The sequence below is a fragment of the Pinus tabuliformis genome, chromosome 6, assembly GCF_031772625.1.
Source record: "Pinus tabuliformis cultivar Carrire ecotype Pingquan chromosome 6, CPIR1, whole genome shotgun sequence".
Classification (NCBI taxonomy): Eukaryota; Viridiplantae; Streptophyta; class Pinopsida; order Pinales; family Pinaceae; genus Pinus; species Pinus tabuliformis.
The window spans coordinates 994633501-994705589 of NC_142292.1; the positions used below are offsets into that span (position 1 = coordinate 994633501).

Consider the following 72089-nt stretch of genomic DNA (forward strand, 5'->3'; position numbering starts at 1 on the left):
ATTGGGTTGTAGACACAAATACACAAAATATAGGAGAAGTACCAGTTGGGGGAAAACCAACCACTCAGGAAGACCCACAAAATTATAATCTTCGCAGCAAAGGACTTGCACCTAAAGCCACTCAACCTACCAAGGGTAAACCCCTTTTAAGATAGTTACTTCCTCCTCCATCCTCTGTTAAATATGCTGCCTCAACTCCCAATGTTACTTTTGGTTCTGCATTGAATGATAAGTCTAATAACACTCCAATGCAAAAAGCTAAGCCTCCCTCCCCTCTTAAGGATACCGCTTCATTACTTTCTTGAGGAAAGGCCCTGGCATACTTGAAGACTTGGAGAAAACTAAGGCTAATATTCCATTGTATGATCTCTTCAATATCCCATATCATTGAAGACTTGGAGAAAACTAAGGCTAATATTCCATTGTATGATCTCTTCAATATCCCACACCATAGGGTACTTATTCTTAAATAATTTCATCCCTCTCATGCTCAATCTCAAACCCCAACAATCCACAATCTTCTACTACAGTTCCTGCTACTATAAAAAACTCTAACAATGTTAAGCCCACTGTAAATGCATCAAGCATTGTATCACATTCTAATTCATAGACCCCACCTTTTATTTTGACATTAGAAATTTTAAATTATAATGTACACAATTGTTTGGTAGACTCTGGAGATTCTTCCAATGTCATCCCCTAGTATGTGTGCAAAAATATCAATGTGATCCCTGAGAAGACCAACACGAAGATCATTTAGTTAGACAAATCATAAGTGAAGGTAATTGGTGAAATAAAAGATGTAAAAATATGATTTTCTTATGATCCATGAGTCCATCAAGCATTCAACAACATAGTCGTGGACATACCATAGGCATATGACCTACCACTGAGTAGGGACTGATCCCAGAAATTGGAGAGGTTCTTTTCTACTGGTTGGTCTCACCTCTACTTACCCTATAAAGGAAAAAAAATCAAATTTGGGTGAAAAAATAGCCCCATATGAAGCATACCATAACTCAACTTGAGGGGCCTAATGAGCCAATTAGCTTTATGGGAAATACATTGGGGAACTATTTTCATGAGACTATATTTGGAGATCATTTAGGTCAGTTGACTCGAACCACATAAAAAACACAACCTAATCTCCTTCAAGTATTGCAGGTAGAGATAAGGAAATTTGTATTTTATCTATAAATAGTGATAATTGTACTAATGTAGATGTAAATATTGATATTTTTACTGCATTTGAATTTTGTTCTAACATTTGCACATTTTTTTTTATAATTCTAAAACACATGACAAAGTTAGTGCAAGATGTACTCTGATTGATGAACATGAATATAAAACCTCGATGTCTAAGAAATTGGAATAAACATGTACTAATAATTCGGAGATGAACATACCCCTAGTATTAAATATTAATCATGGTTTATCTACTCAACCAAAGAATCACCTTAAATAGGTATGGATGCCTATGTTGTCTTTTAAAGCATTGAAATCTATGTCCATTCCTCATTCCTTTAGTCTTGTTGCTCATGTTCTTGTGACTACAGATTCCACTTCACCTCCCCTGTGTTGTAATGTTTCTATTGAATTGATTCTAAAAGAATATATCCCAACCAACACCCCTAACTAGCAAAAATTATGTGATAATTGGAAAACACTTGAAACTCGTATCATCTACCTTGTAATTCTAGTCATAATAAGTGTTGAGTTTTTCCAACACAAACTACACCAAGTGCACCCTGCACTAGACCCATTAGTCCATAGAGAACTGAGAAAGGCGATGGATGCATTGATATATTTCCAATTCAAATGCCTTGCATTTGTTTTGAGGCCTACATTGGGAAGGGAAGGCTAATAGTCACTGAGCTTCTCCTGGTGGACAATCATGTTCTCAAATACTATCCACATGACAGTGGTGGTTGTTGTTACATGTACATCAATAAAATTGTTCTTTTACTTTCATTTTTAGTCAGTATCTTCACCTTTTCTTAGATTTTTGTTCTTTCAATTATCCTTCTTACTCTTTCCCTTGTACATAAATAAAATCTATTTTGTTTTGATGATGAATTCCATATAGTGACTTGATAGGTGATGTATTTACCTAGCTACTTCTTCTGGGCATGGCATAGGTCATATTGTGGATTTGTGTGTGATGCGTGGGATCATTTCACAAAATATCACAATCACAATCTTTCCTATGGAACACTCTTTGAACAATGATAAAGCTGAGTAGATATAGATTTAACTATTGACCTGGTTGAGAAGCTGCAATCATCTTATGAATTCTTAATCATGGCCTTATCCTAATCAAAAGTCTCAAACTTGAGCAGTGGTGTCAGGTAGACAACCTTTTAATAAGCAATTTTTAAATTCTCCCAAGGCATCACCCTATATGTCATTCAAGATCCACTCATCCACCTTGTGGCGAACTAATCCCAATAAAGAAAAGCATATAAAATGAAAAAAAATGTAATTGAATGAAAGGTAAATGCTTGACACACTCACTAACAACAATGTAATGTTTGTGATTTCTAGGAGACTCCATTGAGGCTATGGATGCTTGCTGGAAGTAAATCTAATTCCACAAACTCATATTTAATGCTTGATTTTTCAATCTCCTGAAACATCACTATTCACTACACCAAAGTATAAGTGAAGAGGCAAGATCTTGGTAAACTTACACTAGTCCTTCCCTAAGCTGCAACTAAAATCAAGAAAAGAGAAGTCATGTAACACATCATTCCATAGTTCTCAGCAGTGGTACCCTAATGGAAATAAAATACATCTTAAAGGAAGATCAATCACATATTATTCTAACAAATTCTCATTTGTTGTGGCTTCTATAACTGTAACAACCCTCAAGAGACATACCTTTTTTATTATTATTCAAAAGAGATGATAGTATGTTGTGACATCATTGTTAATATTGTATACAACTTAATAAGACATTTAATGATAACTTATCTTGAAATCCACACACATTATAGTCATTTTATAAATCCACATTCTTTTATATTTATTCCCTTAACTATTTCCATATTTTATTATATTCAATCCCTTGGTAAAACTCCACCTATTTTTATTATATACACATATTTTAATAATATTCCCCAAAGTAGAACATTCCAAAAGTGGCATATCATTTCAACATGTATTACTTTTATAAATCTTTATATTTCAAACCTATTATTTAGATTTAACATTGTCCTCATGTCTCTTCATTTATTAAAAAGATTGGTGCCCCTTATACCAATTCAGGCTCTAGCACTATCGAATAAGGTTTACCTAAGTGATAGGCTCACGAAGGTTCACTTCCATTATAAACACTTGAGTGATTCATACATTACAAAAAATTTATGCCAATTCATATCATTATGTGTTGTTTTATCTATTGCTCGATTTCTTTGTAAATATTCCTCAGAAGTCCTTATTATAATGATTATCAACTTTTTTCATTAGCTCCATGTGGTATATTACAAATGTAAAGGTTCTAGACTATTCCAAATACGTGGCCCACATAAACATGCACACTTGTATCTCCAGGATAATGACACAAAGGTTCAAATCAACCCTACCATCGATGATTGAGATTAATCCTTAATAGAACTACAATGTTCATTGATTAGGGTTTCTCATTGTAACAATGTCTATGTCTACCATTGTTTTGTCCATTCATTCATTCATTTGCTATCTGAACAGAGCTCTGATGCTTTGCAAGTAAACCTAAGAATTCTAGCCTCTGCAAGCTCTCCTTCATCCATTCTCCTAGGGCAGAATGTTGTGCTACAATTTCTTCAAATCTTTTATGAAGTTTCACTAGAGAAAATTTCTTTCATTTTCATTGAAAGGTTTTACATTTATAATCAATCTAACTTATAGTTCCTCGCAACTAATTTCTTCAATATTAACTTGTTTCTTTCATCATTGTGTTTTCCATGTTTGACAGGGGTTCTAGACCTAGCTTTGGTCCAATTTCTAGTTTAGACCATTGGTCATAGGAAGTTTGTGAGAGTTTTTAAGGTTTCCTTTGCCATTAGCAAGATCGAATCAGTTTTGCAACAAAAGTTTTGATGGGTAATGAAGGCTTTCATTGTTCAAAAGGCTCTATTACTATTTTATTTTCTCAAACTTAAAATACCAAGGTTTAACCCTAGTTTCAATTTAGGAGATTCCAAATTCTATTGGTCGCTTCCATAGCTGGTCTTAGCTTACATTTTCGAGAGGATGTTTCTTTCTCGACTTTCTTGGAGAACAACTTATCCTTTTTTTAGGTAAAATTTCCCTTAATTTTATGTATATCTATTACCAAGTTCAATTTTTCAAATAGTTTTACTTTCCCTCTTGCATTATTAAGGTTAGGGTTTTTAACATATTAACCCTAACCCTATAGAGTGTATATTTTATTTTTAATTCATTCATACCCCATTAAAGGTCTCGACCACTCACATATACATATGTGAATAACCGTGCAATTTTCTCTACTTAGCAAATATTTATGTAGGGCTATGTTATTTTTCGATTGGGGTTTTAACCCTACATGAATGTTTATGTACATAATTTTTTTATTCATTTTTATTTGAAAGTTGATATAGGGTTATTGCAGAGTTATAAACCCTAGCCAATATTCAGTTGATTTTCCAAAGTTTCCTTTTTTGTATTTTCTAGGTTTTAAACAAAACTATGAATTTTGATTCCTACTAAAATAGAGCTATTTTCAATTTGTAGGCTTATGGCATGACGTTCTATTTCAAAGGACTCTCATCATGTTAAAATCCTTCATAATTATTTCTTTACTTCTTGCATTAGGACTCTCGTCATTAAAATCCTTCATAATTATTTCTTTACTTCTTGCATTTCTTTAATTCACTTATACTCTAAAATATATAATGACATCTATGCGTGATTTGAATTCGTAGGAAACTTATATCTTTAGGATTATTTTATATGTTTGGATGGTGTAATTTGAAACCTTCTCATTACTCATGGAGATTTATGCTTCCTCAGTCCAGGTCAGATTGTTTTCTCTGCATGTGCGTGATTCCATGTTTGTGGCAAGATACCATGGCCATCTATCACTTGTTTTCAGTTCTTAAACTGATATTTTCAATTATTCTTCCTTTTAGGAAGATTTACAGTCTACAGGATTTTATGCCTGGAAATGTATATTACCTAAGGGTATTTTTTTACCCAAAAAATTTGATATCTGTACATACTATGGTCCTTTTTGACCTCATTTTAATTGTAGAAAAATATTTACTATAATTGAAAATTATTGTGTGTTTAACTTTTCAATTACAAGACTGTATTTGTTCTTTTTATATATTCATATACTTTTGTCTTTGTACTCGTAAATTTGAAGAAATAACTATTCTTCAATTGGTAATGTAGAATTAGTTAAGTCTTTACATCTAGTAATTATTTTTCTAGAGAAACAGTACAGGTCTATTGATTCTCAGTTTTTGTTTAACATTAAATTGTTTAGGTATGCTCATGTAATACAATATTATCTTCTTTTCCTTCACTTGACCATCTTAAGGAGTGAATATATTTTTGAACCTAAATACCTAAAAATTATGGTGTAGGTTTACACTATTGCAGGTGTTTTTCACACACACACACACACATATATGTTTTCATCATATACTGCTTGAGTTTTCCTCAAGAATGATTCTTCCCGAGTTTGAATACTAATGGTCTTACAATATTATTTAAACTACACTATTACAGTGTATACTTACTATTCACTAGGTTCTAAACTATTTAGTTTATTAAACTAGCATAATCATTATAACTATATTGCAAATACAAATGTTTGAGAACCTAATCAAATCAGAATTCATTCAACAATAAATCAATTGTTCTTTCTATACATAATCACAACCTAAATCTTGAAAAAAAATCATTAACTATTTTTATTTCAAGGAATAACTATTTTAAAAAACTACTAAATATTTTTGTACTAAACAATTCGAATATGAATATATATGCATGTTTATGGTAAAAAATTTAAGATAAGAACTGAAAAAATCTTTGTGCCTCTTATTAGCCCGCTCTTTTCGAATTATTATGCTATTGCATAGATTTACAAAAGCTAGACTTCATAATATATCACTTCATTAAAAATTCACATATTTCAAGGTATTGACTTGAAATGATGAGTTTGGAAATTAAAACTGGAGCTAACCAGCTCCTCTTAAACTTGACACTTTTTCACCAAAAAGGGTCCCCCCAAGCACATGTCAGCAAGTTCTTTCTGTCGCTATTTTTGTCCTTTTCGTGCTTCTCACAAGTTCAACATTGCATGAATCATTTTTCTAGCCAGAAAGACAAAATAGGTTACCCACCTACCAACTTAATTGGTAATTGGTAACTTCTCTACCTCACCCAACAGGTGGCAGGTAGTTACTAGCTCATTTATGATCTCTACTTCCTACTCTCAAAGACAACATCATGTCTTTAAGGGAAGTTATGGATCAATCATTTCCATAATCATAAATAATTTAATCATTTAGATTAGATTCCTAGAACTTAATGAATAGGGTAATTAATGTCCAATCATTAACTTGCAACCTTATCTATTTCAACCAGGGGTATCTTCAACATTAATTTACAGATTTCTTTAATTCATTAACAACATAATAATTACAATTTCACATTTAATATTTATCAACATTAAAATATTGATAAACTAGTTTTCAAATAGGTTCTCAAAATAAAAGCAACGTTCACACTTAACCATATACAAATTTACATTATAAACTCCAAGCCATGGGATATCACAACAACAACCCCCCTCAATTCCTCTCAATGCTTTATACTTGGAGGAAATTGAAGGGCCATATCTTTCCATTGAGTCTAGAGGTCGCCCCACGAACTTTATCTAGCACTTCAGGTCTATGATCAACCTTATAATGACTTGAGAAAGTGGAATGTAACCTATGAGTTTTACTAGAGTTTACTAGGCAAATTCATCAGCACAAACCCCCCCTCCAACCCTTAGTTTTTCTGAGGAAACCCTTGGGGAGGGACTTAAATTAATCTCTATTGCAAATTTTGGTTATTTTAGCCTTTTTATAGTGTTACAGTAAGCCTCTTCCTGACATTATAGCACACCATTAACCCTTAGTGCAACACTTAGTCAAAATTTGGTGTTTTTCCTCAATTTTTTTGCCTTCTCCAGCCTTTGTAACACTATTTTGATCACATAACTAGTGTAATATTGCTACATTTTACCTCAAGTATGTGTTATAGAATCTCATTTCCTCCTCATTAGCTCTATAGTAGTATATTTTCCATCTTCTTAGCGCTATAGGGTTTCCCCCGACCAAGTTGGTGGTTTTTTTCCTCAAATTTTGACCTCTCTTAGCCCCATAGTGCATCATCAATCATCAGTATAGTGATATGAAGCATTATAGTAGTGCTACATCATATCCTTAAGTTTCCATACTGAGCCATGGTGATTCCGTCAGATATTTCCCTCAGTCATGATGTCTTTTCCCTAGCTTTCTTGGTGTAAAATTGACCTAAATTAGAGGTGAAATTCAAGGTAAAAGGTACAATTGCGTAAGTAACAAAAAATCATGAAATATCTCATGTTATGTCTCTAATATCTTCAAGATAATTTCCCCTTGAGTTTCTCAGTGTTTCCCCTCATCAAAACCCCTAGGGTTTCATGATCTACAACCATCTCAATACTCTTACTCAAGTTTTTGGATTGAGTTTTGACCCACCTTTTGCCTTCAAGAATGGGAACATAAAAAAGTATTATCACAGGAAAATGCATATCCATCTGGGTCATAATTTTAAATATGCAATTGTAATGGGTAGGAGTGCTTTATGGGTTGCTTTTTCTAGTTTCAATGTCTCGTCACCATTGAAAATGAATAATTTTGCATAGACATAGCCATGCCTTGGAAACCAAGTACCTCAATTCTCAACATTTGGATGATAGGCTAATCGATATAATGGCTGGATGTTGTTTTCGTTGATTATGCAGAAGATTTCAATATGGATACAACCAGTTAGAAAGTTGGCTGACAAGTGAAGCTCTTAATTGTCAAAATTACTATATACTATTAATTAGTTGGTACAATGGCACGTATTAGTAGAATGAATACTTCCATCAATTGAGACCTAGGAAGTCAGCTCTAGCGAAGAAGTGCAAGCAAAGAGTTTAAATAATTGCTAAATGCAAGGGAGTTTTTCTCCAATATATTCATTGTTGTACCTATTAGGATTCAACCAACGAGAAAAGCACCTAACTATAAGGAGTACTATGTGTTGTATATTAGTAGTAACAAAATCCCATATAATATCTTCAAACCTAAATGGGAACCCATTATCAACACATGAATAGACAAATGCCTCCATCATTGTTATCTTATGCTTTGAAGTTATAGGAGAAACTGGAGAAGGATGAGGCTTAATTAGTGGAACAATGTCAACAAAAAAGCCTTGTACTCACCCTAGTCCCATTGAACAAGAATGTGTTAACACTCTTCCAAGTCACAATATAATACTACACAGTAATGGAAAGTTAGCCATCTAAACAATACAAAATGATTACATCACATTGTGAATTTGTTGTAGCTACTACAACACCCTCCAAAATTTTCTCTTATACTCAATTTCAGAACCTTCCTTGGTCTTGCATATTGTATACACAAACACCAGAAATCATTTCATGAGATTTATTGAAGTATTTTTCTCCCTTTTGCTAGTTGGGTTAACTTTTGTCTTTCAGCATGATTGGTTGTTGCACAATGTGTAGAAGCCTGTTCTGATGGTTTTGAGGGTCTGATTGTGTGTATATGAGTTTTTCTAACTATGTAAACATATGTCACACACATTCACAAAGTTTTGAGCACTATCACACAAGTGTCGTCTTGGTTGTCCCAAAGTCCATCTTAAGTGTCACACCTATCATAAATGGTCATAAAGTGGTCACACAAAGGGAAATACATTGTTCTTGTGCCTTGGGCGATCTATGATGATGTGTCGTCAAGTATTATAGGTGTGAGATCCCAGTCGAAGTCTTATCACCATTCACATTAGTCTAACCAGTCTTACACTTAGCCATTTCTGAGAAGGATTCCCCACTAAGCAACTTAGCATCACCTGACCTCCATGAACTGCACACTACACAGTTCCAACTCTTTAGCTGAGACCTTGCCCCTTGACATTGCACAATGCGCAGTTCCTGTCTCCCAAGACTACTGCACTACGCAGTTCTTGTGCTCAAGTTCGACCTTGGCCTCCAGAATTGCGTAATTGTTCCTCCCAACCCATCTTTCACTGCAAAATCACAAGCCTCAAGCTCATCCCATGAGCCTCTAAAATGCACAACCGTGCAGTACCCATGCCTCCCTTTCCTCCCAAAACTATGTGTGTTCACTCAGTGTTCATCCCCTCAGCTTGTCCCATTGGCTCTCAAAACTGCGCAATTTTTCCGTGAATCCTACCTAAACTGCACACTACGCAGTCTCAGAGCTCAAGCATGACCCCTGACTACTAGAACTACGCACTGCATAGTCACTGAGCCTTCTCTCTGGAACTGTCACCTGGTTTCGGCTCAGTTAATGGATCAAAATGCACTATCTTAGACTAGGGGGTTTTCAGAATGATGTAGTCTCATCATGAGTGAATTGCAGATGCAAGTACTCTATCAAACCATGGCAAGATAATGAAGAAGGAGATGAAGGAGGGAACCATGCTAAAGGACACACTTGTAGCTGAACACACAAGCCAACCAATCGAGAAATGCAAAAGCGACACCAATTTGCAATCGCAACTCAAGACTCAAGATTACCGAAGATTCCTTATCACCAAGTCATACGATGGTGAAAAGAAGAGCATTCTCAAGTAGCCAGTCAACACATAGTAGCAACAGTGGCTTAACAGTACCATGTCATCAAGTAGTCCATGTCAGCAGTGTCATGTCATGAGTTGTCGTATGCCACATCGTCATTGTGCATCATGTAAATGGTATTCAAAATGTATTGTAAAGTGGAAGCCCAAAGGACACACATGGAATATAAAGAGTCATGTAACTTGAAAAGTCATAGGAAGTCAAACAATCATGAGGGCAGTCAAAGAGTCACAAGGAAGGGGAAGCATCACCCCTTGGTTATATATACTCCCTCATTGTATAAGCAAAGGACTTTTTCTCCTTGGCTCCTCCTGAAAGGCATTAGAGAGACAGATCAGTTATTTTTAGGAGCAAGGCATGGCTCCAATGCTCCACTATTGGAGCTAGTGATGTTCATTGTATAAATGTCTCTTGGAACTTTACTTAATAACAAAAGCCTTCAAGTCTAGCACGTTCTTCATGCATGGATTATGTACATTTGTAAGACTATTTTGTGATTGTCTGTAATTCATGTTTGGCTTCACCTGTGCTAAAGTAGTTGAACCATTTCGGTTATTTTGGTACTTATTATATTGAGAATGTGTTGTAATTGCTATTATCATTGTCACATCCTTGTGGACTATTCCGCTGGATCTTAGACGAATCTTCTTCATTATATTGGTTTCAATGGTTGTCACATCTTTGTGGATTATTTCGCTTGATGTTGCACATACCCTTCTTGTTCATGTGTGTCTCTACTAGGGTGGTACTACTACCTCTCTCTTAGAGGCTCACTTCTCCTCCCATCTGCAGTGAAATAAATTTGACACACATACGATCGAACACTCACCAGGCACACCCCCCTTGCTTTTCGAAGGTGCATGTCTACTCCTCTCTCTTGCTAACAGTTAGAGCCAAGGCATATCTCTAAGATACATGGAAATCAAGCCGATATTATGAATGGGGCTCCTACTCCAAATGGTGTGAGGTCTAATTGGGACTTCACATCGGGGAGACCCCTTGCTTGATAGATTTCCAATACCATCAACATAATTCCAAGTGGCATAACTTCAAGACATCATGATGTTTTCAACTGAAGATTTCATCAGAATGTGACAAATGTCATCCTCACTCTTTCATTTATTATATTTTTAAATTATGAGAAGTTTAAAAGTCATAACTGACTTGACAAGAACCTGAACTATCAAAAAATAAATTGTTGCCTCAAGTCTATGAATAATGTCTATATACCTCCATATACCACCGCTCCATTCTAGAAAATGAAGAGATCAAGCAACATGTCTAGGAATTGCTGCAAAAATGGCACATCCGACCAAGTTCCTCACACTTTGGGAGCCTGATTGTACTTGTAAAGAAGAAGGATGGGACATGGAGGCTCTGCATTGATTATTTGGCGCTAAAAAAATCACTATCAGGAATAGGCATCCAATCCCACGGATTGATGACCTTTTGGACCAGCTCAAGGGGAAACGTATTTCAGTAAGGTCGATCTGAAGTATGGTTATGAACATATTCCAAGAAAGCCCACAGATGTATGGAATACCACCTTCAAATCCGAGGAAGGCCTTTTTGAACGGTTGGTCTTGCCCTTCAGGTTGACCAATTCCCCTACTACTTGTATGAGGCCTTTGGATGACATCTTGCGATTGTTCATCAACTCATTGGTGGTTTTTTATCTCAACTACATCCTCATATTCAACATGAGTTGGGAAAAGAACTTGAAACACATTCAATAGGTCCTTCAAACCCTGCGGCAACACAAACTATGTGCCAACTTGGAGAAATGCAAGTTTAACATGGGCCAGGTCCAATATCTAGGCTACATCATTGATGAGCAAGGTGTGCATGTGGATTTGACAAAGATCCAAGTTATTCCGGATTGGCTAGCCCTAACCATTATAACAAAGCTTCACAACTTTTTGGGCCTCACAAATTTTTATCAAAGGTTCATGTTGGGATTCTCCCATATTACTTGGCCTTTATGTCAGGTCACCAAGGGTGGAGCGAACACAATTTTTTGCCAGTCTGAGTCCCAACAAAAGGTGTTCATTGAGCTAAGGCACTACCTCTGCTCTGCACCTGCACTCACATTTCCATACTTGTACCAACCATTTGAAATTGAGATAGACGCCTTTGACTATGCTATTGCTGCAGTCCTCACCCTACACGGGCATCTAGTGGCCTATCATAGTGAGACACTTCCCGATACAATTCAAAAGTACCCTGCCTATGATAAAGAGATGTATTTTATCGTGCAGACTTGCTGACAATGGAAACATTAAGGTGACGATCATCCACACTGATCATCGACCTCTTCAGTTTATACAGACACAAGGGAAGTTATAGAATGATCGCTATCAAAAGCGGTCTACATATCTGCAAAAATTCCACTTGAACATTTAATACAAAAAGGGAAACACAAATCATGTTGTAGATTGCCTCAAGCAACCCCTAGTTTCAACATTGACTATCTTTCTCAACTCTTGTGACCACGAGACCTCTGAATGGCCACAACTATACAAAAATGATCCAGAGTTCACCACCACATACCAGATGCTAGTGGATGGAAAGAAAGTTCTCGATTTCCACCTCCAGGATGCATTATTATGCTACCTGGGCCACCTTTATGTTCCTTCAAGCGAGCATGCCAAGCTGATTTTGGAGGCGCACTACAATTGGGTCACAAAACATGTTGGTGTGGAGAGAACTGTGGTCGTACTACAAAAGTACTTTTATTGGCCAAAACTAAGACAGGATGTTAGAAAATATGTCAAATCTTGCACTGCCTGTGCCATTGCCAAGCCAACCATCAAGAAGCAAGGCTTGTACACTCCTCTGCCTACTCCCAGCCAGCCTTGGGAATCCATCTCCATGGACTATCTCTCTGGCCTCCCTTCTACTAAGCATGGTAATCACTGTGTATTTGTGGTCGTGGGCAATTTTTTTAAGATAGTTATATTGGTGGCCCGCAAGAAGAGTATCACAGTAGAGAACACTACCAAACTCTTCTTTGAATGAATGTGGTTACATTTTAGGATCCCGCAAACCATTATATTAGATCGAGATAGCAGGTTCCTAAGAACATTTTGATCGAGCCTCTGGGAACTATTGGACACCAAGCTCACCAATTCAATTGCATTCCATCCCCAGACTAATGGCTAGAGATAGGTTGTCAACATGATGATAGTGCACATACTCCGCATGTGCAACTCCAAACATCCACGAACCTGGGATGAGAGCCTTCCCTATGTGCAACACAACTATAACAAAGCTCTTCATAGCTCGACTCATCGCAATCCCTTTCAAGTGGGACTATGATTTCAACCATTATGTCTGATTAATGTCGTCATGCCTCATGCGACTACACAAACAAAATACACACATGTATAGTTTGAAGATGATAAATCAATCAGGTTTATTGAACGCATCTAGCACATCCTCCAGCAGGTTCATGAAATCTTGGAGAATTCCAATGCCAAGTACAAGCAACTACATGATCAACATCGTGTGCCACACAAGTTTCAGGTGGGCGACAAAGTTTGGTTGCATTTGCAGAAAGAACGCCTTACCGAAGCTCATCGAAAGCTCATACCACTCCAATATGGGCCTTACACCATCACCAAGGTTGTGGGAGACAATGCTTTTGAGCTCAACATTCCTCCATTCCTTGGCCTACACCCAATGTTCAATGTGGATCGCCTTTGGCCATACTTACCACTAATGCTAAACACATTAGACATAATTTACAGAACAACTCACCAACGGAGATAAACCCAGACTACATGGAACAGGACACAACTGGTCGGATCATGGACATGTAGATCAATAACAATCGCCAGCAAAAGATCCAACTGTATTGGGTTTTCAAAGCTAACCAACTCCTGCACCAAGGCAAGTGGCTCACCAGGGACCAAGTTCAGTAGAAAATTCCATATCTCATAGAGGCACTCAACGCATTGCGGACCATTTCTTCCTAAGGAGGGAGGAATGATCTAGGTGGATATTGGTGACCATCCACCTATTCCACTTGGACCGCCACCATTGTTTCTTTTAGTAGCACAGTTTACTATTTTTGGCAATTTTTGAGGTCCCGACTTCTTGAGTCATTTTGAGGCCCTACATGAAGTTTTTTTTGGGAAAACAGGAAAACTAATAGCATGTGGTAGGGGTTTATAGTTGAAATTTGTAGTCCTCGGATAGATATTTCTAACGAGGTATTGTACGCATCAAATGAAGATCATATTCCAAAGTTACGACTCTGGAAAATTGACGTACCAATTTACCCCAACGGGGCCCACATACTTTTGACACTTCATATCCTAGGGTTATGTTTTTGGATGTTTAGGGTTTTCCATTGTTTCTAAATAATAAATAGGCCTTTGATCCTCATTGTAACACAGTTTAGAAGACATGTAGCTGCCACATCTCTTCTCAAAGATAAGCTACCGTCACCTGAGCTAGTTTATTTACATTTTGCATGTAAACAATTTTCAATGCTATGTTGTTAATAAATTTAATATTTGTTTTCATTGTATCTTTGTGTTTCTGTTTATACCTATATTTCATTTCTTTCCTTCATAAATTTGGATCACTCACCTTTCTACGGATCTTCGAGCTCACTTTGCTGGACCTTGGTGGTGGCAATAGTGGCATTGGATTCCACATCAATGATTTGTTTCCCCTTTTCTAGGTCTAGTTCAGAGTTGAATATGGCATTTAACTCTGAGGCTTTTAGCTCAGCCACTAACAAATTGCTTGAGCGACATTCATTATTGTTATAAGTGGGGCTCTTGTGGAACTCACACCACTTTCTCGACTTTCCCTTGTCTTTCTTTGTCTTCCCATTACCATTCTTTATTTGTGGCTTAGATGGGTTGTATTTGTGTGTCCCAACCTCACTATGTCCTTTGTTCTATGATTTGGGGATGCCCTGTCCTTGCTTTTGTTGTGAAGGATTCACAAATCCAAAGTCTCACTTCTCTTATTTAGATTTTTGCTTGAATTTGATAGCATATCAATATGTTGTGCCAAGTGAGGAGATGTCTAGGAACTCCATTTATGTATAGATGTATTTGTGCAAACAACCACGATAATTGAGCACTAAATGTCACTCAGAGTCTTGATACCCAACTTGGTGCATAAGGTATGAAAGATATTTGTGAACTCTGGCACTGCTTAGTTGCTTTCTTGTTGTAGTGTGCTCCATTAGATGTATTAGCCTTCCTAGTTTCCAACATGGTAATATTGTTTCTTAACAACATCCCTAAAAGATTCCCAAGTGGGTGTGACTGAAAATATTGTGAATTCCTCTATGGCCCTTTGTTCACAGTAAGTTTCCCACCAATCCTTGACATGGGGTGTGACCTTAAGGAATGAAAAGGTAATCTTTTCTCTATCGGAAGAGCATTTGCATCTATTTGGCTTTCAAATATGGGTCTATACATGAAGCTAAGTTACACTTTTTGGAAAGCGAGGGCACGTTTTGGGTGGAAAAAAACAATTTGATCAAGCCATTTTAAGCACTTGATCAAGCAATATTTGAGCTCTCGATTGAGTTGTTTTAGGGCTTAAAGATAGCTCAATCGAGTGTTAAAACAAACCCCTGATCGAGCTCCTATGTAACCCGAGGTTATCTAGGAGCTCGATTGAGCTAGTGGCTTGATCAAGCAGTGGGCTCGATCGAGCCATGTTTTTGAAATTTCCCACCAATATAACTTAGGTGTGAATTAAAAAAAATGGCTCGATAATCTCAAGCACTCAATCGAGCTATTTTAAAATTTATCTCAAGCGTTTGATTGAGCATCTTGAGCGCTCAATCGAGTTGTTGAGGGCCTAAAAAACAAAGGTTTAGCTCCCCTTCTACAGATTTCTCTGCAAAACCATTTTGTACCCTAACGGATTTAAGGTGGAATTTGTCCTTAAGTGGCGGAGTTGATCATGTTGGATTCATGAAAGAATCCTCTATCCAATGGCATATGAATTTGACACTTTCAAATTCATATGATATTTTTCATCTAATTTCTTTTAAACATAATGCTTGAAATATTTTTGGACAGTTTCAAAGGGGTTGAATAAAAAATCAATAACATAAAATATACAAAATGAAAAATTTCAAAAATGACCATTATCTTCATCTACTAATCCTCTTCAAAAGGGTACTCTTGGGTTTTCAATTTCTTTAAATACTTGAAAAAAAATCTTACGCGAACACGTGTCTGCAAAATGCAATTGAAATATTACTTCACCAACTTTGAAAAAAATAAAAAGTATAATTTTGCATAAAAAAATAAATGTTTAATATGAAAAACTTAACTCTCTTCGTGTAGTTCATGCTCATATATATATATATATAGATATATATATATATATATATATATATATATATATATATATATATATATATTAAATTACACATTTTAGACTAAGTTATGCTACACGAACACACACATTCCTCTTAAGGCGAGTGAAAGTTTGCAAGGACAATCATTTCATTTAATGGAAAATTGAAAAATTATACAACATTAAATTTTTTTGTAAAAAAAATCGTTAGGACAACAACATAATTCACCACAAATTTTATTTTTACTCCGAATCAAAATTCACAATGCTTATATGAATTTTGAGGGCTTCAATTCGATAAAAGAGTAAAATTTTGAAATTTCATCGCCACATTTGGCCCAAAAGTGTAACCCATCTTCATGCATTCACACATAGGAACATCAAAATTAACTTGTACCTTAAAAGGGGGTGGCACCTCCAAAGTGGTTGCTTGATGAAGATGCGTTTCCTATTGACATATGTCGAAGGATCTAGGAAAAATTATCCATCATCTCATTCCTTTGTCGCTTAAGGGCTTCTTCAAGCAATAGTTTAATAGGATTTCCTACTCCCTCATCTTTCTTTTCTTCCACCATGGGGCCACATCAAGAAGATGCATCGTATATTGGTATCCATTGAAGGATCTAAAAAAAAATTATCCATCATCTCGTTCCTTTGTCGCTCTAGGGCTTATTCGAGCAACAATTTAATATGATTTCCTGCTCTTTTCTTCCACCATGGGAGGTTTTTGGGGTTAACGAGGGCTAGTATTGCAAGGCTCAAGCAGTTTGAGTCCCAACTCCTTATACCCCTACCTCATTGGGAACATGCACATAAAAACATATAAAGAGTAGATTGTTCTGATACCATTGATCTGAATTTATGAAGGGAAGGAAATGAGATGTAGATTTATAACCAAAACATAGAGATATAGTGAAACTTGACTTCTATTAATAAATGGAAGATGTTGAAACTATACAAATACGGGCTAAAAACAAATTAGCTCGAATGGTGGTAGCTTATCTATGAGAAGAGATGTGACGGCTACACACCTTTGTCAAACTGTGTTACAATGAGGTTCAAAGGCCTTTTTTATCATAAAGAAGCAATGAGAAACCCTAAAATAAAATAAAAACTAACCCTGAGAGATGAAGCGCCAAAGGCTTTTGGGCCCTAATGGGGTAAGTTGGAATGCCAACTTCTCGAGTCATAACTTTGGCATATGATCTATGTTTAGAGTGCACGATAACCTGTTGAAAAGGTCTATTCGAGAAATACATGTTCTGACTATTAACAGTCTATGACTATTGTTGATCTATTTCCCAGAAAAATGTTGTTTAGGGCCTCAAATGGCTCCGGAAATTCAGGGCCTAAAAAATGCCAAAAGAGAAAATTGTGTTGTGAGCTAGTGGAATAGGTGGGTGGCCATTGATATCCACCTGGATCATCATTTTTCATGACCAATAGTTTTTGGTTTACCACAAACCAATCAAAAATTAAACTATGGGCATATACTTGCCTTATCACAACTTTTATCCATCATTGTTTGTCTCAAGTACATGCAATTTCAAATGCATTTTCATTTGAGGCTAATCTAGACCTTTTACAACATAAAACCATGGTCATCTTCTTTCCATCATTAAAAAACCATTACTATAATGAGGATCATTAAACTTCTTAGGAATTTTATTTTTTATGGAATATTTTTAGGTGCTTTTGCATCTCAATTATTAAACACATGGTATTATTTTTTCCTTACATCATTGCTTCATTCCTTTTGTTGTTTCAAACTTTCCTCCTTGTCCTTTTTTTTCCACTGGAAAAATCGTAATCTTTCATTAATTTTGAAAAATTACATGTTGTAGATGCTATTAGCATATGTTGTATCCTTCTTGCCACTAAAGGCTCAGTCAAAATTTATAGTTTGCCAAAAACTTGTGCTATTGTGAGCTTTCATCACCACGCAAGGTGTTCAGTCATTTTATGTTATGGAGAAAATATATAAAAAGACTCTATTAATATGGCTGAAACCCGGATGCGGGTGTCAATAAATGATATTTATGAGGGGCTGCACAACGCAGGCAGCTGGCCCTGCACCTGGCTGGCGGACGACCTCCATAGCATGCGCATCTGGCTGGCGGACAATTTCAATGGCATGCGCATTTAATCATCTGCAGAACGGAATGTTGGTCGCACAAATCGACATTTATGAGCACCTGGTTCAAGAGCTCTTGCTTAAGGTTTTATGTATGGATCCATATCTGATTCACGCCATTTTCACTGGTTCGTTTTACCTCCGCTCGGCGTTCTTCCCGCACCCCTGCCTGGCTCAACTTGTTTGGAAGCTCGCCTGGTGTTGAGTGGCCCGAGGTCGGGTCAACAACAAGGGGGATACCCACCCGGTCCGGAACCTGGTTGGCGGCTCCTTGCCCGTTTGGAGTAGCGGGTCCGACTGGGGATAACGGGACCAGCTTCCCGATGCATGGGATGTGTATGTGTGTGTGTGTGGAATTTTGGTTAGGTTACTTCTAAGAAACGTTCTAAAGACTACTGTAAATCTATCTTACAAACTTGAGCCTAAATTACTATAATCAAATGAAAACAACACACAGAATTTACATTAACCCGGGATGTTTCTTTTATCATGCGATCTAGAAAGATTTCTAACAGCAGCTGGTGATAAAGATCATTCAACCGATATCAGAATATAAATCAATAAAGATAAACCATTCTGCATAAGAAGTTAGACAGAGCGGTTGTGAACAACACATCGCATAATCAAATCATTCGCATATTAAACATGAATAGACAAATCCACCGTACAGAAGTGCCAAATGATAACTTATATATTCATACATTAACATGCAAACAATATCAGCTGTATATCGTTTTAAGAATACAAGCAGAAATTAATCAAGAGATAAAAGTACCATTGATGACTAATTCTTACCCATAGACTTCAGACAATAACGATCTACTTCTACTTGCTTCTAACATCTACCAAGAGTACAGAAGTGCAACATCAGTAGCAGACATAAGAATGCAAACATAAATAAATCACGATCCTTCCATTCATCAAAACCTCCTCTGAGGGTGCAGAAGTGCATGTTCTGAGGACAAGTTTTTGACAAATATCTGGACCCCTCTCCAATGCAATGAGAAGGGTATAAATACTACTATCTAATCCTAATAATAGTATTATTACAAAATTTTAGGATACGGCTCTCAAATGACCGTCCTTTTTCTAATTCTGTAAAACAAAAAGAAAAACAACTTTCTAAATTGAAATTACTTCTTAATCTGGTCTCTGATATTGCAGTTTTCAAGCATGGGCTTGAGAAGAGTCGGTTGGCCGACTTCCGTGCTTAGTTGGGCTGCGAAAAAAGCGTCCATAAGAGCTGGCGCTACTTTCTCGGCCGCGTTCATGATGCACCTTACTGTCATGCATTGGCTGTGGGGCTTAACTAAGTAAGTCCAGTAACTTTCCCAGTTTAGCCTCGATAATGCTCGGATTGTCTCCCCATTTGCCTGTGCTTTCTGCTTCCATTCAGCCTCCAGTTGCGATGCGATTGGTAGGTACCCCGGAGTGGATTCTGAAACTAAGTTGGCCCTGTGTAAATTTTCATTTACACAATCGATAAGTATGGTCGCCTGTGTTGCCGCTGACTCTGCCGCCTGCTCTGCCTGTGTTATTTGCTCGTCCCACTTGTTAAAGAGCAGTTCTTTATGATTTTCATTAATCTTGGGTGCCCCTGCTCTTTTCCCTTCCTCGTCATTTTGCCAAGCCAGGTATTCTGTTATTCTTTTGTTGGCCTGGTCATAGTCATTCCGTAGTTCCACTACTTGGCTGGTGATCCTGTCGCTTATTTCACAAAACTCCCTCCACTGTGATATTTTGCGTATCATTTCCTCCTGTTGCTGTGACAACTGGTCGTTCAAGCCGATGGACTCTGAAATAAACTCTGTCAGCTTGGGTTCATCCTTATGCATTTCTTGCACCGTCTGCAGCTGTTTTTCTTTTTCTTCAATACTTCTTTGGTGGCTCACCTGCATCTGGCGAAAGCTTTCTTGTAACTCTTCAAGCTGCTTGGAGGCTTCAGCGTTCTCATTGGCTTGTCGCAACTGTTGTTGCAGCAGTTGTATTTGACTTTCACGTTCTTTTAGAAGTTGTTGAACTTCAGAGGTCTTGTCGATAGTTGCAGAAGCATATGCTACCGCAATTTGAGACAATTTCGTGAGATTTTCTGTTGGATTGTTATTCGGGTCTTTCCACAAGACATCTAGGTGTTCAGCATTCTGAGCCAGTGCATTTTCAAGCTTCCTTTTCTTTCTTTGTCTTCTCACAACTGCCTTGTGCTGTGGACTGTAAAATACGTCTAGTGGAGGGATTTCTTCCACGCCGAGTAGAAGTTCTGAGGATGGAGCTATAGGGAGATGCTCCGTCTCTACGGTACCACTGACTATGGTTGAGAAGACCTCTTGCACCACCTGAGTATTGCTCACAGGTGTTTGCGGGACTTGGCCTTCAAGATTTATCAGTTCATTGAAGGTCTCCCATTCTTTATCTAGTTCTGCTGTAACCAGAGGTGCTTCAGTGACGGGAGGGGGGATTCCTCTTGGTGGCGAGATGGCAACTTGCTGCTGAGCCATCGAACTTGACTGAGCCGTGTCTTTGATTGTTTCTTCGTTCTTGTCTTCTTTGTGGACAGACTCTTCAGGATCTGGAGATATTTCTTTTACGGCACTGGAATCAGATTTGGAGGCGTTGGAGTGTTCACTGAGGCTGACGCTTGGAGTCGGTTCTCTGGCAGCTATCCGCAGCACTTCCAGTGGAATGTTAGCCAGCCTTATTTCTCTATACAACTTGAATTTCCGGAGGTTGTCTGGGGACAACCTTGACTGAGCTTCTTGCAAAACTTCTTTGATCGAGTTCTTATTCTGAAAGAGGTCGTCAAACGGATCTTTATGTCCAGAGAACACACTTATCCTGACGCTAGTTGTAAATTCTTGGGCGACTTTATTTGGGTCGAATGGCCTTGGTGGGAGTTTAAATAGTTAGAGACACGTCACATTCTCCACCTCACCAAAAGCGTGTCCCACATCAAATAAAGAGAAGGCCCCACATGTGACAGGGAATGGAGGCCAAATGGCCTTCTTTTTGTTTTTTAGGTCCTTAGTTAAACCACCTTCAGAACAAGTCTGATAAGCGATCTCTCGGGCCAACAATTTATCTGGGATGTACAAGGGTAGGACATGAGGAGGTATTGTGCTTCCAAAAACTCGAATGTAGGTAAACCATTCTTCTCCAAACCATCTTGCTATGGAGGTGATGTCGTTTTGTGCTTCGGGAGAGCATCTCGGAGGGTCTTTATCATATATCATTCTATGGATGGGCAGTATGAGCCCGTGGAAAATCTGGTAAAAATGGGGGGCAAACTGAGAATCCCACAAGACTTTATGGTAGACATGAATGGGCAATGGGTCCTGGGTAGTCCATTGCCAGCCCATAGTGGGGAATTTAGACACATAACAGATAGAGTCCATTATGTAGGCAGACATATAAAAAGGGGGATAAAACCTTTGGGAGAAGGATCTTTTAGAACGATAGTGAAGAATGGCCGTGTATAGAGTGTCAGAAAGGATTTTGGCCCAATCTATTACCTCGGAGTTAGTCGCAGCATCAATTAACGGTAGCCATTCAGATGGAAATTTATTGATATCAGGCTTACTGAATAGCCTACAGAGCATGGCTGCAGCAAAACAATACGGAGAAGTAAGGGAACCGGTGCTATACATACCGTTCTTATCTTTCTTCAGTGGTTCATCCCTTTTCGACCATTCTTTGGTAGTGTCTGATAGGTCCGGATTCTCTGCTGCGAACTTCCTAACAAAATCTGCATTGTAGGTCGTTTGAGGTTCGGGAAGGTGATACATGAGCTTCAGGTCTTGAGCCGCGAACGATCCTACGAGCCCATGTCCTTTGACTTTGAATTGCCTATGATGCAGCTCTGCATCATCTAAAACCCACTTGATCATGTCCGTATACGGTAGGATCTTCGGCCTTGATGCTATTCTGTGGAGGAAAGAGCACGCTAGATCTTCCAGGGATGCTTCTGAAGAGCGTGGTGCATCTGCGACAGCAGCAGTTGCATTGATTATTCTAGGGTTCTCTTCCTCCAACAGTCTATACATGCTTTCCCATGTGGAAATTCCTGCATCTTTATTGCATGCGGTATCTGTGTAAAGGGGCGCCATCTCCTTGGTCTTTTCTCTTGTTTCTGAGCTCTGAGCTTTGTTCTTCTTCCCCATCTTGCTTATCGTTTCTGTTTGATTTTTGCCTTCGCACTTCGCTCCTGCAGGTTATGAGAGAAATGGAAAGATTGATTAAAAAGGTGATGGGAGAGTTTTGAATGCAAGAGCTAAATCAGATACGCCACCTTACGTGAAGTAAATCCGCATTAAGGCACGCGTCTTTATGCCACTTAATAACTGACAACTAATTCATTACTAACATTAAAAGCGCAATAATTTCCAAGTCAGGTTATAGTAAGTGGATTTTCTTTGGGTGGTGTGCCCGAAGGAGTCGTATCAAGGTGCTTTTATGAACTGCCAACGCATCCTGCATGCCGCGCGATCGCAAACGGTAGCGATCGCAATATCGCATATCGCAGCATCGCAACATCGCGAATCGCAATGGTTCAATGTTTGCTAACGTACCCCGCCTCATTTCTGCGATGTGCGATCGCGCCATCGCAATATCGCAAATCAGCGGACTCGTAAGCTTTTGTCTATGGATGTTAACGTATTGCGATGCGACGTGGTTTATTAATGCCAAGATGATGTGCATATTGGCCTTTAGAAGGGAAATGCGGGCGTTTCTTACCCTTTCGTGCTGCGACCTTGAAGATTTGCTTTTATGAACACAGGTTTAGGCTTAAGTTGTCCAAGAAACCTTTCCTAAGCTGATGCTTGCAATTTCAAAAGAAATCTTTATTATTATTATTTTTCTTTTTTGAAATGTAACTAAGGGTCCCCATTCATTCTAGCATCGTGGTCGATACTAGTTTGAACAAAGGGGGGGGGGGGGGGTTGTTGCTGGCCACAACACCTGGTTAACTGGTGTTGTTGGGCTCCTCTGCGCTCAGATTCTCTCCCGTTAGTTTCGCCATCTTCCCTCTCTCAGTTGGTCTGTCATTCTGAGAATGCCTCGCCGTCGAGGAGTCCCGTGCCGAGGAAGTAACACTGGGAACAGAGGAAGAACCTCTCGGCCTGCTCCGCAGAATGTCATACCCCTTGCGTCGGCCTCCCCATCCTCACCGCCCTCGGGTCAAGCTGGGCCTCTTCCGCACAATTCCTTTCAGACTACCAGGTTCACCTTCCACAGCAGGCTCAACAGGCCTGTGTTGTCTACTAGCATCACAGTCATTCTTGCTGAGGAAGAGAGTAATCCAACCAGCTCGGCCCACACTACCTCCTCTCAATCTCAGGAAGATAGTGTCCTTCAGGGGGGAATGGCCGGGGTGGTGTCTAAAGCTGACAATATGCAGGATGACACCCCTATTTCTGAAGAGCCTCTGCATCCGGCCGACACAACACAGAACGAGATTCTTGCCTGTGGACCAACTCATCGTGCAGGCAGCATTCTCAACCTGGTAACTACTCCTGAAGGCGGCATTGAAGGAATTGATGACAATGGTTTCGTCACCTGGGTCGCTTCGTCTAGCCAGGTGGATAAGGACATGCCCGACTCTCCGCAGCATGCAGACTAAGGCTGGTTCATCACCGACGGGTGGCACTCTTGCCTTCGCTCTGTGTTTTTCTTGCTATGTGTCTTCGTTTCTAAGTCTCTGGTCCTGTGTCTGGTTTAAGTTCTTGTTTAGGCTCGTGGCGCTAGCCAACCTGCTCTCTGTTTGCAGTTACAACTATGGGTTTGATGGGTACTATTTTGTCATTTGTGTTCATGGCGGGCATGATAGCATGCGTCTTAGTAAAACCTTTGAAGGTGTTAGCTATGTCATGTTAGAATCAGAACAGAAATATTTCAATGGGTCATGGTCTAACACAAAATCTTTTGAAGTCTGTAATCTGGAAACGGAAGAAAGCATGAAATGTATGTCTCTGAATATCTGGCTGAGGGCTAGCATCTGCCCCCTCTGAGGTCTCGACCTCTATGTACATAATTTTCTCTTTTTAATAGAATTAGTATTTACGCAAAAAAAAAATATGGCTGAACATATGCTACGCAGGGCAATAACACATATATATACACATAGTTGTCAACGCATGTTTCTCAAAAAATTACATAAAAACAGTAATCAAGGGCTCTCTGCCCTGTGGTAGATCTGATCAATGTATGGCCGGTAGTAGTAGCGATATTCATTTGCCCCACGTTGTTCCTGGATCATCCACTGTCCTCGGGGAAGTGTCGTGGCCTCCTTGGATAGCCCGTCAGCACAGCTGTTATGTTCCCTGTAAATGTGATTGCATGAGATGATGTTAAACTGTGCCTTAAATATGTTTACTTCATCCAAAATATTACTGAGTGTGTGAGAGTGAAAAACAATAATCTTATTGAACCAATTCACAATGATCTTTGAGTCCCAAAATATATTTAGACTTATACAATTATTACCCAATGAGAAATGCAGAAGATGACGAAGAGTAATGAGTTCTGCAAAATTGTTAGTTCCAACTCCTAGTTCCATCTTTACTTTGAAGAAATGCTGATCATTTAGGTAAAGAATAAAACCACCCCCGCAACCATGGTGTTGTGCCGCACCTTCGAAGAATTCCCAAGGTGTATTTTTATTAATAGGTGCAGGGTCATGTGGCCTCCAGGGACGAGGTTGATGAGGTTCAAGCAGCTCGTTATAAGCAGATATAATGCGGGCTATGATGTGAGGCCAGCACACAGGTCTGTTGTCAAATATAACACGGTTCCGAGCCAGCCAAATATGCTAGCTGATGATAAGAGGAAGATTTTGTAATTTTGAACCCTGATGCAGATTACACCAGCTTTCCCATGCACGACCAATGTCTTCTCCTTCCCAATGCCCGAAAAAATGAATGGAAGTGCAAATATTTTGCCAAAGATTGATTAGAGATGAGCATTTCAGAAATAAATGGAGGGTCAATTCAGATGAATTCTTGCATAAGACACACCAATGTGGACCATGAAAAGATCGATGGGTGAGAGTCTGTCCTATGGGAACTTTGTCTCTGAGAATACACCAAAAGAACAGTCTAGTCCTTAGAGGCGATGTTAATTTCCAAATACTCTTCACCAGAAAGTAGTCTGCTCCGGCAATTTGTGTGAGATCAGGTTAAGGTATCTAGTCTTTGGGGAGTATATGCCATTCTCAGCAAGACACCAGACAAGTTCATCAGGTCCCTCTTTTATCCTGATATGAGATTCACATAATGCAGAGATGTATTCTTGCCATTCCCGATGCCAACGAGGGGGTATATCAAGCTGCGGGGCTGATTTCCATCCTTGGGAGAAGATGTTGGTATTCTGTGGGTCCACAATGTGTGCTATCACCTTGATCTCCTGGGAGTGAAGATGATGTATGAGATCTCGAGACCGCTGATACCTACCACCACATCCAATCCATGGATCCAATCCTATGCAGGCTAATGTTACTTTCCTCCTAGTCCTTGTTTCTTTGTCTTGTAATATTATCTTGCCTCTTTCTTATTTCTTTCATAGTAGTCCATCTTTTTAAACTTTATTTCACCATCCTCTTATGTCTTCTATCATATTTTGTCTTCTTTTGCCTTCTTTTATGGTCTTGGTGTCTACTTCTTTTGTTATAATTTTCTTTTGTGCATGCAAAATATATGTTTATTGTAAGAGGGACATCTCCATCTAGCAAAACACCTATAAAACTTAATTGATACACCAATGCCATGATTTTACACAATATAAACTTGACTTGATATTTGACTTTAACTCCTTGTGACTTTACAAAGACTTCATTTCATAACTAGGATCTTTTGACTTACACTTGTAATTGCCTTTCAATTTATTCTACCTATACAACTTCAACTTAACTTTGACTTCAATTTCAATTTCAATTAGATTTTACTTATCTCCAAAAACTACCTTTAACATAATTTTCCAAAATAGACAAATTTATAAATACACTTTAATTCGGTTTTCCAAAATAAACAAATTTATTGATATGAGATATCTGATATTGCCAAATATACATGCCAAAAAGACCAAACCAAACCAATTGACATTTTTATAAATTTACCCAAAAAAATCCATTATCATGTTTTCAAATAACTCACTTGATTAACTAAATTCTTATAATAAAATTTTATTAACCATCTTTCCATTAAATAATAATAATGATGTAATAATTTCCATTAAATAATAATAATGATGTAATAATCTTGTGAGTAAAAAATCAATTTCAATTGCAATTGCAATTTAATCTTTAAATTCTTTAATGTGATGATCTTATTGAGAAAAATCCAAATTCAGTTACAATTGAACTCTTAAAATCACTTTTTGTCATCAAACTACTCATACATTTTGTTTACAATGACACTGATATCTTAAACCAAAAAAATTTAAGACATTTTTATTTTAAATGACAATGACATGTTAAACCCAAAAAAAACTCAGCACCATCTTGGTCCTTTTACAGTGAATTTTATCTGTTACTCGTGTGTAGGTTTAGTTCACTGCTCCAATGAGATGTGTAGGTTGATAGAGATTAATAAGTTTTAATTATGCCAATAGTTGCTTTTATATCAGCGAGTTAAAAGATTTTATATGCTTTAGTTAAAAGATTTTATATGTTTTAATTATGTCATATATTTAGTTTAGAATATATTTTTAAATTTTAAATTTAAATAATAATTAAGAAATAGATAGTGGAGATTTAATTTTGATTGAGATATATTTTAAAAATAGTTATATATATTTTTTATTTAATTAGATAATTTTATAAATTAAGTGATTACTAAATATTAATATGTATCAATTTAGTATAAATAGTATGACATTTATCTCAAAATAATCTCACATTACTAAGATTTAAAAAAAATCATAAAAATTAATTACATTATAACTTTATTTTATTTTAAATAGTTATAATTTAGTTAATATCTATGGTTACTTTTTAAATCTTGGCAACATAAAATGTATCATGTGATAACTGCTTTGATGTCTCTTGACATTTACCACTTTTTTCTTTTCTTTTTTTATAAGTGGTTTATGAACCTCACTACATCCACTAAATATTTGAATAAAGCAAATTCACCCTAAAGGATCACTACCTATAGCTCTGTAGGCTCAACCACAGAGTCTGAATTAAACCCATGATCTCTTAATAGCAAAAATACTTTAACCATTACCACCTATTTATATGATTATGCTAATTTTAAATATAATTTAATTATATAAATATTTTTTCTATATTTTAAATTATTTAAAAAAAAATTATAACCCTTTTATTATTTAAAATATATTTAAAGTAAATAAATAAATTTAACTTCCTAAAAATTCAACTACACATATTTCATATTTCAGAAATTAATTAGAAAAATATATCCATCAAAAATAACATATTTATGCTCTTTTACTGTAAATTCTTGGTAACAATCAAGTGTAGTTTTGGTATCACTTCAGATCAAACCATAATTCTCTGCTCCACACGAACTGCACAAGCCACCACCTCTACCATAGTGACCAGCCCACTCCAAATCTCAATGTTCATAACAGTGGCCAACAAAATCTATTCAATAGCATTTCTTTACACAGCCCTAAAGAAAAAACAATGATCTGCTAATAATCTTGTGCAATCTGACATCTCCTGAAAATTATCGTCTTTCTCGTTTTTTTCCCTCTTTTTTTTTTCAGATAGTAAATCATCGTGTGGATCTGGTATATTCCCCAGCTAAAGCCATATCTCAACAATAATAACCAAAAAAAAAAATCTTCAATAAAATTATATTACATCTATAATATATAAAATCTTCAATAAAATTATATTACATCTCTAATATATAAAATTTTCTGGTATAATTAGATTATACCTATAATATATAAAAATAAAAATCAATTGTATTCAATAAACTAGATTCGCCTTGGCATTAGAGTTTAGTAACTTTAAAAACAATTAATGTCTACTATTAATATTATACAATTAGTAATTGTCCTAAAAAGTGTTAAGAGAGGCAGATAGGTTTTTTAAATTGGAAAAATGGTATAAAAATTAGAAAAATGATATGAAGAATACATTCGTAGATATGTATGTATATGTATTGGCAAATTTAAATTTTATATTAAAAGATGATATTTTAATTTTATGGATCTTTATTATACATAATAAGTTGTACACACATATATATCGGTTGTTGGAAATCACCATTTAAATTCAATTAAAATAATTGGATTATTAAATCTAAAAATTAATTAAAATTTATTTATAGTGTATTTTAATTTACATATGAATATTAAGTGATGTTATCTTAATTTCATATATAATCCAAATTAAAATACGGAATGATGAGATTTTGTAATGAAGATTAAACCTTGGATGAACAAAGGCCATAAAAAGGCTTTTCAAAAGGAAATTTTGTGTACATTTTTTCCACTGAAAGCAATAGATTATCTTAAACTGTGGATAGACGAAAACGCAAATAGCAACAATAGAGTTTGTCAAAAACTGACAATTACCTGGGAAAGTTGAAACTAAGCCCTTGAATAGGTTGCAAAAGGAATATCCAACCAATCCACAAAACTAAACAAAATTGGTAAAATCTTAACAAAACCTTTCCACCAGTGCATAGTCTAAAGATCTCACAAATTAGCTCAGAAAATAATAGAAATTTTGGCAAGATTATGACAAAATCTGGCAGAAATGTTGGAAAAGTTGAAAACTAAGCCCTTGAATAGGCTGCAAAAGGAATATCCAACCAATCCACAAAACTAAACAAATTGGTAAAATCTTAACAAAACTTTTCCACCAGTACATAGTCTAAAGATCTCAAAAACTAGCTTAGAAAATAATGGAAATTCTAGCAAGATTATGACAAAATCTGACAGAAATGTTTGAAAATCTGGGTTACAGCTGTCAAACTTCAAGGTTTTGGGTGCCCCAGGGGTTCTTGAATCCATTTCCACCATTCAAACACTCCAACATTCTATTTTTTTTTACTAGAAATCCCTCATCCAGCCAAATTTGCAAGGTCGAAGATGTTTCATGAATAGGTTCTCAATTTAACTCTTGCATATGTGTTTTAAACATTTCCCAAAATTCTAAGACTACACAAAAGTTTTGTTACTAATTTCAACACTAATAAGCTTTGAACCAAACAAATCAGAGAGAAGGCCTTGATAATCTCCATTTTGGTTGAAAAACCTCCTTGGATATGCACCAGCCATTTTGACCTCAAAGTAAAGTTTTTCTCAAGTAGTGCCCATAACTGGAGTGATCCTCCAAATCACATAGACACTTCTCAATGTGCTTCTATCAACACCTTGTCAATATAAATAACCTAGTCTAGTTACGCCGTAAGGCATTCCCTTTTGAAATCAACTTTCCTCTTGGGTTACGTGTACATTTCTGAGCCTTTGATTTAAGTGTTAGACGATGAAAATAATCTGAGCCTTTGATTTAAGTGTTAGACGATGAAAATAATCTTACCTATCCATTAGAGCGGTATACGATGCGACCTAGCGGATCGACACTTGCCCTCGCCTACTTCCAGGTCTCCGTCTCCATCTGGAGACCTTGCACTTGCCCTCGCTCGGCGATACCAGATGCCCATCCCACTTCCTGGCATTGCCTCTTGCGCTGCCAGCCCCAGCAGCATGCCCCGAGTTCTTGGTAAAACAGCTGGATTCCTTGATCACGTGGAAGGAAGCGCTGAACACAGCGGTGTCCTCCACCAGATAACCCATCTCAGGAGCCAGAAAGTCCGACATCTTCATGTAGTCATTCCACCCAAGACTAGTATTATCGCCATTCTTGTTGTCCGTCGCAAAGCGGCCGTAGGAATCCCTGTGCATATGATTCATCCCGGCCCGCTGATTCAGAATAGGAATCCCTGTGCATATGATTCATCCCGGCCCGCTGATTCAGAATTGACATCCGAAAGAGGCACCAACAACTACGCTCTGGAAGTGTAGACATGGACTTCTCTGTGTCCTTGCTTTCCAAGCACATGGAAATATAATCAGCCCCATTGACAGTAGATTGATACACGCTGAGCCGCAGATTGCATTCTCCAGCCGGGAAGACTGGGCTCATGATCTTCTGTGTCTTGATCATTTCTTTGAAAAGGGAGAAGTTGCGTATCTTCCAGGTGAATTTGCCGCTGATGGCATCAGGTACAGGTGCAACGACCGCAGCGAGCTGCTGCAACTGGAGCTCATTGTCCCTTGAAAAGGACACCGACTCGTACAGGACCAGTATCTCCGCCGTGATTAGCACTGCATCGTTTGCCAAGAATCCCGACCTGGAATCCAAGACGGCGGAGCTCGGTGTAAAGTCACACCAGCCATGGGACTTCTTCTTGCCGGAGAAACGGTGCCAGGAATCCCGCTGTATCGACTTCGCCTCATCGCGCTGGTTCGTTACACACAGCCGATAGCTGGCAAAGCAATCCCACTTGGAAGCCCGGGGTTCCATGACCTGCAAATAGATGGACAGATACCCTCGGAGAGCCTGAGTATCGCCACGGGGATACACCAACTGTGGGATGGGCAATTACAGATTTTTTCTTCGTTCTCCTCCCCACCTGCTGTGGGATGGGCAATTACGGATTTTATGTGTGGTTTTATAGACCTCGTCACCCGCGAAAAATATATATAGAGCCATCATTTCAGCCCGATAATGATAATGATATTTAATTTCTTCAATTTCCTGTCTTTTTATTATATTAAAATACCTAATATTCCATCGCTGTCGTCACCTCTCAGTGTATTCCATAAACAAGGCTGCATAGTTAGCGTCACTATGTCTAATTTAATTATTGAAATTTTTGATTTGTTGAAGTATATAGTTAAATTGGAGTAAAAAACAATGAACAATGAAAGCATGCATAAAGAGATAGAAAAATATCATCTCTCCAGTGATAAAATAATATATTTTTATGAAAAAATTTATTCAAGTGAGAAATTGTATGAATAATGGTTACAATATATTTTTAGGAAAAATTTTATTCAAGTGAGAATTTGTATGAATAATGATTGAGCATCCTTTTACTCTAATATTTCCAATATTTTTGGAAAAATATTAAGAATGATTTGGGCTTATATTTTTAGAAGTTATAGTTGAACTTTTTAATCATTGAAAAGTAAAGAAATAATTTTATAAAAATTAATATCCCTTTTATTGGTGATGAATTGTACTTTTTCTTTTTTTATAAATTGATGTAACATATTGTATTTTTTTGAAAAAAAATTCTGGTCAAAAGAATTCTACTATATAAATTGATTTTAGGAATTCCACTATATAAATTGATTTTAGTTGATTATCACGCAATTTTATTATAATATATGAAAGAACAACAATAACAAGCTAGAACCAGTTTCTACATTTACAATGGCTACAACTAATTTTACTTAATTTATATATAATTAAATTATAAATTTTAATAATATGAAATTTTAATTAATTTTTTTAATTCAAATTACATTTACCTAAACTAAAATTAAAATTACTAATAACTATAAATGCAATATTTTAAAATTGAAATGTTATCAGTATATTAGTTTATAATCAAAAATAAAATTGTTATAAATAAATAATAAACATTAAATGAATAAAAAACTAACATTATTATAATCATATTTACGCCGTAAGGCGTTTCCCTTTGAAATCAACTTTCATCTTGGGTTACATGTACATTTATGAGCCTTTGATTTAAGTGTTAGACGATGAAAATAATCTTACCCATCCAATTGATTAGACCGGTATACGATGCGACCCAGCAGATCGACGCTTGCCCTCACTCGACGCTACGCTACTTCCAAGTGCTTCTCCGTCTGGAGTCCTTGCACTTGCCCTCGCTCGGTGATACTATATTCTAGGACCCTGGATCTATGGAAATCGACTTCAGGAAACCCTTCATATCAATCATAAGGTAGCAAATGATATTCTGACCCTCAGAACATACCCAGTCTGCTACAGGACCCATGAGATGATTCCAGGAGGTCTCGCTCAGCCTTAAAAGGGCTTGGATTATCACCACTAGATGCCTTGGACTGTCACAGGTCCACTTCTGGACTTCGGTCTATCGCGGGATGGCTACAGGAATTGCGATCTGTTACAGAATGGTTGCTCGGCATCAGGGTATGTATTTCCATTTTAGTTTGTCTCAGAGTATCAAGGATTTTGAAGCAGAAGCTAAAGCAATCGGTAGGGTTAAACATCCCAACATTGTTCGCCTCCGAGCTTTCTATTGGGGTATAGAGGAAAAACTGTTGGTTTATGACTACATTCCACATGGAATCTTGTCAAATGCCTATTATGGTGGGTTCTCTTGTTCTCTTTTTTCCATTTCATGTATATCTGCAGGAAATCTCGTTCAATTTGTTTCTGCATGGTTGTTTTTTATTTTTTTTTACAAAGATAGCCCTTTTTTTTCTGAATTTAGACTAATTCTATTGAGTAAAATATAGTACAATCAAGAGAAACAAGAGACCGACAGACCGGAAATGATGAAACCATCAACCTCGGTCCCGGAGAAAAAGAGAATCAATCTCGGAGCTACAACAAATAACTTGAGAGCAAAGACTGACTAACTGACTTTTACCCCACAGGGGCATAAACTTCAACACAATGTTTTTTCCCTTTCTTTTTAATGACTTTTGTCCAGCCATCATGGGGAGTATGAGCTAAAACAACTTGTAGACTGGAATTCTCTATCTTCGGGATCTCCTTTTCTGATTCAGAGGAGGAAGTCTCATGGGCGCGTTTCTGGGAGATTGCTGTGACAGAGGCGTGCCCCTGAGCAACTGTGGACGGATCCATCGGCTGAGGCGCCTGGTCCGGTTCTGAATCGCTTTCCTCATCCTCCGAGCTTGGGGAGTCAGAGCTCCCTGCTGGCGGCGGAGAACAGGGGGTCCAACGCTTGGGTTTGGATTTTGCAAAGTTGCCTTTTTTTGTTCTTGCAGTCAGCGATGGGCAGGAGTTCTGCAGGTGCCCTGTTAGGTGACAGTGACGGCATCGGAAGGCAGTGTTTTCGTAATCTAGGATCTGGGTCCAAACAGTGTCATTGATCTTGAGATTGATTTGCTCTGGCAGTCCCTTGCTTAAATCTAGCTCCACACAAAGATAGCCCTTCAATCGCTTGCATATTATGAGTTTCTTATGGATTCCACAATCTCCCTTGTTTAGCTATTGTACCTTCAGCTAATACATAGTCATTTGAAAAAGATGTACCTTCAGCTCCTGTATCTATTTTTTCGCCATCTTTATGACTGCAGTCAGATTAGATAAACATTGAATAGCTCTAATTTTCAATTTTAGTCACCCTGTCTTGGGCCAAACTTTTGAACATTATGGCACCTCTTTCATTACAAGCATTAGGGGAATTGACATTATTACAAAGATTTTGGTTGATGTTGTATGTATCAGGTCCCGTCCCCGTATATTGGTTCATGTAACAAAGGTGGATCTGAGTACCACTGTGTTGGGATTCAAGATATCAATGCCTATTATGATTGCTCCAACTGCCATGCAAAAGATGGCTCATCCCGAAGGTATGCATTAGATTATTGTATTACAGTTAACATCCTATTTTGATGCATATATTTTTTGAAAGTGAATCCATCATCTTTTACAGGAGAGTATGCTACTGCAAGAGCTGCTGGAACGATAATGGTTTGGGCATCGGTCTTCTCTTTGTGGGATCGATCTTCTGAATGTTTTAATTTCCTTCTAGCTATTAAGGATTTAAGAAATTATAATGATTTTGGATTTTGAAATAGTTGGTTGTGTTGATAAAAATTGAGGATTAGACATATTTGTTGTATACGCTTTCTTCATGGGCTACATCAAGTGTTGAAGAGGTTGCTTCAACTGGACCAGGCATTCGCTTTTTTCAACTTTATGTAAGTTTATCATTTCCACCCATATGATTGTCTTCCCATGTTTTCTGAGATGTAATTGAGTTCATATCCATCCAATTGTATTATAGGCTCCTAAACCAATGGTAAGATCAGTTATATTGTGTTAGGTTTACTAAATGTGGATGTATGAGTGGTGTTAAAATTTAGATGTCATTGCTAGCAGGTTTACAAGAATAGGAATGTTGTTGCACAACTTGTTAGAAGAGTGGAGAGGGCTGGTTTTAAGGCAATTGCACTGACTGTGGACACACCTCGACTTGGGCAAAGGGAGTCTGACATTAGAAATAGGTAGTGAAAATTAATTCTATTTTAGATTTGCTGACAAACTCAAAGAATCCCAAATAATTTGACACCTCATAGAAAGTTGATTCCTATTCCTAAACTTCTCGTTTTCACTTTCAAAGTTATATTTCTTGAAGTTGGAATCAAACTCTATATTCTAGCTCTCCTTGCTTATGTAGAGATGGGGATCTTGTATAATCGCTCTTTAGTTCTTTGATGTAACAACCTTTGTTCACATCTATGATGCTTCTGCCAAAAAAAACCTGCAACTTTCACTTTCCTTCATTTTCTTATTCCTGGTGTTTGTATCCTTCAGAAAATATAGAAAAGACTTTCAAGGTCTACAGTTTCATACACGGTCATTCTAAAAGGCATGGAGAAATCAGCCTCACTGGTGATGGCTTCAATTTCAGGGACTTGAGCAATTACCAAGTCAGTGGGATACTTCTGAATAAGCCTGCGGACTATTTGGAATAATAGCAAATGAAAATTCACTATAATATGAAATGCCACCAAGGTTAGTTGATAACAATCTAGCTCTCAATAAAAATCAGAACATTGTGGAATTCTTTTAGGATCAGAAGCGACACTAGGGTTAGAAAAAGCATTTAGCACCTATAATGTATCAAACTTAAAATAAGTCAGAAGTCTCCATTTTATCTAGGATTCCTCTTTGTTCATCCCTTGTCTGACACTGAGGTATCTAATGTTCTGAAAAGTCTCATTGTGATATCCACTCATACATGCTAGACAGTAAGGCACACCTCTGTGTTGAGATTCAATTCTGGATCCATAATTGTTTTTGACTTCTATTGATTTTTCTTTGTCAAAAATGTAGATTCGCATTGCCTCCATATCTTGCCTTAAAGAATTTCGAAGGTTTGGATCTTGGGAAAATGGAGAAGGTATGTGTTCCATTTTATGAGTTCTTTAAATAGAAGGATGCTATTTTTAGTTCTTCCTATATTCAAGGTCCATTCTTCTTCCTTAAGTTGGTTTTTTCTTGCAGACAACGGATTTTGGACTGGCATCATATGTTGCAGGTCAAATTGACAGATCATTGAGTTGGAAGGTTTGTAATAGTCCTGGTAGAGGGATATTTCAAATAATTCTTCAGTATTGTGTTTGAATAGAATGAAAATGGATAGAGAAGCACCTGGAGAAATCTTGGGGTTGAGTTCCTGCCTTTGCTTGTAACCTTCTGAATCTCAGAAAAATTATTTGTGATGAGTCATATTATGATTTACATCTTCAAGAAATACTTCGTATCTTTTTTCAAGAAATACTTTGTATCCTTTTTCCAATTATTTTGGTTGTGGCATCGGATGGGTCGTGTTGTGGTTACTCTCTGATGCCCTGTCATTGCGTTTCGGTGGTTGTTCTCTCTGATCTCGATGTGATTAATTGGTTGAAAAGGAAAAGACCAGCTGTGGGCAGCTTCTTGGCTATTCACAAGTTCATCTGATCTTAGTACTTTTATATCAATACAAATATGAGGTCTCCATTTGCTTTTAAAAATATGAAATTGTTATGGTGGCAACCAATGACTATATGGTATTGTTTGTTGCTTGCAGTCCTGCCTACTGTGCTAGACGTCACAGTGAACACTCCAGATGATTCTCAAGTTATTTTAGAGGTACGCTATCTCATAAAAAATATTATCTAGTGCTTATGACGGTAGGTGGTAACATAAGTCTTGTCATAGATGTTCGATCCAACTTTAAGAATTATAATGAATATAATCTAATCTTGCAGCATCCAGACCTATGGATAGTTATGTTTGGTTCGACAGTAGATTTTAATATATGTTTGTTTTATGGAAACAGGGAATTTCCACAGACCGTATTCTTGATTTATGCCGATTATTAGCTGTGAATGTGGAGACATGCCATCTAACCAACTATTCGTTATCCCATGAGGTAAGAAAATCAGTAGTTCAGAAGCTCATTAAATAATGGGATTGTTTGACAGGCTGCTGGATTGCAATTGACTGGTTCTGTTCAAGATATCATGTGGTATGACCCTACTTGCATTAACAACCTAGGTGTTCGTGTCAAGATAGAAATAGCCATGTACAGTGAAACTGGTTCTATTATTAGTTTGTAAAGCTTAAGTGTGACCATGGCAACATTGGCCATCTTAGTTTTCTTGAAGTATCCATGACTTGGTAAAAACTTGAATTATACCATGTTCGTGGCAACAGGTTGAGGGATTCATCAGATGTTGCAACCTTGAAGCCCTATGCCCTTACTATTGTAGAAGGTAACCAATAACTCTGCTCCCCCATCTGAACAAGTCAGGGGAGATAGCTAGAAATTTTGTCTTGCCTTTCTTTAAAATATAAATGTTTTTATCTTGAAAAGGGGTCAAAAATAATGTTAAATCATAATATTAGAAAATTGTTCTCTTGTTTCTTGAAGTGATCTAAACTGAATATCTACTTGCATATGTGCTTCAAATATATATGCAAAGAAGAATATGCATTGTTTATACTCAAAGTTTGCATAATACTCTATATATGATTTTCATTTATTTTTCCTTTGCAGAGGACTACACTGAAGAGCATGCAGTTGCACACATTAGAAGATTACTGGACATTTTTGCCTGTACAAGATGCTTTGGTTCTTCAGGAAAGCAAGGGGAACCTCGGTCTGGGCAGGGAGGTGGAAAAGAATCAGCTCACTCAATGACAAAGAATGTGGCTGAACAAAACAACGATGTTGCTCTAAAGAAATCTTACCTAGCAATAAAGAAAGAAAAGAAGCAAACAAGGATGGAAAAGACAATAAACCAGAGACCTTTGAAAAAGTTGAAGGTAAGGTTGAGGCTAGTGAAAAAGAAAATGACGGAGAGGAGAACTCAAACCAACATTCTTCTAAGGGTGAAGGAAGAAAGAAATCCTCGAAAGAGGGGAAATCTGAGGCCATTGTAGCTATGGCTGCTGCCAAAGAGGCCACAGATAAAGGGGATATGACAGGAATGTGTCCTCCCTCTAAAATTGGCCAGTTCTATGAATTCTTCTCGTTCTCACATCTCTTGCCTCCTATCCAATGTTAGTATATTGTTCCCTGCAATTTTTTATAATTTGAAAGTAGTAGTTTTCAATCTTGTGTATAATAGAAATATTATGAGAATGCATATATCCCATACAAATATGGATATGATGTTGAAAGATTTTCCATGTACTCTTCAAGCCATCAAACTATGGTTCTTTATTTGATTGTAATGCAAAGATTCCAAAAAATTTTGAACTGTGAAGCATGGCAAACAATGTGCACATTGCCAAATTTAATTTGTTGATTTTCTTTGGAGCTTATGAGTTAGAACTTTGAAGGGAAAAAAAGTGAATTACGAATAGTATTTTAGTGACTAATGACATTGGGATGTACAGTCATAAGGAAGTCCACAAGGCAATCTGTTGAAGACAAACTTCCTGGAGATTTTTTTCTATAGACGTGAGCGCTTCTTATCCAATCTTGCACTAATTTTGAGCTTCACCTCCATAATGGCTAGGAACTGAATTGTTTCTTCTGTAGATTTCTTATATTTGTTATGCCATTTCCCCTGATATACAGGTGAAGCTTTGCAATGGAAAGTTGGTGACTGTAACAGCATCCACCAAAGGTTTTTATAGTGTTGGAAAGCAGCTTGTTCAAAGTCATGCACTTGTCAACTTGCTACAACAGTTGAGCAGGGCTTTTGCAAATTTCTATAGACGTGAGCACTTCTTATCCAATCTTGCACTAATTTTGAGCTTCACCTCCATAATGGCTAGGAACTGAATTGTTTCTTCTGTAGATTTCTTATATTTCTCATGCCATTTCCCCTGAGGTGAAGCTTTGCAATGGAAAGTTGGTCACTGTAACAGCATCCACCAAAGGTTTTTATAGTGTTGGAAAGCAGCTTTTTCAAAGTCATGCACTTGTTAACTTGCTACAGAAGTTGAGCAGGGCTTTTGCAAATGTGAGTATCTTTAAGGTCCAAACTATACTTCTATTGCACCTTATATTATTTAATTGCTTACAAGATGCCTTCTCTCATGTTTAAGAAATTGACATCAGTGTTTAATGTTTGGGCATCGATCTTCTCTTTGTGGGGTCGATCTTCTGAATGTTTTAATTTCCTTCTAGCTATTAAGGATTTAAGAAATTATAATGATTATGGATTTTGAAATAGTTTGTTGTGTTGATAAAAATTGAGGCTTGGACATATTTGTTGTAGACGCTTTCTTCATGGGCTACATCAAGTGTTGAAGAGGTTGCTTCAACTGGACCAGGCATTCGCTTTTTTCAACTTTATGTAAGTTTATCATTTCCACCCATATGATTGTCTTCCCATGTTTTCTGAGATGTAATTGAGTTCATATCCATCCAATTGTATTATAGGCTCCTAAACCAATGGTAAGATCAGTTATATTGCGTTGGGTTTACTAAATGTGGATGTATGAGTGGTGTTAAAATTTAGATGTCATAGGAATGTTGTTGCACAACTTGTTAGAAGAGCGGAGAGGCTGGTTTTAAGGCAATTGCACTGACTGTGGACACACCTCGACTTGGGCAGAGGGAGTCTGACATTAGAAATAGGTAGTGAAAATTCATTCTATTTTAGATTTGCTGACAGGACTAGGTAGACACGTGGGATAAATCTTATATTCAGAGTATACTCCTCTTTAACTTTATGAGTTTGTACCCATGTTTTAACACTTTCTCAGCTCTCAACAAAAATCAGAACATTGTGGAATTATTTTAGGATCAGAAGCGATGCTAGGGTTAGAAAAAGCATTTAGCACCTATAATGTATCAAACTTAAAATAAGTCAGAAGTCTCCATTTTAACTGGGATTCCTCTTTGTTCATCCCTTGTCTGACACTGAGGTATCTAATGTTCTGAAAAGTCTCATTGTGATATCCACTAACAGAAGGCATAGGTCTAAAAATTGTTTAGTTTGAGTTTGTGAGCAGGATGTGAAATGGTTCAATTTGTTTCTGCATGGTTGTTTTTTATTTTTTTTACAAAGATAGCCCTTCAATTGCTTGCATATTATGAGTTTCTTATGGATTCCACAATCTCCCCTGTTTAGCTACTGTACCTTCAGCTAATACATAGTCATTTGAAAAAGACGTACCTTCAGCGCCCATATCTATTTTTTCACCAACTTTATGACTGCAATCAGATTAGATAAACATTGAATAGCTATAATTTTCAATTTTAGTCACCCTGTCTTGGGCAAAACTTTTGAACATTATGGCACCTATTTCATTACAAGCATCAGGGGAATTGACATTATTACAAAGATTTTGGTTGATGTTGTATGTATCAGGTTCCATCCCTGTATATTGGTTGATGTAACAAAGGTGGATCTGAGTACCACTGTGTTGGGATTCAAGATATCAATGCCTATTATGATTGCTCCAACTGCCATGCAAAAGATGGCTCATCCTGAAGGTATGCATTAGATTATTGTATTACAGTTAACATCCTATTTTGATGCATATATTTTCTGAAAGTGAATCCATCATCTTTTACAGGAGAGTATGCTACTGCAAGAGCTGCTGGAATTATAATGGTTTGGGCATCGGTCTTCTCTTTGTGGCATTGATCTTCTGAATGTTTTAATTTCCTTCTAGCTATTAAGGATTTAAGAAATTATAATGATTTTGGATGTTGAAATATTTTGTTGTGTTGATAAAAATTGAGGCTTGGACATATTTGTTGTAGACGCTTTCTTCATGGTCTACATCAAGTGTTGAAGAGGTTGCTTCAACTGGACCAGGCATTCGCTTTTTTCAACTTTATGTAAGTTTATCATTTCTACCCATATGATTGTCTTCCCATGTTTTCTGAGATGTAATTGAGTTCATATCCATCCAATTGTATTATAGGCTCCTAAACCAATGGTAAGATCAGTTATTTTAGATTTGCTGACAGGACTAGATAGACACGTGGGATAAATCTTATATTCATAGTATACTCCTCTTTAACGTTATGAGTTTGTACCCATGTTTTAACACTTTCTCAACTCTCAATAAAAATCAGAACATTGTGGAATTCTTTTAGGATCAGAAGCGACGCTAGGGTTAGAAAAAGCATTTAGCACCTATAATGTATCAAACTTAAAATAAGTCAGAAGTTTATCTGGGATTCCTCTTTGTTCATCCCTTGTCTGACACTGAGGTATCTAATGTTCTGAAAAGTCTCATTGTGATATCCACTAACAGAAGGCACGAGTCTAAAAATTGTTTAGTTTGAGTTTGTGAGCAGGATGTGAAATGGTTCAATTTGTTTCTGCATGGTTGTTTTTTATTTTTTTACAAAGATAGCCCTTCAATTGCTTGCATATTATGAGTTTCTTATGGATTCCACAATCTCCCCTGTTTAGCTACTGTACCTTCAGCTAATACATAGTCATTTGAAAAAGATGTACCTTCAGCTCCCGTATCTATTTTTTCACCAACTTTATGACTGCAATCAGATTAGATAAACATTGAATAGCTATAATTTTCAATTTTAGTCACCCTGTCTTGGGCAATACTTTTGAACATTATGGCTCCTATTTCATTACAAGCATCAGGGGAATTGACATTATTACAAAGATTTTGGTTGATGTTGTATTTATCAGGTTCCATCCCTGTATATTGGTTGATGTAACAAAGGTGGATCTGAGTACCACTGTGTTGGGATTCAAGATATCAATGCCTATTATGATTGCTCCAACTTCCATGCAAAAGATGGCTCATCTCGAAGGTATGCATTAGATTATTGTATTACAGTTAACATCCTATTTTGATGCATATATTTTCTGAAAGTGAATCCATCATCTTTTACAGGAGAGTATGCTACTGCAAGAGCTGCTGGAACTATAATGGTTTGGGCATCGGTCTTCTCTTTGTGGGATCGATCTTCTGAATGTTTTAATTTCCTTCTAGCTATTAAGGATTTAAGAAATTATAATGATTTTGGATGTTGAAATAGTTTGTTGTGTTGATAAAAATTGAGGCTTGGACATACTTGTTGTAGACGCTTTCTTCATGGGCTACATCAAGTGTTGAAGAGGTTGCTTCAACTGGACCAGGCATTCGTTTTTTTCAACTTTATGTAAGTTTATCATTTCCACCCATATGATTGCGTTCCCATGTTTTCTGAGATGTAATTGAGTTCATATCCATCCAATTGTATTATAGGCTCCTAAACCAATGGTAAGATCAATTATTTTAGATTTGCTGACAGGACTAGATAGACACGTGGGATAAATCTTATATTCACAGTATACTCCTCTTTAACGTTATGAGTTTGTACCCATGTTTTAACACTTTCTCAGCTCTCAATAAAAATCAGAACATTGTGGAATTCTTTTAGGATTGGAAGCGACGCTAGGGTTAGAAAAAGCATTTAGCACCTATAATGTATCAAACTTAAAATAAGTCAGAAGTCTCCATTTTATCTGGGATTCCTCTTTGTTCATCCCTTGTCTGACACTGAGGTATCTAATGTTCTGAAAAGTCTCATTGTGATATCCACTCATACATGCTAGACAGTAAGGCACACCTCTGTGTTGAGATTTAATTCTGGATCCATAATTGTTTTTGACTTCTATTGATTTTCTTTGTCAAAAATGTAGATTCGCATTGCCTCGAATTGTGCTTGTGCTTCCCCTCAAAAGAGACCATCAATGAAGGAGGTATTGCATTTTCTAGAAAAAAAGCCATCATCCACAACCGATTAACCAATTCTTTCTTCCTATGTAGCATCCTTGCTTTGACATAAGTTGGACAGAGATGAGGACTTGCACCCACATTCCGTATTCAACAGCTCTACTTAGACATTGACATAACTGATATAGACACCTCTATGATTGGGACTCAGACAAACTCTGCTGTCAACTCAGCTGCTTATGAAATCTCCAGAGTCTTCTTAAAAATTTCAATATTTCTACAGTTGAGGATTGTAGCAAAACTCAGGGATCAAACTTAACTCCATGCTTATGAGGCATCCACGTTCTCACAGTTTACTTGCAGCTCATTCTCAGTTTTAATGGGAAGGTGATATATGGTGTATTATTGTTGCAGTGGCAGGGGATGGATTTTAATTGCTGGTTGGACCAAAAGAAATTGATGCAAATCAATATTGAAAATTAGATTTATTGGTTCAGCTATAGTTTGCATATACAAAGAAGAAACTGCTCCTTTTTCAGGTTAGAATATTTATATATACATGTTCATCTCAGCAACAAATGATAATTTATCAAAACCATGAGAATGCTACACAACTTCCTTCATAAGCCTTCTTAGGAAGACCATGAAATAAGACAAGTGACCCTGTGCTTGTATTTGTATCTTATTCTACATAACATCTTCTTACTTAGCTGGAGAACAATTGGTTGCAGTATTTATATCAGTTTCTATGGAATGTTTCTGCTGTTATATATTGAACAGGTCCATTATACCATATTACTGGATTCTCCAGAGTCTATCCCTGTTTTCTCTTCTTTAGAATATATATCAACCCTGTTGTTTTGTTTCAAGGATATGTTGCAGTTTATTTCATTTCTCTTTTATCTTTAAGATGGATATTTATCTTTTTTATCACCACGTTCTCTGTGGTTCATTTAAATTGGATATTTGTCATTTTGTTCACTGGGTTCTCTGTATTTTGTTATAACTAGTTATTGATAATTTTTCCCACTGAGTTCCCTGAGGTCGAGTATAATGCTTTCCTTGCTTATCAAAGAGTATTTATTCCTTTTCAATTTCAACATTATGGATAACCAAATCCAGTTCTCTGTAATCATTGCAAAAGGGGGTCCATTATCATGTAGGGTTTGAATTGTTATTCTCCTCTTGTTGCATGCTAATCTTGATCATCTTGTTCAGCTTCTAAGGTTCTTAGTGGCCTATCCTTTTCAGATCCTTTGACTAACACTATATCTCTCTAATCTTGCAGGATGGTCATCAAACTCTTCCTTTTATCTGCCATGGTTGGCCAGGATTAAAATTGCAAAGGGAGTAGCCAGAGGCCTAGCTTATTTACATGAAAGGAAGTTTGTTCATGCAAATATTAAGCCAAGCAACATCCTTCTGGGCTTTGACATGGAGCCATACATAGCAGATTTTGGGCTAGAAAAACTACTGGATACTGCCAATGTCAAGTATAGTAGCTCTGCTATCCACCTAAGGAACCTTGAAGGTATATTTTCAGGGAGCAAACGCTCGGCTCCCGCGATAGCCTGCAAACAACGTTTTAATTTAAAAGAGAATTATCATGGTAAATTGGTATAAGAATATTAGTAGAAAAAATCACCTAGTTATAAGCCTAAATATTGACAAAGGCTAATTCTTCATGTGGCATAATCAATTAGCCATGTTATCTTGCTACATGATGCAAAAAAATGACCCATGGATCCTAATACTTTTTAGGGTTCTTTTTCAATTCAATAGGCTTTTCTTCTTCTTCTTCTTCCTGAGATGGTAAAGATAATGACTTAAGAATGACTCTAAGCTTACTAGATAACCAAATTCTCAACATACCTTGCAATTTCCACACTAGGCACTTACGGATTTTCAAACATCAATGTTTAGATAATAAATAATGGATGGGCATAAAAAAAACATAAACATTAACACCAAAAATAATAATAATCACATGAACCTACTGAGAAAGCGGAAACACATAAGATATCATCTTCACATTTGATACTTTGGAGAAAGGCAATCTTGAGTACCATGATCAAATAAAGAAACACCGAACTGCAGGAGAAGTGAGTGTTAATTTTTAAAATTTTGATATAAACATTGGCTTTCAAGAGAAATTGCAATTAACAATGTACAAATTACTGAATAAATAATTACCAATTAAACTTTTAAGTCACGTTTTAATGGGTTATATGCTTAAAATTCTAGGATTTCAATGCATATTTGTTACACCTCTATTATAGACCAAGACAAATGTAACAAATCAATGTACACTAGTGGATCAATATGATTGTTTTCACATCAGGCTTGATCATTAAAAGGACATTAAGGTTTGTACCTTTTGGGACAATTGCTAGTATAGTCAACATCAGAGAAAATACAAACGACCCAGAACATGAGAGAAAATACAAATGACCTAGATCCATTAAAACCTTGAATGTTTGTTCATGAACTCTCCGAATTTGGTATAAAATGTGTACTGTATTTGAAACTTCAATTTGCCATTAAATTAATGGGACATGAATTCCCACAAAGGAGTTTAGAAATGTGCAATTAAGTTGAGCTTTCATCTTGTCATTCAATTGATGGACACTCAATATTAAATATAAGATAAATATATAGGAGTAGCATGTGAGTGTCAGTTTTATAAAGAAGATTCTTTTTATTATTAATAAAAATATAGATAGTTAGTTTCATTTTAAAGGGTTATAAATATGAGTTATAAATACAAGACTTAAAAGGTTGTAAATATGAGTTATTAATTGTTTTTACTCAAAACCTGATAAATAGAAATTTAGCAATTTCTTTTTAATTGAGTGACTCTAATTCATGTTTCTTTAGGTTGAAGGTAAACCCACTAAAGTGGAAAAAAATGTGATGCCAATAATTAGAGGGATTGTCATCATGGGGTGATAAGAAATTTAATATTCCAACAAGAGGAGGTAGTAGACATACTAGAAAAAGAGGTGTTTAAGAATTGATATCCAAATTTATCAAACATTATAAAAGGTGGTGAAAAAGTTAATTAGTTGCCAACTTACCAAAGCAATGGTTCATTCTTAAAAGAAACATCATGAAGTTTGGAGAAAGTTGAAATCCAAAATGCCCTCTTTCTCAAGGCCACTTCTCTAATCCCTTTTTTCCATCAAATGGAAGATATTACATTTATAGAGTAATACATATTCAGATATCTTTGTTTTAGAAATGCCATACGCAACATAGAACTTGAGCTAAATGGTCCCTCGGTTTTGGTAAGCATAGAATCAAGGCAGTAGAGCAAAAAAATGGATTTTCTTTAAGCTAGAGAAGGGGGACATTGACCCTTGAGCAAAAGTAACCTATTTTTCATGTTGTTCAATTAGCATAAGCAAGTTGTAGCCTGCGATTCACTACAAGAAACGAGAGTTTAAAAAACCTGAGAGACAACAATCAAAAGTCTGCTTGAATGAAAAGGAAAATTGTATAAACTGAAGCTCTTTATGATGATAGAGATGAAGTTCCTATTGTCAATTATAAGTATTCTGAGCTTGTTATCAACAAGAAATATGATTTCATAGGGATCAAATACTTGACACTCAAATCACAATTAATGTTTCTTAACCACAAGACTAAGGAACAACAATAAACGCTTCTTAACCACGGGACTAAGGAACAATAATAAGTTTGGCCTATAGTCCAAGTTTTTAGTATCATTCTGAATTGTCGTCCTTTAATATGAATATGATTATTAAAATTTTATATTTATGTTAAAATAACTAAAACTATATACTAAAAAAAATACATCTTAATATTTATATGATTATAAAAATGTTTCATATTTGATCCCAAAAAAATTATTGAAACAATTTTTTAATATTTATATTCTCATGAGTTTTAATGGATGAAACATACTGAACATGAGTTGATATATATTTTTTGTTGATATATATTTTTTTTTCATAATAGGTTTTTCCGTTGATAAGTTTTTCTCGGCTATGTTATAATATTTATGAGGGAAACTATACTTTTTTTTAAAGATTATTGCACATCTCAAGTCATAGTAAATATTGTTTTTATTTTATTTCATGTTATTATCAATTTCAAGCACATTGAATCTTGAAACACAATATCTAATCTTACTTTGAATCTTGAATTTTGAACACAATATTTAACCTTAAGCTAGGTTGTTGAAGATGGCAATGATGAATCTTCTCTACAAACCTCTCATATATTTTTTTATTCACATTAATCACAACTTCCTTCATCAAATTCTGCTTTTCAGCTTTTGTATACACTATGAATTTTATTTAAAATGTGAAAATTCATATTTTATTTACAGTAAAATTATGACTTGTGAATTTTGAAATTTCAAACCTTTTTAAAAATCATAAAAAGACATTTAGAATTCTAATTCTTGGAATGAAATTTTGAATTCTATACAGTAAAGTGATAAATCTGAATTTCCAAATATTTTCTAATACTAAATTGCAACACATTACAACTCATATCCTAAATGACATCATAATTTGGCAACTGACATTTAAGTATTTACAATCTTTCAAATTTATTTTCCGTGAAATTTATAGTTTTTTTGCATATGAATACATATTTATATAAAAAAATAAGGTGTCACACCCACAATTCTATAGAAATTTTGAATAATTTAACACATATTCACAGAGATTATCCTGATCATACAATTATAAGCGGAACATGTATAATACATAATCTCCTCTACGTTGATCATCAATTTACAGAAGCAGAAACATTCACAGGCACACATAGAAGCATCAATCAAACTCATAAACACAGTATGTATCCCGGGAAAGCATCTCGCTAAAAACCCCACACTATCTGTATATTATATTGATTGAATCATGTAACATTACAAAGTATAATGCTTATCACAAGCAATCCAGTACCAGCTCCACCTGTTACACACAATACAGCTCAGATCTGATCTCCAAATCTATTCCACTGCTTGCCTGCCTCTCCAGCTCAATACCTGCTCAAGAATTGATGAGAATGGTTTACCAAACTCATATTTGACCTGCAAATAATCACTCACACTCTGTTGGACGTGAGCACAGGCTACAATTCTTGATATTGGCCAATTCATTGGCGTACTCAATCCCTCTGATTGTGCAAATCATCATGCACAGTTATAGTCACAACTGATAGCATTCTGATCCTCTAACACCTGTCCCTGCTGAACTGAACATGCACTGACATGCAACTGAGTTAACTGATGTATTCTATAGTTGCATTATGAGTTAATAACTTGTGAATTAATTAATAACTAATTCACCCAACTCATCTCTAGTCTATTGATCAGTTAGACTAAATACAACTAGTTTAACAAAGCTAAACTGAACACAACTCCATCAACTGCACCTCCAGTCCACTAAACTCAACTCACTTGAGTTCTAATTGAAGTCCTGCATGCAAATATTAGTCATCCCATAGGTAACCACGTATTTCCCTCTGGGATCTACATGTATCACATCCGTAGCTCATCCTGAAGTGCTCCAAGAGAATAAGATCAAGTTTATAGTCCAAATATTATTATGAGACAATAATATTTGACTTTTCTATTTTTGACAGCCAGTCTAAAAATAGACTTTGATCACTCACACTGTGGTCACCCACATTGTGATCATCCACACTGTGATCAAAAATAGAACTTGCGCCATAATTTACCTGCGGGCCCATTTAGTTAAGGCGACTTTTTTCACTAAGCTCCATCATCTTGTTGCATTCTCAACAAGCATTTCTTGTTGCACACTTTTCAACACTCCCTCTCAACAAGAAAGGCTTCCTCTCAAACCTGATCCTGAAACTCTGGAATGTTCTCCATGCAACACATCTGGCTGGTCCACTTGCTCTGTCATCAAAGTCTTTGACTGCTATTGCCTCTGTCGACTGAAGACTCTGCATCTTTGTGCTCTTCAGTATCTGACTGCTCTAGCCTCTATCACTTTGATCTCTGACTGCATCCGTGCTGCTGCTGGTTCTATCTCCCAGAAGTGCATCCGCACTACGCCTCCCAACTGACCTCCCTGTTGGGCTAGAAACACCCTCTGATGCTGAAGCTCTACCTGCTGCTGACAAGTGCTCCCTCTCTGACATCTGCGCTACTGCAACATCTCCATGCATCTCGCACCATTGCACACCTCTTTGTGCCACCTAGCACTGTGCAAAACACTTGTGCCTCTCGCATTGCTGCAGCCTGCTAGCTATGCGCTGTCCTGGGATTCCCTGCACTGTCGCTCTCTCTGCCGCTCCATCCGCATCTGTCTCTACCCAATCAGTCAGTTCCTGCTACTACACATTTGGGGCTCCCGTAGCAAGGTCTCATCCAAGAGGTTGGGTACCTCAAGGATCCTACCCCTCCTCCTTGGGACAATCAATCCACATCACCCCACCTCCTACCTGGAGGTATGGCTGCATGCAATCCCTCAGCCCACCTGGCTCGAAGTTTCCCCCTACTGGAGGTCTCTAGATGAGTAGATGTCTCTACTCGATCTCCTCTCAGCGTCCCTTGTTGTGGCTCCTCCACAACCTCCTGAAGCTGCTGCACCAATCGTGGCTCCTCCAAAATCGTCTGAGACTTCTTCTGGCTCTGCATGTTGAGAGGTAATATACGCTCCCTCTCAACCACCAAGTCTCCATCAGTTGCCTCACTACTCAAGGCTTTGCACGCATCTTGAACCTCAAGAACATACAGGTTCCTGACCCATGAACCAATCTCATGACAACGAAAGAATCTCACCTTCAACTTGTCAACCTTCTTCCCATCATTGGAAGAACTGGATTTGGAAAGAGAAACCTTCCCCTTTCCCTTCTTCGCCTTACTCGCTAAGGCACAGTTCTCCTCATCATGCATAGATGAAGAACTGTCTCTGGTGCTCCGTCTGATCTCCTCCTGCATCAAATCCGACCATGGTCGTTCCCAATTTGGCAGTTTCTCCCTTCCATTCACCGAGTCCTGGTAGCTATGCCAACTCTTAGGAAGGTTAAGGAGTGCTAGACTCACCATCCTCATCTGACAGTCACCCCCACACTTCCCAGCTCATCCCGGCATTGGGTGAACTTCGTGAGATACTGGGGCATACTATCTCCATTCTCACACTGAATGTTTCTGAGTTTTATCTCTTGCTTTGGAATTAAATTCAAATTCCACCAGCTCAAAACTCAACCGCTTCCGATCTAGAATTCGTGAGAACAAAGTATTTCTTGTACAGAGATCGACTGTATGGGCATTCACCGGATATCTCACCTTCCAAAAGAAGGATGAATCCAGAGGCTACCTGGCCCGATTACAGACTCTGCCTGAAGAAATAAAATGTAAACACTTTCTGAATAATAGATCTGATGATCAATACAACACTGATATCATGTAGAACTTCTTCTACAAATCAGCTCGCTTTGATACCATGTAGAAATTTTGAATAATTTAACACATATTCACAGAGATTATCCTGATCATACAATTATAAGCGGAACATGTATAATACATAATCTCCTCTACGTTGATCATCAATTTACAGAAACAGAAACATTCACAGGCACACATAGAAGCATCAATCAAACTCATAAACACAGTATGTATCCCGGGGAAAGCATCTCGCTAAAAACCCCACACTATCTGTATATTATATTGATTGAATCATGTAACATTACAAAGTACAATGCTTATCACAAGCAATCTTGTACCAGCTCCACCTGTTACACACAATACAGCTCAGATCTGATCTCCAAATCTATTCCACTGCTTGCCTGCCTCTCCAGCTCAATACCTGCTCAAGAATTGATGAGAATGGTTTACCAAACTCATATTTGACCTGCAAATAATCACTCACACTCTGTTGGACGTGAGCACAGGCTACAATTCTTGATATTGGCCAATTCATTGGCATACTCAATACCTCTGATTGTGCAAATCATCATGCACAGCTAGAGTCACAACTGATAGCAATCTGATCCTCTAACACCTGTCCCTGCTGAACTGAACATGCACTGACATGCAACTGAGTTAACTGATGTATTCTATAGTTGCATTATGAGTTAATAACTAGTGAATTAATTAATAACTAATTCACCCAACTCATCTCTAGTCTATTGATCAGTTAGACTAAATTCAACTAGTTTAACAAAGTTAAACTGAACACAACTCCATCAACTGCACCTCCAGTCCACTAAACTCAACTCACTTGAGTTCTAACTGAAGTCCCGCATGCAAATATTAGTCATCCCATAGGTAACCACGTATTTCCCTCTGGGATCTGCATGTACCACATCCGTAGCTCATCCTGAAGTGCTCCAAGAGAATAAGATCAAGTTTATAGTCCAAATATTATTATGAGACAATAATATTTTACTTTTCTATTTTTGACAGCCAGTCTAAAAATAAACTTTGATCACTCACACTGTGATCACTCACACTGTGGTCACCCACATTGTGATCATCCACACTGTGATAAAAAATAGAACTTGCGCCATAATTTGCCTGCGGGCCCACTTAATGAAGGCGACTCTTTTCACTAAGCTCCATCATCTTGTTGCATTCTCAACAAGCATTTCTTGTTGCACACTTTTCAACAAATTCTTAAATTTGAAATCGTCGATGCACCCACGTGAGAACTTTTGTCAATTCCAAACTGCAGCCACAATGCTGGTAATTTTGGTTATAAGGGATTAATCACTTGAGTATAGTGGCCACGAGTATAGTCTCAACCTAAGTTTCAAATGAAATGTCAAAGACCATCTTCTGAATTTATTGTTAGCTTACATGAGTGTCAATCCCAAACTGCAGCCACAGTCCTGGTAATTTTGGTTATAAGGGATCAACCACTTGAGTATAGTGGCCACAAGTATAGTCTCAACCTAAGTTTCAAAAGAAAATGTCAAAGACCATCTTCTGAATTTATTTTTAGCTTACATGAGAGCAGATAGGATGTAATATAGTATATCCATAAAGGATGTACAAATCTTAATTGGGCAGATAAATAAAATTCAAGTAAAACAAGAAAAAATAGCATGAAAAGTGATCACCAAAATATAATGTTAACCTAATATACACTACAAAATTGTGGATTGCCACTGATAATGGAGTAACAATTATTGTTTTAATCCAAAGGATTAGAGTTATATTTAGCCTTGAATGTTCAAAAGTTGGACATAACATGATACTCCCTCTATGTTATATATCTTACGAAGAACAATTGGACTAATAACAGATAAAATCCAAGAGCTTATGGAAGGAAACAAGGTTTCGATTTGATATCCAATATACTTGAACAACATCACATCTGAATTTAAAGAAGCAAATTAAGCTGTGAACCTCAAAATTTCCTGGAAAACTAAGGCATGTCCAATAAAATTTTATGAGCATGAAACAAGGAAGAAGAGTTGGTTTGATATAAATCTATTATTAGTAAATCAGTTAAGAACTGAAGCAGTGGGATGGATTCACTGATGCATGAGAAGCTCATTGTCTTTATGAGACACTACAAACTACTTATTCAAAACAAGTGTGAACAAAACTACTTATTAAAAACAAATATGACGATTGCCTAAACTTATCACATCTACAATTAAGCTTTTTTTATATTTAACTAATAAATCAGTACAACATCGAATGATCTATAACTACTGCTACCAGAAGAATTTATTGTAGAGTTAAACTATATTTAACTAAAAAATATTATTTATTAGCAACATATATCTATTGTTCCATAAACCATTAATACGTGTAAAATATTAATGCCATACAATACTTTTTCCATGGAAACCGGTGGGTCCAACCACTAATTCTTCTTCCTCTCAGATTTAATAATTGATGTGCTTGGAAGGAGACAATGCTTGTTAATTGAAGTACATAGAATCCCATTCTATTTTCATCTCATGCTAACCTTACCGAATGCTATGGGAAGAGATTTTATATTGATGCTAGTCGTTAAAATGACCCATCGATTCTTGTTTTTTGAATGCATATCTTAATTGCAATTTGTCCTCATCAAACTCCTCCATCACAAAATTGTAGTACCTCGGCCTTACATTATTTGGTACCTTAACTATGTAGTCTAGATAACAACATTGAAGGATTTTACTCTGCAATACAAATACATAACAATCTACATTGATTTGTTCAAGCTGAATAGATGCCTCTTAGCCCTTGGACCAAAACTGGTATGAATACATAGAAAAGAAGCCTTGTTCATTAAAACTGGGGCCAAAACAGGTTATAACATTTTTAGCCAAATGATATATCTTGTACAAAATTCATAAAGACAAGGTTGGTCATGTTAATTGTTCATAAGCCATCATATATAGCCACATGGAAAAGAAGCCCTCTGATAGGGTTACATAGAACTACTTGGGTCATGCAATCTCTATGGAAAATAGCTCACTATCAATATGCAAACTCTGGTAAAACCGATGTTGGGGGCAAACAACCTTTTTAAGAGAGGTGGTGACAAAGAAATCACTCTGCCAACTATGTGGTAAAATTGAGGCGCAACATGGAATATATTGAGGTATTTAAGAAAGAAATTTAGAGAGTGTGCATGTTGGGCCAAGTATATGCCCAAAAATTAAGGCCTTGTGGATTTGGATGAGAAAATAGACATGATAACCAGTAGGACCTTGGTTAGCTGGTAAAACAGGAACGTCTCAAACCTACCAAAGGTTTCAATCTCCAAAACACAAGTTTTCCAAGTCATGAACCGTGTTACTTGAACATAGACTGGGCCAAGTGAAAATTTGGGCGAACTTACTACTTCTCAATCACAGGGATCTTTTGATTTGAGATAGGATGGAAATCTTTGTGCAAACAACCAAGGTTTCATCTTCCATCAGTTAGTGCCAGATACAGAGATACAAATCCTACACAATGCAAATAATAGGTAAATTTGGCAGAATACATACCAAGTACAAATCCAAAGAAAATTTGGTTGAATAGATACCCCACCTGTAGCTTCTCGATTGCAGGATATTTCCTAGAGGCAGAGATCTGGTTCTTTCAATTTGAAATAAAATGGGGATCAGTTGAAGGGATCTAACATAGTTACATGGATCTGGATCTTTCTATTTGTGATAGGATGGGGATCTCTGAGTTCGCAAATAAGTATGATACCGACATCCCGAGGCATAAAAAATAACTAAACATCGAGTTAATTTCAACTAAGCCTCTATCAGGGACAGCGAGGTAGACAAAGATTGTGGAAGACATGAAAGCATAATCTTGGGTGTGTCTAAAAGAGTTAAGAATATGTATTCTCTCATGGTGATAGGTTTGAATCCACTAGTTAAGTGGAGAGGTATTTTGTCCCAGGAAGAGTGCCTTCCATTAGGGCTAGTTTGTGACTTAAAACCATTCAAATTACTGTTTTCTGGCTCAAAACCAAAATAAAAATATAAATCATTATGAGATTGGAGAGCAACACTCTCCTTGACTTTGATTGTAAATGCTTTTAAATGCAAGCAATAAAAAAAGTCAACATATACACTTGGGTAACACATGTGACCAAACAACTAATTAACATAAGAGAATACAAGGGAAATAAGAAACATTTGTCCCAAAGAAGTTGCATTCTATTATTGGATTAAAAAAATACCACAATGGTTTCTCCCAGTATATCCTTAAAATTCTTCTTGAAACTCCTCATGTAATCAGCAAAGCATTGAACAAGTGTTCTTACCTTCAAAACTGGGAGATTATCACATACCAACGAAATATACTCATAGTTTCACCTACCCCACTGATCTGTGTAGGCCAGATCATTATCATGGTTTATTTATTCCACAACCCATTTAGGCAATGGAATACTGCACGATCACAAACCACATAAACATTCAAGTCTTGAAAAAATCTAAGGCACGAAGAAGTTATATTTTCACATAAACAAAATGAACTTTCATAGAGAAAATATTAAAGTTTTATAGGGAAATTTAGCATTCATACTTGACAGAAAGATGGGCAACTCCTTTTTGATCCCTTTTCCAAGAACTTATTCCTCGAAAATCAAACATTTCATAGAAATCAATGGGAAAGCAACTTCCAACATTGAATTGTTTTGAAACAAGAGGGCAAACCCATCCACACTGTTATCACGAAGCCTCTTTTCAACCAAATCCATGTACTTTCCCTCTAGAGCCCTCAGCATGGCCCACGTCGGGAAAAAACAAAGTCGGGGATCGGTCGCAGAGGGGTCAAAGTTCTTCCACCCAGACACCAACTCCAACAAAATCATCCCGAAGTTGTAGACGTCGCATTTCTTGGTAGCGAAGGAGTGCCGAAGCCACTCAAGCGCTAGGTAACCAGGGGTCTCTCGCACCACTGTCACGACCTGTGTCATGTCGTCATTCAGGAGCTTCGACATGCCAAAGTCGGAGACCTTGGGATTAAATTTTGTGTGGATGTTCTGAGTCTTTATATATAAATGCCATGGGTTCTCTGCACTGCGCGTGCAAATAAGCTAGACCTTGAGCAGTTCCTACTGCCACATTATAGCATTATTCCCATGTCAAACATCTTATGTCTCTGTCCTTGTCGTTGCCGCCTTGATCCGGATGCAAGAATAACCATTTATCCAAAGAGTTGTTGTCCATGAGCTCGTAAATTAGGAGCCTCTGGTAGGCATTGTTCCCCCCCTCCTTGAAGAGTTGAAGAGTGAGCTATTATACAAAGAGACCTATTCAGAATGCTTGAAATTGGAGTAAAATCATAGGACGGAACAGGTGGAGGGTGCTAGGGTACAAAACCTCTGTTGAATGTTCATATGAGATTTCTGAGCTCTTCTTGCAGCGATTCTCTCCTTCTTGTGAGCATTCTAGTGTCCTCCATGTTCAGTGCGATAAACTCCATGAAGAATTCAAATGGACTCTCTTGGAACTCTAGCGTAAAAATGGTGCATGCAGATGTCAAGTGGAAAGCAAAAGGGTGACATAAAAAGTCAAACAAACAAGAGAAATGTAAATGAAAATAAAAATAAAAAGCTAACTGATTCAAAAAAAAACTATCAACCTACATATATATTTTTAAATTTTTCCACTTATAAACTATTTTAAAAAACATAATTTTATATCTTAAATTCTAAAACCCTAAATTTTAGATAACTAAAATATTAGTTGCAAGACTAGATTCCAAGATGATTATGTGTGTACACTTCTATAATTACAAAATATGATTGACCAACGTCATGGCAAAGGCCTTTACAACACTTTTATAAAAAGCTCCGTTTCCTTTTTGCTATTTTAGCGTTATTTATATTTTTTAAATTTATTTATCCATCATCTTGTTATAACAAAATATTACTTCAACAAAAATATATGTGTTTGTTTTGAAAAATGTAAATGCATTTCTTGGAATTAGATGAATTATATATATATATATATACATATATATTAAATATTATTTAAATGTTATGTTTTTAATGTATTAATTTTTTTGTAAGTTTAGCAGTGTTTTTCCATTCATTCATTTCAATAATTAGGTAGGTTACAATCATATAAATTGTTCGATAGTTTCAATCTACTTAGTGGGAAACCAAGCCTGTTGACCACCAAGCTGCATTATAATCCATCCAAAACATAAATAGTATGAGTCTGTCTATCTAAGCTTTATAAGACTTATAGTCTCTAAACCATCTAGTAAGCATAAAACTATAAACATAAATTCTACCCGACATATACATCAAAATATAAGCAAAAAATGATCAAACATGACTTCCAGCAACTAGTCATCTGACGATTCCATCGGAACATAATCTTTTGCACTTGAACCTGACAATTCATATTGAGGCAAACATGTAATATGGCGCTCAATGCGGCCAAGGTGGGCATTTTGGTGCTGCAGTTGGAGTTGAATTACCTAGATTTCTTTCTGAATGTCTCTGAGATCCATATTAGAATCCACATTTGCAGCTATGTTGAGAGAGGAAGCCATTGCTTTAGCCACAATACATTTCATAAGCCAAAAAAGTTGAACAGGCTATTTATACAAAGTGAGGTGGCCGCGAGTATAACCAGGGTCAGGGACCAAATCAATCCAATCCTCTGTCAATGGCTCAATCTTAGGTTTCAAGTTTAATTCTGCCTCCTAGGTCGAAATCATATGCTTCACCTAGGTTGGGGTCCCTACACAATAGGCTTGGACCGTATTTTGTAAGATCTCAGCATTTGTTTTCCTGCCACATTGGCGCAAAGTCTTTCCAAACGTCGAGCATGTTTCCTTTCCCTTGCCACCCTGATTCTTGTGACCACGGCCTCCACGCCCAGAGGCACCACCACGAGGAGTCTTTGCCATTATGAGCAGAACCTAACCACCCTTCATCAACCTTCTCTCACCTTCCCAAACTCGAGACACAATCCACTCTGCATAGGCCAGAGAGAGAAGCGACTTAGGCAGACCTAGAGTAACAACAATACAGAAAACCACCCAAAAATCAAAGATAAACTTAATGGAAGGGCAGAAGAACAAAGGTAGCGTCGGTGCACCACACCATAAATCCATTGCCCCAACCAATACGCAGAGACAAACAAGAACCCTCACACAGAGTGTGAGGCACCTTCTAAATGAGAACATCGGCCCCCGTGCACCCCTGACACCAAAGTCCGTAGACTCGGCCCTTACCAGAAATCTAAACCCTTACTCTCCACAGGGTTTTCCAGTGCAGTTCTGAATTGAAACGGAAAGGCCCATATTCAACATGCAAAGGAGACAATATAAAAAAGGACCTGAAAACCAATAATCATGCCCATACGAGATAGTAAATTGCCAAAAAATATGGATATCAACATAACATAATAAACAAAGCCAAAGCTTTTAGTCACAAAAACTTCCAAATTAACCATTGGTCATTTTCCCCTCCAAACATGAGGGAATCATGAATTGCAGTGCCCAACCTAGGGTATAGGATAAGCATGGAAGCATACCAAACTATATGCGCCAACCATGAGAAGAGACAGACTGCTATCGAGTGTTCTCCCCGCATTCCAAGCACCACAAACTAGCAAACAATTTCCTTAGGCTCCCTAAGATACCAGTGACACCAATTTGATGGTCGGACAAATGTTCTCAAATAGACCTCTACTCCCACAACCTGTGATCGTAGTTTTCTGCCAAACTTCACGTCGTGGATCTGCTTTGATCTATGACCCTTCATATCATTAAGACAGGTGAGCGTGTGAGGGTGTGGGAGAGACCGTCCACCGTCCCAATCATTTAAGCCATCAATCATGTCGATGATCCCCAAATGGATCTCTAGCTATCTCGCACCCCAATCGGGGGTATTAATTTTTTAATATTAAATGATAACAAAGTTACATTTTAAGAAATTTGATTTTTTTTTTTTATATAGGTTCAGAGTTCAATTATTTATTTGTTTTTTTTTCATATATTAGTTTTTTAATAATAAACGATAACAAAATTACATTTTAAGAAATTTGATTTTTGTTTTCATAAGTTTAGACTTCAAATATTTATTTGTTATTTTTTTCATATATTAATTTTTTATTTATTAAATGATAATAAAATTATATTTTAAGAAATTTGATCTTTCTCACTTTTTAATAGATCTAGATTTAAGATGGATTTGTATTAATTTATATGATAAATATGGATTTATACCAATTTCTTTTTTTTTTTACATGTCATATAAATATATAGATTTAATCAATTTTTTTGGTATTTTTTTTTTTTGATAATATAACTTTATGTAACAACATCTCCCCATACTAAGTTGTAAAACATTGCCCAATCAATTATATATACAGTTTAATATTTTTGTTCCGACTAATTAAAAACAATAAATTTTTATTTCATTTATAACTTATGAACATAAATAATTATTCAATTACTTTTATTGTTACAAACAAATAAAATAAAGAGCCTTATAATTAAAATTAATTTTTTATTATTATTATTACAATTGACATATTTAACTATTTTTGTTTGTTAGATTATGTGAATTCTAAAAAGACTCACATGTCTAATTTGTGGGTTTACCGATAATACAGGATCATCTAAGCCATTCAAATTACCAGGGACGCCTCTTAGCTTGGATGACCTTTAGGATCATCTAACCCATTCAAATTACTAGGGATGTCTTTTAGCATGGATGACCTTTTCATAAGAGTGCGCACCCTATCACCATCTATTCTATGTTCCATTAGCTCTTTAATTTAAAAACATAAATTACATTACTTTAAAATTAAATTTCATTTTTAAATGTAATTTTAAAAATAATTTATATTTTTTATTAAAAATATATAAGTAATTGTTATTATTTATTAATATAATATTATCTAATTAACATGACAACATCTCTCTAACTTAAACAACATTCTTTTAATATATATATATATATATATATATATGATGAAAAATATAAGTACATACATCATATATCTCTTTTTAACAAAAGATCACTTTAAAACAAAAATACGTCTTTGTAGGGGTGGCGCTCAAGTGGCAAGTGACTGTGAAATGAAATCTCACCCAACCGAAAGTCTTGTGTTCAAATCTTTAGTTACCCTCCCCTTAGCGGGATGAATAAACATATAAACACGAAAATCAAAATATTTCCAAACTTACAAAAAAAACATATTTTTTATTTTAATATAAAAATATAAATTAAATTTACTTTAAAATTGAATTATAATTTGTAATATATTTTTAAAAATATTTATTTTTTGTTTTTAAAAATAAATAATATTTATTATACATTAACATAATAATACCTCCTTAACTTAAACAATATATATATATATATATATATATATATATATATATATATATATATATATATAAAACAAAAGATCATTTCAACAAAACCAAATTTGCTAAATAAAAATTTGCTTACATATAAATGAATGTCATAAATAATAATGAGGAACTTATTAGAATTGGAATAATCTCAAATCCCTATGAAATTGGTGGGTAGAGAACTCCTTCTACACCTTAAGTTGAAATAAGAAGCCTTGGGTAAATATAATTGAAAATCAAATAACTTGACAAGAAGGAAGCAAAGGACTTAAAAGATTAAACTTAAAGGAATGACAATAACACAATAAAATCTAATTGAAAATCTAATAACTAGTACAACCACATTAAAAATATCAATGTGGCTGATATAACCAAAGGCTTCATAAATATTAATGTGGTTGATACAACCGAAGGTTTAATAAATATTAATGTGGTTGATATAGCCAAAGACTTCATAAATATAACAAAAAAAACCTATTGCAACAAGAAGAATGTCTTACCAATGCACACATTTGTTTGATTAATCATGTATAAAAAGATTATGGATCAACTTCAACTTGAGAAAAAAGGAATTACATATCTTATTGTAAAATGGACCATTTAGCTAAAAGTAATTTTCTTATATATAAACGAATATTATAAATAATAAAAGGAACTTATTAGAATTGGAATAATCTTAAATCCCTAAGAAATTGGTGGGTGGGAAGTCATTTAGCACAAATCTAACTTTTTAAATTTATTAAAAATAATGGATTTAATAATGGACCATTTTGTTAAATAGAATTTGCTTATATATAAATGAATATTATAAATAATAATGAAGAGCTTATTAGAATTGGCATAATCTCAAATCCTTAAGAAATTGGTGGGCGAGCAGGCATTTTGGCACGAATCTAATTTTTTAAATTTATTTAAAGTCAATACAACCTAAAAATTTTGTAACACTACAAGTAGTATTTAGACTAAATATATGTTGAACATACTCATCAATTTAACCAAACCAAAAAAAATCAACATATCCTCATCCCCTTAAGTTGAAATAAGAAATCTTTGGCAACAAAATTCTAGACCAAAAAAAAACTTAAAACATTTGATATCAATGAAAATTCAGTATAAACAAGATTAATTATAAAAAGAAAAAATTCAAATCTTGAAAATTGATGATAAAAATATGAATAACTAAATTCTCATTTACAAAAATTTTACATATAAATTTCATCATATACTTTTTAGAATAATCTAATACATTTTCATGAAAAATACATTTTATAAAAAAATATAATTATATATAATTTATGAAAAGGAAAATAAATCCAAAATTAAAAAAAATATATATATATAATACACCAAAAAAAACATAATTAAATTTCTCTGTATAATGATCTCACATATAAGCCTTGTCAAGTCGTATCTTTATAGGTTTGAAGCATTTTCAAAAAATAGATAATTGATATAAACCCTGTTCATGATAAAAGATGTCATTTCTGTAAACCACGAGATTTGGCCCTACATAAAGTAAAAGAGGTCATTTGAAGCATTTTCAAAAAATAGATAATTGATATAAACCCTGTTCATGATATAAGATGTCATTTCTGTAAACCTTACAGATTTGGCCCTACATAAAGTAAAAGAGGTCATTTGTATAAATGACAAGATTTGGTCCTAAATGAAGTGTATCTAAATATTTATTATTCAGAAAATATTATTATGTTTCTTTGCATGTATATCAATAATTGACACTCTTATTCTATTAAAATAATTCTTTTCTTTCTTAACAGTTGCAACAAAGTACAGTGATGTGTGGTTTGCCAGTAAGTTTACTTGAGTGAAGCTAGGGAAACCGCAGTTCAAATCTCATTGAGTACACTGGCCTGATGTGGTGATAGCTAAAGGGGCAGATTCCCCAATCCTGTCTTGGCAGATTGACATTTTCATAAATTTACCCAAAAAAATCCATTATCATGTTTTCAAATAACTCACTTGATTAACTAAATTCTTATAATAAAATTTTATTAACCATCTTTCCATTAAATAATAATAATGATATAATAATTTCCATTAAATAATAATAATGTAATAATCTTGTGAGTAAAAAATCAATTTCAATTGCAATTGCAATTTAATCTTTAAATTCTTTAATGTGATGATCTTATTGAGAAAAATCCAAATTCAGTTACAATTGAACTCTTAAAATCACTTTTTGTCATCAAACTACTCATACATTTTGTTTACAATGACACTGATATCTTAAACCAAAAAACTTTAAGACATTTTTATTTTAAATGACAATGACATGTTAAACCAAAAAAAACTCAGCACCATCTTGGTCCTTTTACAGTGAATTTTATCTGTTACTCGTGTGTAGGTTTAGTTCACTGCTCCAATGAGATGTGTAGGTTGAGAGAGATTAATAAGTTTTAATTATGCCAATAGTTGCTTTTATATCAGCGAGTTAAAAGATTTTATAGGCTTTAGTTAAAAGATTTTATATGCTTTGATTATGTCATATATTTTGTCATATATTTAGTTTAGAATATATTTTTAAATTTTAAATTTAAATAATAATTAAGAAATAGATAGTGGAGATTTAATTTTGATTGAGATATATTTTAAAAATAGTTATATATATTTTTTATTTAATTATATAATTTTATAAATTAAGTGATTAATAAATATCAATATGTATCAATTTAGTATAAATATTATGATATTTATCTCAAAATAATCTCACATTACTAAGATTTAAAAAAATCATAAAACTTAATTACATTATAATTTTATTTTATTTTAAATAGTTATAATTTAGTTAATATTTATAGTTGTTTTTTAAATCTTGGCAACATGAAATGTATCATGTGATAACTGCTTTGATGTCTCTTGACATTTACCACTTTTTTCTTTTCTTTTTTTTATAAGTGGTTTATGAACCTCACTACATCCACTAAATATTTGAATAAAGCAAATTCACCCTAAGGGATCACTACCTATAGCTCTGTAGGCTCAACCACAGAGTCTGAATTAAACCCACGATCTCTTAAAAGCAAAGATACTTTAACCATTACCACTTATTTAATTTATATGATTATGCTAATTTTAAATATAATTTAATTGTTTAAATATTTTTCCTATATTTTAAATTATTTTTTAAGAAAATTATAATAAATATATTTTAAGTACATAAATAAATTTAACTTCCTAAATTCAACTCCACATATTTCATATTTCATATTTCATATTTCATATTTCAAAATTATAAATAAATTTAACTTCCTAAAAATTCAACTACACATATTTAACAAAATTAATTAGAAAAATATATCCATTAAAAATAACATATTTATGCTCTTTCACTGTAAATTCTTGGCCAAAATCAAGTGTATTTTTGGTATCACTTCCGATCAAACCATAATTCTCTGCTCCACTCGAACTGCACAAGCCACCACCTCTACCATAGTGACCAGCCCACTCCAAATCTCAATGTTCATAACAGTGGCCAACAAAATCTATTCAATAGCATTTCTTTACACAGCCCTAAAGAAAAAACAATGATCTGCTAGTAATCTTGTGCAATCTGACATCTCCTGAAAATTATCACCTTTGTCGTTTTTTGGGCCCTTTTTTTTTCAGATAGTAAATCATCGTGTGGATCTGGTATATTACCCGCTAAAGCCATATCTCAACGATTATAACAAAAAAATCATAATCTTCAAATAAAATTATATTACATCTATAATATATAAAATCTTCAAATAAAATTATATTACATCTCTAACATATAAAATTTTCTGGTATAATTAGATTATACCTATAATATATATAAAAATAAAAATCAATTGTATATTAATGTCTACTATTAATATTAATATTATACAACTAGTAATTGTCCCAAAGAGTGTTAAGAGAAGTAGATAGGTTTTTTAAATTGGAAAAATGGTATAAAAATTAGAAAAATGATATGAAGAATACATTTGTAGATATGTATGCCATATATCATATGTATTGGCAAATTTAAATTTTATATTAAAAGATGATATTTTAATTTTATGGATTTTTATTATACATAATAAGTTGTACACACACATATATAACGGTTGTTGGAAATCACCATTTAAATTCAATTTATAATAATTGGATTATTAAATCTAAAAATTTATTAAAATTTATTTACAGTGTATTTTAATTTACGTATGAATATTAAGTGATGTTATTTTAATTTCATATATAATCCAAATTAAAATACAGAATAATGAGATTTTGTAATGAAGATTAAACCTTGGATGAACAAAGGCCATAAAAAGGCTTTTCAAAAGGAAATTTTGTGTACATTTCTTCCACTAAAAGCAAGAGATTATCTTAAACTGTGACATACACGAAAACGCAAATGGCAACAATAGAGTTTGTCAAAAACTGACAATTACCTGGAAAAGTTGAAACTAAGCCCTTGAATAGGTTGCAAAAGGAATATCCAACCAATCCACAAAACTAAACAAAATTGGTAAAATCTTAACAAAACTTTTCCACCAATGCATAGTCTAAAGATCTCACAAATTAGCTCAGAAAATAATGGAAATTCTGGCAAAATTATGACAAAATCTGGCAGAAATGTTGGAAAAGTTGAAAACTAAGCCCTTGAATAGGCTGCAAAAGGAATATCCAACCAATCCACAAAACTAAACAAATTGGTAAAATCTTAACAAAACTTTTCCACCAGTACATAGTCTAAAGATCTCACAAATTAGCTTAGAAAATAATGGAAATTCTGGCAAGATTATGACAAAATCTGGCAGAAATGTTTGAAAATCTGGGTTACAGCTGTCAAACTTCAAGGTTTTGGGTGCCCCAGGGTTTCTTGAATCCATTTCCACCATTCAAACACTCCAACATTCTGCTTTTTTTTACTAGAAATCCCTCATCCAACCAAATTTGCAGGGTCGAAGATGTTTCATGAATAGGTTCTCAATTTAACTCTTGCATATGTGTTTTAAACATTTCCCAAAATTCTAAGACTACGCAAAAGTTTTGTTACTAATTTCAACACTAATAAGCTTTGAACAAAACAAATCAGAGAGAAGGCCTTGATAATCTCCAGTTTGGTTGAAAAACCTCCTTGGATATGCACCAGCCATTTTGACCTCAAAGTAAAGTTTTTCTCAAGTAGTGCCCATAACTGGAGTGATTCTCCAAATCACATAGACACTTCTCGATGTGCTTCTATCAACACCTTGTCAATAGAAATAACCTCGTCTAGTATGTCTAACTTTTTCATGCTCTAAGATAAGGCAGACCCTATCTATAAAGGCATACAATTATTGGATGCACTACTATACCAAGACTATATAGTTCAATGATATTATATATGCCATAACCTCAAAAGAGACAAGTTGAAAAATCCAAAGTAGACATACTGGGAAAAGAGGTGTTTAAGAATTGATATCCAAATTTATCAAACATTATAAAAGGTAGTGAAAAAGTTAATTAGTTGCCAACTTACCAAAGCAATGGTTCATTCTTAAAAGAAACATCATGAAGTTTGGAGAAAGTTGAAATCCAAAATGTCCTCTTTCTCAAGGCCACTTCTCTAATCCCTTTTTTCCATCAAATGGAAGATATTACATTTATAGAGTAATCCATATTCAGATATCTTTGTTTTAGAAATGCCATACGCAACATAGAACTTGAGCTAAATGGTCCCTCAGTTTTGGTAAGCATAGAATCAAGGCACTAGAGCAAAAAAATGGATTTTCTTTAAGCTAGAGAAGGGGGACATTAACCCTTGAGCAAAAGTAACCTATTTTTCATGTTGTTCAATCAGCATAAGCAAGTTGTAGCCTGCGATTCACTACAAGAAACGAGAGTTTAAAAATACCTGAGAGACAACAATCAAAAGTCTGCTTGAATGAAAAGGAATGTATAAACTGAAGCTCTTTATGATGATAGAGATGAAGTTCCTATTGTCAATTATAAGTATTCTAAGCTTGTTATCAACAATAAATATGATTTGATAGGGATCAAATACTTGACACTCAAATCACAATTAATGTTTCTTAACCACAAGACTAAGGAACAACAATAAATGCTTCTTAACCACGGGACTAAGGAACAACAATAAGTTTGGCCTATAGTCCAAGTTTTTAATATCAATCTGAATTGTCGTCTTTTAATATGAATATGATTATTAAAATTTTATCTTTATGTTAAAATAACTAAAAATATATACCAAAAAAAATACATCTTAATATTTATATGATTATAAAAATGTTTCATATTTGATCCCAAAAGAATTACTGAAACAATTTTTTAATATTTATATTCTCATGGGCTTTAATGGATGAAACATACTGAACATGAATTGATATATTTATTTTTTTCCTAGAAATTACTAATAGGTTTTTCCGTTGATAAGTTTTTCAGGGCTGTGTTATAATATTTATGAGGGAAACTATACCTTTTTTTTTAAGATTATTGCACATCTCAAGTCATAGTAAATATTGTTTTTATTTTATTTCATGTTATTATCAATTTCAAGCACATTGAATCTTGGACTTTAAACACAATATCTAATCTTACTTTGAATCTTGAATTTTGAACACAATATTTAACCTTAAGCTAGGTTGTTGAAGATGGCAATGATGAATCTTCTCTACAAACCTCTCATATATTTTTTTATTCACATTCATCACAACTTCCTTCATCAAATTCTGCTTTTCAGCTTTTGTATACACTATGAATTTTATTTAAAATGTGAAAATTCATATTTTATTTACAGTAAAATTATGACTTGTGAATTTTGAAATTTCAAACCTTTTTAAAAATCATAAAAAGACATTTAGAATTCTAATTCTTGGAATGAAATTTTGAATTCTATACAGTAAGGTGATAAATCTGAATTTCCAAATATTTTCTAATACTAAATTGCAACACATTATAACTCATATCCTAAATGACATCATAATTTGGCAACTGACATCTAAGTATTTACAATCTTTCAAATTTATTTTCCATGAAATTTATAGTTTTTTCGCATATGAATACATATTTATATAAAAAAATAAGGTGTCACACCCACAATTCTTAAATTTGAAATCGTGGATGCACCCACGTGAGAACTTTTGTCAATTCCAAATTGCAGCCACAGTGCTGGTAATTTTGGTTATAAGGGATTAATCACTTGAGTATAGTGGCCACGAGTATAGTCTCAACCTAAGTTTCAAAAGAAATGTCAAAGACCATCTTCTAAATTTATTGTTAGCTTACATGTGTCAATCCCAAACTGCAGCCACAGTCTTGGTAATTTTGGTTATAAGGGATCAACCACTTGAGTATAGTGGCCACGAGTATAGTCTCAACCTAAGTTTCAAAAGAAAATGTCAAAGACCATCTTCTGAATTTATTTTTAGCTTACATGAGAGCAGATAGAATGTATTATAGTATATCCATAAAGGATGTACAAATCTTAATTGGGTAGATAAATAAAATTCAAGTAAAACAAGAAAAAATAGCATGAAAAGTGATCACCAAAATATAATGTTAACCTACTCTACAAAATTGTGGATTGCCACTGATAATGGAGTAACAATTATTGCTTTAATCCAAAGGATTAGAGTTATATTTAGCCTTGAATGTTCAAAAGTTGCACATAACATGATACTCCCTCTATGTTATATATCTTACGAAGAACAATTGGACTAATAACAGATAAAATCCAAGAGCTTATGGAAGGCAACAAGGTTTCGATTTGATATCCAATATACTTGAACAACATCACATCTGAATTTAAAGAAGCAAATTAAGCTGTGAACCTCAAAATTTCCTGGAAAACTAAGGCATGTCCAAATAAAATTTTATGAGCATGAAACAAGGAAGAAGAGTTGGTTTGCTATAAATCTATTATTAGTAAATCAGTTAAGAACTGAAGCAGTGGGATGGATTAACTGATGCATGAGAAGCTCATTGTCTTTATGAGACATTACAAACTACTTATTCAAAACAAGCGTGAACAAAACTACTTATTAAAAACAAATATGATGATTGCCTAAACTTATCACATCTACAATTAAGCTTTTTTATATTTAACTAATAAATCAGTACAACATCGAAGGATCTATAACTACTGCTACCAGAAGAATTTATTGTAGAGTTAAACTATATTTAACTAAAAAATATTATTTATTAGCAACTTTAACATATCTATTGTTCCATAAACCATTAATACGTGTAAAATATTAATGCCATACAATACTTTTTCCATGGAAACCAGTGGGCCCAGCCGCTAATTCTTCTTCCTCTCAGATTTAATAATTGATGTGCTTGGAAGGAGACAATGCTTGTTAATTGAAGTACATAGAATCCCGATCTATTTTCATCTCATGCTAACCTTACCGAATGTTATGGGAAGAGATTTTGTATTGATGCTAGTAGTTAAAATGACCCATCGATTCTTGTTTTTTGAATGCATATCTTAATTGCAATTTGTCCTCATCAAACTCCTCCATCACAAAATTGTAGTACCTCGGCCTTACATTATTTGGTACCTTAACTATGTAGTCTAGATAACAACATTGAAGGATTTTACTCTGCAATACAAATACATAACAATCTACATTGATTTGTTCAAGTTGAATAGATGCCTCTTCATATTCTCAGAACTGGATATATATAAAAAAAGAGATCGAAGAAAATTACTCTTAGCCATTGGACCAAAATGAATACATAGAAAAGAAGCCTTGTTTATTAAAACTGGGGCCAAAACAAGTTATAACATTTTTAGCCAAATGATCTATCTTGTACAAAATTTATAAAGACAAGGTTGGTCATGTTTTTTTTTTCCCCTAGGAAAAAATCGTAATTTTATTCATAAATGATAAAATTACATTTTGTAGATGCCATAGGCATATGCAGATGGCTGATCCTGTAATAACAGGCAGCAGAACAAGAAAAACACTGAATAGCAAATGAATAATTCCTGTAGGGACAGGATCCAACAGTAACAGTAAAAGTAAATAAAATAAGTACCAGCAAGCCTATTCTTTTCTTCCCTTCTTCTTCTCCACCCGACGCCATCCTCCCGAATCAACTGTGGGTGTAATTGTAGCTAGCTGGTTTCCCATGGTGATCATTTTTTGTTCTTTGTCTGATTTTGAGCCCTCCGAGCTATGGGTTCTCTTTATGCCACTTACTTCCATTTGCAACTCTTGATGTAGATCTGTAATGATCAGCCCCGTATGAGTGGCAAGGTTATTTGCTTCCTGAGTTTGTTTCCGTCCCGTTTGTGGTTCTGGTTCCCTCTGGTTCTCTGTCAAGGTTGGTCATGTTAATTGTTCATAAGCCATCATATATAGCCACATGGAAAATGAGCCCTCTGATGGGGTTACATAGAACTACTCGGGTCATGCAATCTCTATGGGAAATAGCTCACTATCAATATGCAAACTTTGGTAAAACCGATGTTAGGGGCAAACAACTTTTTTAAGAGACGTGGTGGCACATAAATCACTCTGCCAACTATGTGGTAAAATTGAGGCGCAACATGGAATATATTGAGGTATTTAAGAAAGAAATTTAGAGAGTGTGCATGTTGGGCCAAGTATATGTCCAAAAATTAAGGCCTTGTGGATTTGGATGAGAAAATAGACATGATAACCAGTAGGACCTTGGTTAGTTGGTAAAACAGGAACGTCTCAAACCTACCAAAGGTTTCAATCTCCAAAACACAAGTTTTCCAAGTCATGAACCATGTTACTTGAACATAGACTGGGCCAAGTGAAAATTTGGGCGAACTTACTACTTCTCAATCACAGGGATCTTTTGATTTGAGATAGGATGGAAATCTTTGTGCAAACAACCAAGGTTTCATCTTCCATCAGTTAGTGCCAGATACAGAGATACAAATCCTACACAATGCAAATAATAGGTAAATTTGGCAGAATACATACCAAGTACAAATCCCAGGAAAATTTGGTTGAATAGATACCCCACCTGTAGCTTCTCGGTTGCAGGATATTTCCTGGTGGCAGGGATCTGGTTCTTTCAATTTGAAATAAGATGGGGATCAGTTGAAGGGATCTTACCTAGTTACAGGGATCTGGATCTTTCTATTTGTGATAGGATGGGCATCTATGAGTTCGCAAATAAGTATGATACCGACATCCCGAGGCATAAAAAATAACTAAACATCGAGTTAATTTCAACTAAGCCTCTATCAGGGACAGCGAGGTAGACAAAGATTGTGGAAGACATGCAAGCATAATCTTGGGTGGGTCTAAAAGAGTTAAGAATATGTATTCTCTCATTGTGATAGGTTTGAATCCACTAGTTAAGTGGAGAGGTATTTTGTCCCAGGAAGAGTGCCTTCCATTAGGGCTAGTCTGTGACTTAAAACCATTCAAACTACTGTTTTCTAGCTCAAAACCAAAATAAAAATATAAACCATTATGAGATTGGAGAGCAACACTCTCCTTGACTTTGATTGTAAATGCTTTTAAATGCAAGCAATAAAAAAAGTCAACATATACACTTGGGTAACACATGTGACCAAACAACTAATTAACATAAGAGAATACAAGGGAAATAAGAAACATTTGTCCCAAAGAAGTTGTATTCTATTATTGGATAAAAAAAAATTACCACAATGGTTTCTCCCAGTATATCCTTGAAATTCTTCTTGAAACTCCTCATGTAATCAGCAAAGCATTGAACAAGTGTTCTTCCCTTCAAAACTGGGAGATTATCACATCCCAACGAAATATACTCATAGTTTCACCTGCCCCACTAATCTGTGTAGGCCAAATCATTATCACGGTTTATTTATTCCACAACCCATTTAGGCAATGGAATACTGCACGATCACAAACCACATAAGCATTCAAGTCCTGAAAAAATCTAAGGCGCGAAGAAGGTATATTTTCACATAAACAAAATGAACTTTCATAGAGAAAATATTAAAGTTTTATAGGGAAATTTAGCATTCATACTTGACAGAAAGATGGGAAACTCCTTTTTGATCCCTTTTCCAAGAAGAACTTATTAGTCGAAAATCAAACATTTCATAGAAATCAATGGGAAAGCAAATTCCAACATTGAATTGATTTGAAACAAGAGGGCAAACCCATTCACACTGTTATCACGAAGCCTCTTTTCAACCAAATCCATGTACTTTCCCTCTAGAGCCCTTAGCATGGCCCACGTCGGGAAAAAACAAAGTCGGGGATCGGTCGCAGAGGGGTCGAAGTTCTTCCACCCAGACACCAACTCCAACAACACCACCCCGAAGTTGTAGACATCGCATTTCTTGGTGGCGGAGTGCCGAAGCCACTTAAGCGCTAGGTAACCAGGTGTCCCTCGCACCACTGTCACGACCTGTGTCATGTCGTCATTCAGGAGCTTCGACATGCCAAAGTCGGAGACCTTGGGATTAAATTTTGTGTTGATGTTCTGAGTCTTTATATATAGATGCATCATGGGTTCTCTGCACTGCTCGTGCAGATAAGCTAGACCTCGAGCAGTTCCTACTGCCACATTATAGCATTATTCCCATGTCAAACATCTTATGTCTCTGTCCTTGTCGATGCCGCCCTGATCCGGATGCAAGAATAACCATTTTTCCAGAGAGTTGTTGTCCATGAGCTCGTAAACCAGGAGCCTCTGGCAGGCATTATTTTCCCCCTCCTTGAAGAGTTGAAGAGTGAGCTATTATACGAAGAGACCTATTCAGAATGCTTGAAATTGGAGTAAAATCATAGGACGGAACAGGTGGTGAGGGTGCTAGGGTACAAAACCTCTGTTGAATGTTCGTATGAGATTTCTGAGCTCTTCTTGCAGCAATTCTCTCCTCCTTGTGAGCATTTTAGTGTCCTCAATATTCTGTGCGATAAACTCCATGAAGAATTCAAATGGACTCTCTTGAAACTCTAGCGTAAAAATGGTGCATGTAGATGTCAAGATGTAAATGAAAATAAAAAAACTATTTCAAAAAAACTATCAACCTAAATATATATTTTAACTTTTTCCACTTATAAACTATTTTAAAAAACATAATTTTATATCTTAAATTCTAAAACCCTAAATTTTAGATAACTAAAATATTAGTTGCAAGACTAGATTCCAAGATGATTATGTGGGTACACTTTTATAATTACAAAATATGATTGACCAACATCATGGCAAAGGCCTTTACAACACTTTTATAAAAAGCTCCGTTTCCTTTTTGCTATTTTAGCGTATTTATATTTTTTAAAATTTATTTATCCATAATCTTGTTATAACAAAACATTACTTCAACAAAAATATATGTGTTTGTTTTGAAAAATGTAAATGCATTTCTTGGAATTAGATGAATTATATATATGAAATATTATTTAAGTGTTATGTTTTTAATGTATTAATTTTTTTTGGTAAGTTTAGCAGTGTTTTTCCATTCATTCATTTCAATAATTAGGTAGGTTACAATCATATAAATTGTTCGATAGTCTCAATCTATTTAGTGGGAAACCAAGTCCATTGCCACCAAACTGTATTATAATCCATCCAAAACATAAATAGTATGAGTTTGTCTATCTAAGCCTTATAAGACTTATAGTCTCTAAACCATCTAGTAAGCATAAAACTATAAACATAAATTCTACCCGACATATACATCAAAATATAAGCCAAAAATGATCAAACATGACTTCCAGCAACTAGTCATTTGACGATTCCATCGGAGCAGAATATTTTGCACTTGAATCTGACAATTCATATTGAGGCAAACATGTAATATGGCGCTCAATGCGGCCAAGGTGGGCATTCTGGTGCTGCAGTTGGAGTTGAATTACCTGGAGTTCTTTCTGAATGTCTTTGAGATCCATATTAGAATCCACATTTGCAGTTATGTTGAAAGAGGAAGTCGTTGCTTTAGCCACAATACATTTCATAAGCAAAAAAGTTGAACAGGCTATTTATACAAAGTGAGGTGGCCGCGAGTATAACCAGGGCCAGGGATCAAATCAATCCAATCCTCTGTCAATGGCTCAATCTCAGGTTTCAAGTTTAATTCTGCCTCCTAGGTCGAAATCATATGCTTCACCTAGGTTGGGGTCCCTACACA

At 35.5% G+C, this 72089-nt stretch overlaps 1 protein-coding gene across 1 annotated transcript; it reads left to right on the forward strand.

Moving 5' to 3' along the window:
• The first annotated feature begins 32462 nt into the window (after window positions 1-32462).
• LOC149262340 (glycolate oxidase-like) lies at window positions 32463-35764 on the forward strand. The gene is made up of 7 exons (XM_089377609.1): window positions 32463-32764; window positions 33799-33923; window positions 34007-34044; window positions 34182-34274; window positions 34456-34580; window positions 35413-35479; window positions 35584-35764. The coding sequence occupies exons 1-7, from the start codon at window positions 32463-32465 to the stop codon at window positions 35701-35703; spliced, it is 870 nt and encodes a 289-aa protein (XP_089233735.1). The 3' UTR covers window positions 35704-35764.
• Window positions 35765-72089: the final 36325 nt, after the last annotated feature.

Bases quoted from the DNA above. Each gene is read 5' to 3' on its own strand.
- LOC149262340 (XM_089377609.1), top strand. From the start codon at position 32,463: ATGGCTACAGGAATTGCGATCTGTTACAGAATGGTTGCTCGGCATCAG. The intron at 32,765-33,798 runs GTTGTTTTTTAT...TGTATGTATCAG, and splicing joins GTTCAATTTGTTTCTGCATG to GTCCCGTCCCCGTATATTGG. The intron at 34,581-35,412 runs GTAGTGAAAATT...TCAAAAATGTAG, and splicing joins GAGTCTGACATTAGAAATAG to ATTCGCATTGCCTCCATATC.